General features: G+C 51.2%; 2 protein-coding genes, 1 long non-coding RNA gene and 1 pseudogene across 3 annotated transcripts; 2 read left to right on the top strand and 2 right to left on the bottom strand.

Moving 5' to 3' along the window:
• Positions 1 to 17,983: 17,983 nt before the first annotated feature.
• On the bottom strand, positions 17,984 to 38,816 carry LOC136303975 (zinc finger protein 271-like). Its single transcript, XM_066207641.1, has 4 exons — positions 38,808 to 38,816; positions 36,970 to 37,247; positions 30,097 to 30,106; positions 17,984 to 18,754 (listed from the first exon to the last, which is right to left on the bottom strand). The coding sequence occupies exons 1-4, from the start codon at positions 38,814 to 38,816 to the stop codon at positions 17,984 to 17,986; spliced, it is 1,068 nt and encodes a 355-aa protein (XP_066063738.1).
• Positions 37,535 to 41,146, bottom strand: LOC136304027 (zinc finger protein ZFP2-like). Its single transcript, XM_066207713.1, has 3 exons — positions 40,847 to 41,146; positions 40,473 to 40,554; positions 37,535 to 40,286 (listed from the first exon to the last, which is right to left on the bottom strand). The coding sequence occupies exons 2-3, from the start codon at positions 40,525 to 40,527 to the stop codon at positions 39,124 to 39,126; spliced, it is 1,218 nt and encodes a 405-aa protein (XP_066063810.1). The 5' UTR covers positions 40,528 to 40,554; positions 40,847 to 41,146; the 3' UTR covers positions 37,535 to 39,123.
• Positions 41,147 to 41,239: 93 nt separating this feature from the next.
• On the top strand, positions 41,240 to 45,772 carry LOC136304055 (uncharacterized). Its single transcript, XR_010724358.1, has 3 exons — positions 41,240 to 41,283; positions 44,603 to 44,681; positions 45,629 to 45,772. It is a non-coding gene; the product is annotated as an uncharacterized lncRNA (long non-coding RNA).
• A 4-nt stretch (positions 45,773 to 45,776) lies between these two features.
• LOC136303988 (zinc finger protein 774-like) lies at positions 45,777 to 49,861 on the top strand (annotated as a pseudogene).
• Positions 49,862 to 70,672: the final 20,811 nt, after the last annotated feature.

The following is a 70,672-nucleotide window of genomic DNA, read 5'->3' as shown; positions in this document are numbered from 1 at the left end:
AGCACCAGCCATTGTATGATGTCATTAGCATTCAGAGAGGATTTAAACCCTTCAAAAACTGGTGGGGCAGACCCAAAGAGATGGGTAAAGGTTTGGGAAAAAGAAACTTCCCCCAGTGTCATTTCCTCACAGTAGGTACCATTGTTAAAGTAACTCCAAAAACACACAGTTAGTGTACGATAGCCCTGAATCCATGTGCCTGCCTTCCAGAGGAAATTAAAAATCCATGAGTTCTTCACCTTATTAAGCTATAAAATAAACTGGATGACAGTCACAGTAGCCTTAGTTATAGGGCCCATGTTTAGATAAGGGCCTGCAAATGGAAGGAATACAGCCACAACCACATGCCACCCAAACCAGGCTAAGTTAGACCACATGATGCAGCCTAATGAGGTTTTTATATCCAACGCACACAAAAGAAAGTACTAGGTTAGTTAAGAACTGCTATTTCTCTTCCCTTTTCTTTTCTCAGTGCCCTCAAGCCCCACACTTGGGCGCCAAAATCTGTCTTGGTTTAGGAAGACAGGTATCTGCTAGGTAAAATTACAATCAGAGGCTCTTTGGCAAAGATTTGGGAAATAGGAATAGCAGTTCTTTACTAGTATGTAATACAAAGCAAACAAACACAAAAAAACTCCCCCCCCACCAAACAACTACAGCATTAATGACAAACGACAACAGTACCAAGAACCTTGAGGGCTTTGTTTCACAAAACCCAGGGCAGTTTGGTTTCGGTGTCCCTGCAGGATCCTCAGAGCACCAAGCTGGAACAGTGGAAAAGTCCCGGGCTGGTAGCTGGGATGGCAGGGTGTCCCGGCAGGCAGGGGCAGGATGTCCCGGCAGCGCAGGGGGTGCAGGGTCACGCTGCAGCAAGAGGAGCAGCGCCGAAGAAGGTCGAAGGCGAGGCAGAATAGCGGCGGCCCAGCTTCTGCTCGGCGTGCTTTGCGGCGGCCGAGATCCTCGAGGAGCGGCCGACACGCGTCTCCCGAACGCCGGAAGCAGAAAAGCACGCAGCTGCCTCAAGCTGTGTCTTTTACCTGCGTTATCTCCCCCTTCCACCTTTTGTCCATCTCTTTGTTTCAGCCAAGCACTCTCAAGTATCCAACACCCGGTCCCCTTGGCAACCCGTGGGGAAAAAATTCCCCAGAGAAAGAAGGAACAAACCCAACCCCCAACACAGTGTCCCTGCAGAATCCTCAGAGCACCAAGCTGAAACAGTGGAAAAGTCCCGGGCTGGTCGCTGGGATGGCAGGGTGTCCCGGCAGGCAGGGGCAGGATGTCCCGGCAGCGCAGGGGGTGCAGGGTCACGCTGTAGCAAGGGGAGCAGCGCCGAAGAAGCCGAAGGCGAGGCAGGGCCTGGACCAGCTCCCCGCGGGTGGCTGGGAAAACTCCGGATTCAGGCCGAACCGGTGATAGTAGATTTCCCAGGACTGCATCCCTTTGGCCACAGTGAAACTCTTCCAGCCAGCAACAGCCCTTCTCTCCCGCCCCGAACGCCGGAAAAAGAAAAGCCCGAAAAGCCCGCAGCTGCCTCAAGCTCTGTGTTTTACTTTGATCGGGCTTTGCCCGCATCAACCTCTATTGCTCTTTATCTCCTGGGAGTATACTCTCTTCTTGGTGTTAACAATATATTCACGACTAATTCTTTCAATTAGATCAATAAACAAAGTTTTGCTGAGGGGTTCATTAATCTCATCCTCTTTCTTAACCACAGGTTTTTCTTTAATAAGATTGGCAACTTCGTTTAAATTATTTAATTCTTCAAAGCAAACCCATTCTTTGATAGGGCATTCCCCAGCAAGGCGCTGCCTAAAGTTTGCAGTATTTTTGGCGACCCAATACTGCTTTCCATCCTCTTCACAGGTGGAGAGCTTTGTTATATCAAAACAGGTAGGGTTAACGTGGGTATGGACTCTTATCCAGGATTGCGGGCTTTCATCGTCGTGAATGGGCTGATAGCACTTGGTACATGCTGCTTTGGCTAGTCTGACTGCTAGCAAAGTCACTATCAGCCTTCCCAAGAGTCCGGTACGAACCGACTTGATTCCGCCCGGTCTTGCCTCTTGGGTTGAAGAATTCCTGAGTGTCACCTGTAGAGATCCCTCCAGTCCACTTTTACCCACCCCTACTTTCTCAAATTTAGTTCTTTCTAGGTAATGCCCTATGAAAGTTTGGCTGCTATTCTGGTTTCTGACTACCATGATTATTCAGTTTTGTGGGGTTTTTTTTGTTTGTTTGGTTTTTTTTTTTTTAACACTTAGGAGTAGCACTTTAATCAACACCAAAGAACTTTTTAACTACTAAACTTTACAGCAACACTAAAAAACATTCCAACTGCTACACTGGGGATGAAAAACCCTTTTAAATAGAACCTTTATAATAACAAAATGTTCCGTGCTCAGTAACAGTTTTCCTCTAGTCTCTGATTCGTTAACGAGTTTCAGTTTTCTTTCTTAGAGTCATTTTGAGCGTGCTTGGGTCTCTGGCTATAGTCCACTCAGATGATTTGGAAGTGGTGGTGGAATTTGTGTCAGGAGGATTGTCTGGGGGCGGTAGAGGTCCTTTGACTCGGGTAAAATGGGTCCAGCCTTTTTCTTTTGTCCTTACTGCAGTGTGGGTGGTTAGCAAAACTTGGAAAGGACCCTCAAATTTAGGAGTTAGTGGAGCGTTGGTCCATGATTTTATTAGAACCCAGTCCCCTGGTTTGAATGGATGTAGATCTGCGTCTAGGGGAGAGGCTTGAGGAAGATGCCCTCTTTTTTCTGAGATCAGCCAATGTGTTGCTAATTGTTTTTATATATTTTTGAGCTTCTGCTTCCCCGTCTATGTAATCTCCAGCGCTGTAGGGAGTTAACAAGAAGGGGAGTCCAAACATCATCTCATAGGGTGAAACTCCAACATCAGATCTGGGGTGGACCCGGATCCTTAAAAGTGCTAGAGGCAAGCACTTTAGCCAATTCATGCCTGTCTCTGTTATTAATTTGGTTAATACATTTTTGAGGGTCTTATTCATCCTCTCGACCCTTCTCGAACTCTGGGGATGCCAAGGGCTATGTAGTCTCCACCTAATTCCTAGTGCCTGGATGATATCCTGTACTATTTGTGCTGTAAATTGGGGACCTCGGTCAGAATCGATGTTATTTATTAGACCGTACCGGGGAATAATGTTTTCTAAAAGTATTTTTATTACCACTTGGGCTGTATCTCTTTTGGTGGGGAAGGCTTCGACCCAATGTGTCAGATGGTCAACAATTACTAGTAGGTGTCTGTAGCCTTGCACGGGTGGCATATCAGTAAAATCGATTTGTACATTTTGGAAAGGCCTTAGGGCTATTGGTCTTCCTCCCAATTTATTTTTCCTCATTACTTTTGGATTTATCTTTTGGCAAATTGGACACCCTTCTGTAATTGTTTTTGCCAGGCTACACACACCTATACATAGATACTCTCTTAAGAAATGATCGCAGAGTCCTTGGGTCCCCCAATGAGTTAACGTATGGATTTCTTCTAATACTCTCCGAGCTAATGCTTTATTTAAAAACTTTCTTCCATCTGGGGTCAGCCATTCCCCTTGCTGTCCTTGATTTAGCCCCAATTCTTTTATTGTTTTTAGTTCAATATCGTCATAAAGCGGTTCTTTGGTGGTATTGTCTGGAGTACAGTTTGAAGTAAAAATCTTCACTGGATCACCTGGGCCTTGAGCTGCTAACTTTGCAGCTTGATCAGCCATCCAATTGCCTTTTACTTCAAAGGTTTCTCCTCTTTGATGACCTCTTACATGTACCACCGCAATCTCTTTTGGTCCCATTAAAGATTTTAACACCATTTTTATTAACTCTTTATGAATTAGATCTTTTCCCTTCGAATTGAGGTAGCCCCTTTTTTCCCAAATTTTCCCGAAGGTATGCACGATCCCAAAAGCATACCGGGAGTCTAAATATATGGTCCCCTGATCTTGTTTTAATAGGTCAAGTCCCCTCTTTAGGGCATAAATTTCACAGCACTGGGCTGACCAATTTGCTGGTAACTTCCCTTTTTCTAAGATCTTCAGATTATGTTCGCCTCCAGTGCCTTCAACTACAGCATAGCCTGAAATTCTTTTCCCTTCAACCACTCTGGAAGATCCATCACTGAACAACACTCTCCCGTTTGACAGAGGAGTGTCTTCCAGGTCTTCCCTCATTTTAGTCTGTAAGTCAATGACTTCCAAGCAATCATGCTCAAGTTTGGCTGCTGGTTCCCCCGAGAGGAATTGGGCCAGGGTTCAAAAAAATATTTTTTTTTTCTTCTTTTAAGTAGTTAACTCTGTACTTTCAGTAGTAGTGAGTACTACTTCATACTTTAATATTCTTGAATCAGTCAGCCACTGTTGGGCTTTTTGACTTAAAACAGTTCGTAAGTCATGTGGGGTGTGTATTAAGATTTTCCCTTGCAAGGTTAGCTTTTGTGCATCCTGGAGGAGGATTGCAGTGGCCGCTATGGCTTGGAGGCAAGCCGGTCATCCTCTGGCTACTGGGTCTAGGATTTTGGAGAGATAGGCTATGGGTTTTCTTTGGCTTGCCCACTCTTGGGTAAGTACACCGTACGCAACCCCTTCTTCTGTATTGATGAATAGATCAAATGTCTTTTTGAGGTCAGGAAGGCCTAATACAGGTGCTGTGGATAATTTAGTTTTCAAATTTTCCAATTGCTCTTCATCTTCTATAGTCCATTTAACTGGTTCGGGTTGCACTAGTTTTTCATATAACACTCTGGGAGTACCTATCAATCCACAACTGACAGTAGCCAAATAATCCTAACAGTTTATATCCCTTTTGGTGACTGGCGCCGGAATAGACACTAAATCTGAGATTCTTTCCGGGCTTAGTTTCTTACACCCCTTTTCGATTAAATGTCGGAGATAAATGACTTGAGACTCCACAAACTGTAGCTTCTCTTTTGAATCTTTGAGGCCTTTTTTTTTCCTTAGAAATTTAGGAGGTTTATGCTAGTGTGTCTGACTTCACTCTGATCTTTTCCCGAATATCCAAAGGTCATCTACATATTGTAAAATTTGGGTGTCATTTTCAGGGATAAACTGGTTCAACAATTCCTCTAAAGTCTGCCCAAACAGATTTGGACTCTCAGTGAAGCCTTGTGGGAGGCGGGTCCATCTCAGTTGTTGCTTTCTGTGGGTCTCAGGACATTCCTATTCGAACACAAACCAGTCGCAACTTTCCTTGGCTAGGGGACAGGTCCAGAAAGCATCTTTTCCCAAGAACTGATTTGCTGTACCCACAGGGTCTTCTACCAGACTCTCTAATTCCTTTTTAAAAATTTCTCACTTCAGAGGCTGTTAGTGGTGCATTTACAAAACCTATACCTCCGGCCACTCCTCCCATGGGAACTTCCCTCAGAGGGAACGACCTGGTCTTTGATCTTATATTTTGGTATGGTCTCTCAGGGGTTTCTGCTACTTGGGGTGTTTCAGCACAAGAGGCTGACATTTCTGACTCCCAACTTGGAGGAGGAGTGGAAATTGATGACGGTAAAGGAGGTAGTGTGTTATTGCTATCAGGTGTTGAATGTAAGGTGGTGGAATGGAAGGGGTTATTTTTTTGAAATATGGGGATTAGTTTGAGGAGAAGGAAATGGAGGAGGTGGAGAAGTAGGGACTGCAGGTGGGGATACTAGAATAGGGGGAGGAGGCAAAGCTGGGGGATTCAAGTAAGCTGGGGACTGTCTGGATAAGTTGGGGGAGGGGGTAGATGGTCCAGAGCGTAAATATGGGGATTAGGTTAAGGAGAAGGAATTGGAGGAGGTGGACAAATAGGGACTACAGGTGGGGGATATAGGGGGAGGAGGCAAAGCTGGGGGACTCAGGTAAGCTGGAGACTCAAGTGTAATGGAGGAGGGTCTATAGGATGGATTCGGGGAATGTCTGGAGAAGTTGGGGGAGGGGGTAGATGATCCAAAGGGTCCCACTGTTTACTTTCTTCTTTCTCCTTTCCTTTTTTATCTACTTCTTTTCCTTCTGTTAATTTACAAATTTTTGTAATTTCCTCACCAGATGTACTGTTCTGCCAACAGGCAGCATAATGAACTTGCTCGGCATTGCAAGCTCCCTGAGCCTTTAAGTGTTGATATAACAGATCGCACATCCACGAGTCCCTGGTCCCACACCAAGGCCATTGATTTGGCAGGTCTAGGGTGGGCCAAACTTCAATGCAGTAGTGGATCATTTTCTCTTTATTCAGGTTTCTAGTTCTATCATTTTCATTCCATGTCTTTAACATGTGCCCAAGGGGGCACTCTGCTGAGTTGTACTTTATCTCGCTTTCTACTCTCTCCTGTTGCTGTTTTTTACTCACATATCCACCCATTCTCACTGGGTCTAAATCGACCCTTTTCCACTCAGTCCCTGGTACCCGTAAACGGCCTAAACTGGCCCCCCCCATAGGGCCTCAACCACCTTACCACCACAACCGGTACCCGCGTTCGCTCCTATACACCAGGACAAATCTCCGTTAGACAGCCGGTCGACCGGGGCCCAAGGTGTCAGCACTGCCTACTGCTGAGATTGGGTGTATAGTGTGCAGCTCACTCTCTCTCACTACTGTTGAGCTTCCCGCACCAGCTGAAGCTCCCCTTACTTTCACTCCTGGCACCCGGACAGCATATCTTCTAGGGCCTTCCAGAAACGCAAAATGCACCTAGAAATACCCCCGACCAATGCCACTCTTCACCCCCGGACAGCACACCTCTCCTTCAGGTGCCCCCGACCAAGGTGACCATATCATCAACACTCTCCACACCCTGTGAGCTACCTCAGCCAAACCCCACAAATCACCCGTGTGTCCTGGACTGTAGCCCCGGCAGTGTGGTGTGCACCTTTCACTCCCTCGGATCAATCCACCCACTCGGACTGACCCGGGCAGCCTACCCTTGTAGCTTGAAAATGGTGAGGCCTATTCTGCAGGCAACCTATGACAGGCCACGCACACTCTAGGTTTCCTCCGCCCGTTCGGAGGGGGGCCCCCTAAGCCCCTGGAGATGCCTCACTCACCGATCCACTCGCTTCCTCCTTTTCCCAGCCGGCCCTCTCGTGGGAGTCCGGAACCGCGGTACTCAGGAGTCCAGACTCGCTTGGGGGGTCCGAGCTGCCGGCCCCCCTCTCATTCGCTCACACACTCGCTCATCTCCACTCCCGCCACCGGTTGGTTTTACCGGTTCTCCTCAGTGCTGTCCCTCGAGGCTAGCGAGCGTCGTCCTCTGGTCCAGGAGGCCAGCAGTCCAGGAGGTCCGAGGTTGGGCGGCGCCTTCCCATCCTGGTCCTCTTCTGGGCGTGGCTTATATCCTGGCCAATCCCCCAGTTTGTTATAAATGGGCAGGAGACACAGTTTCCTCCTTTAAATGCCTTTATTAATAAACAGGGTCTCGAGGGGTGGCCTACGCCGCTGCTGCTCCCTTTTGTCCACACCGCTGAGGAGAAGGTGCAATCCACTTTGCTGCCCGTGCTGCAGAGTGGGAGTTCTCGCCTCGCGGGGGTTCCAAAGAACTCTCTTGGCTCATGGAGTCCAGGGGTGTCTTGCTCTATAAGTACTTTGTAAGTTATGGTGAGATACAAAAGCTTATGAAAACCATCGGCATAAATACCCTTGTGTATGGTCAGTCCAGTGCTGTCTTTGGCAGATTTAAACTTTGAGCTGGCTCATTTTGGCTAGGGGTTCTTGGTGTTGATATGGTCCCATCATGCAGCTAGGCTCTTTTAATTTCCATAAGGGTGGGAGCAGCAGCCTGACTGACATGCCGGTTGTCAGCAGGAAGTAGGAAGAGGATTCGACAGGAAGTGGAGCCAGCAGGGAACAAGCTGATGGGACAGGCTGGGTGCAGGTAGGTAAAGCAGCAGAAATGAAGAGCGGTGATGCCAGGGAGCAGTGATGCCAGGGAGCAGCAACAGCTTGACTTGATGGAAAGGCTAAGTGGGATTTTGGGGTAGGGGATACAGAGTGGACAAAACAGCCAAACAGCATTATAACTCTTGAACTAAATTTAACAAAACATTACAACTCTATAACCAACAATTTATAACTTCATCACCATTCTTATTTATCACAGCCACCACTGCTGTCTCCTGGGAAACAGATGCAGAAGCCAGGAATAGGATTACCCCTGTTAGCAGTACCACAGACACAGGCTGCCATTGCTACCAGTGATAAAAATTCAACCAAAATCCCATCCATTTCATTCTGCTGCCAACCCTCTCTGATTTAGCTAAGAGAATCCTCTACATTTCCTCCAAAGATCTGATCTACTTCATAAACCATTTCTTTCCAACTTCAATCCAAACGACATGCATAGAAATATTTTACCATTTCCCTAAAGAATATCCACATTTACCTGAAAACCATTTGCTGCATCTCTACCATAAGTGTTGTTTCTCACAGCTGAAAGGTAATTACAAATACGGGCTCCAATTTAGCCCAACATTTCCAGCCTTTGCAAAGTGCAGTTCCATTTATACACTGGATTTCCATCTTATCTCAATACATTGGATGCAAAAGCAAGTACATTATGCATTCCCTTGAATGTTATCCACAAAAATTGGGCAAAACAACAACACCAAAATAAAGCAAATCCAGACTCCAACCTTGTCACTGCTGTAGATGTGCTCTCAGTAGAGCACATTTCCACCATTTCTGCACTATTTCCTCTCTCCCCTTGTGTCTTGCTTTGGGAAGACAGGTATCTGCCAGGTAATAAAAAAAAAACAACTGCAGTTTTCTTTGGGATGGAGAGTGTAAACCCCCCCTCCCCCCGTTTTTTTTCTTTTTCAATTATAAATTACAATCAGAGGCTCTTTGGCAAAGAGTTGGGAAATAGGAATAGCAGTTCTTTACTAGTATGTATTACAAAGCAAACAAACACAAAAAAAAAAAAAAAAAAAAACACCAAAAACTGCAGCATTAATAACAAACGAAAACAGTACCAAGAACCTTGAGGGCTTTGTTTCATAAAACCCAGGGCAGTTTGGCTTCAGTGTCCCTGCAGGATCCTCAGAGCACCAAGCTGAAACAGTGGAAAAGTCCCGGGCTGGTCGCTGGGATGGCAGGGTGTCCCGGCAGGCAGGGGCAGGATGTCCCGGCAGCGCAGGGGGTGCAGGGTCACGCTGCAGCAAGAGGAGCAGCGCCAAAGAAGCCGAAGGCGAGGCAGAAAGCGGCCCAGCTTCCGCGAGTGGCAGAGAAAACTCAGGATTCAGGCCGAACCGGTGATAGTAGATTTCCCAGGACTGGATCCCTTTGGCCACAGTGAAACTCCTCCAGCCAGCAACAGCCGTTCTCTCCCTCCCCGAATGCCGGAAAAAGAAAAGCCCGAAAAGCCCACAGCTGCCTCAAGCTCTGTGTTTTACCTGCGTTATCTCCCCCTTCCACCTTTGTCCACCTCTTTGTTTCGGTTAAGTACTGTCAAGTATCCAACACTTGGTCTCCTTGGTAACTTATAGGGAAAAAATTCTTTCGAGAAAGAAGGAACAAACCTAACCCCCAACACCTTGATACTCTTCCTCTTGTTTTCAAAATCCTTTCACACTGAATTGACCATTCAAGTGGGATGTCACCAGTATTAGCACCAAATGCCCCTCTGCTACAACTAAATTCTACTCTTCCTATGAAGTTATCATCATTCAGGTTTTGTCTGCCAAAGAGTCACACTGAATAGTCACGATAAATTTTGAAGCTTTGGTCAGAAAGTGCCTTGGAACCCAAGAAAGCCCCTGCTCGCAAAAAGTGCACTGAGTAATAATACACTGCTCTGTATTAGCACAGCTCACTAAACGGCCCAGTTATTCTGCCTAACGGTGTCATCTCCCCCATTTACCAAACCATTCATTTTTATCACCTCGAGTACCTGCCTTTGAAGTGTTATCATTATTTCTGGTTCAACAATGAACATACATAGAGATGCTCTGCCAGCCTGGGCAGACCATCCTGTTTCCCCCACACACACACACAACTTCTCTGAGCTCTCTATTTAAGCTCTATGAACACTTGGAGAATAGTTTCTTAATCTTCAATTATTACAATTTACCCCCATGTCCACAGCACTATTAAAATGCTTTCTTAGCAACATGAAATACTGCTCCTATTCCTGCAATTCATCAGCTGATAAAGGGCAGTGCTACAGAGAGCTTCTAAACCAAACACCACCGACATGGCACCACCACCAATTTAAAAGCATTTGATTTTCGAGTTGCAATTATGCTTGAACCAGATTATTAAAAAACAAACAAAAAAAACCCCCAAACTTTCTGGAGCCACATGACAAGCAGCCTGTAAGATGTGATCCTCAGATAAAATCATCCATTCCCTTCTTAAGATTGATTAATAGTTTAAATTCCTATTTAAAATATCTCCTGATTTAGTTCTTCTTTTAGGTTTAGGGAATGTTTTCCTCAAACAAAATCTTGCACTTGTAATACACCACTCTTAAAAGAGATTACAACTTTTCTATACCTTCCTATCTCCATTTCATAGAGGGATTAGAACAGGTTTCTTCCACAGGGACAGCACAGGCCCCAAGAACCCAAACGCAGGGAAACAGAGAGAACACTCACAACACTCCAGCTGCGCTTGGGAAAAGCTCTGACAACGACACAAAGGACACATCTCAGGTCCCAGAGCACCAGCTCTGGAATGGCAACATCACCCCGAAAGGCATCTCTGAAAGGATCCAAAAAGATGCAGGCTACAACAGGGTTATCCCACACAGGGACTTGGAGCTACATGAGCAAAAACGTTTCCAGAAAATCTCCATTTTCTTCTCTGTCCCTAATTCCCATTAGGAAAACTCCCCTTTTCGAGCTCAAATTCATTGGAAAACATCATCTACATGCACACGGCAAGCACAGGACTTTGCAGCAAGCCCAGCACCCTTGCTGGCACTCTGGAAATGCCAGCACAGTGTGCCAGGACAGTGGCGGCGGCCTCGGGGACACGCAGCGGGAACGTGGGGCAATGCTGACACCCCATGGCTGCTCCCGCACTACCGACGGCAGCGGCACAGCCAGCACCCCAAAGGCTGCCTGCAAATTGCCTCACGTCTCACACAACTCCCACTGAGCCCCCGGTGCTCCGACAAAACCACCTCAGCGTCCTCCTGCTCAAGCTCCAACTTCCCTGCTGCTTTGCACGCATCCAAAACACGGCGCAGCAATCGACGGCCCTTCTGTCCAGAACACAATTAAAACTCGGATTCAGCCCGCAGTGACAACTGCAGAGCCCTGGCCACAGCAAGTCTGGCCTGATCTCACTGTGCATTTGCAGACATGGCATTTCTCCTGGGGGTTGAGGAACACAACCTGATCATTGCACGCAATCACAGCCATAATGCAAAATAAATCTCTAAGTCTCTTAAACATTTGTCGCTTAAAGCTCTTGAAACGAGTCTGTTCTGTGGCTCAGAAATTAAGTGGAAAACGACAAATGCAATCGCTTGCAGTGCGTCCGAGCCCTGAATGACCTCATGACACAAGTCAAGCCTGTCTAGGCCCAACACCATCTTCCGAGAACATTTCATTACAGCTGAAAGAACACTCATTTCCACCTACAAGAACCCTCAAGAAATCATTTCAGGAAAAAAGCTGTCATTAGTAGCAGAACATGTCTCAAATACCTGCAATGTCATTTGGAAACTGCACTGCACCATGACAGCAACTTATTTCTAGAACACTCTTTTTGACAGACATGATGCTATTGCACTAAAATTAACGCGGGTCAAACAATGAGGAAAGGAGGATATTCTAACACAGACACGGCTTCCTGCATTTGTACAATATTTCAGCATCATCTAGGAAGAAGCGAAATCTTGTTTTAAGGCCTGACTGCGAGTTAAAAGTTTTGCATTCTGGTTGGGTCGCAGGGTGCAAGTAACTCACCCACCACCACAGGCCTGCTGGCAGGAGGGCTTCCCTGCTGGCAGGAGGGCTTCCCTGGCACAGCTGATCCTCCAGAGCCTCCTGAGGCCTTCCCCTGCCCTCAGGCACAAGGCTGCTCTGCCCAGGGCCGTGCCCAGCACTGCACACTGACCCCAAACACTCCAGGAGCCCACTGGGGCCACAGCAACCGCCTGGCGCCCCCAACACTCCATGGACGGCAATCCATTATGAGCACAGCAACAGCCTGGCACCCAAACATTCCCACCACTGCTGTCTCCTGGGAAACAGATGCAGAAGGCAGGAATAGGATTACCCCTATTAGCAGTACCACAGACACAGGCTACCATTGCTACCAGTGATAAAAATTCAACCAAAATCCCATCCATTTCATTCTGCTGCCAACCCTCTCTGATTTAGCTAAGAGAATCATCTATGTTTCCTCCAGAGATGTGATCTACTTCATAAACCATTTCTTTCCAACTTCAATCCAAACGACGTGCATAGAGATATTTTACCATTTCCCTAAAGAATATCCACATTTACCTGAAAACCATTTACTGCATCTCTACTGTAAATATTACGTTATTCAACTTCATTATAAATTCAGCTCAAATACAGGCTTTAAAATTTCTAGCCTTCCCAAAGTACAGTTCCATTTTTAACCTAGTTTTCCATCTTATCTCAATACATAGGAGGTAAAAGCAAGTTCACAATGCATTCAGTTCCCCTTAGTTTTTAAGCCAAAACTAAAAATAAGAACAAACCCAGACTCCTACCTGGTCCCTGTCACAGATACGCTCTCAAACAGACATATTTTCTCCATTTTTCAACCATTTCCTCACTCTTCTTGATACTCTTCATATTGTTTTCAAAATCTTTGCACAGTGATTTGACCATTTAACTGAGACTTCACCAGCACCAAATATCTCCCCTGCTACAACCAAATTTTACCTTTCCTATGCATCACTATGGTCTTGTTTGACCAAATTTTCACCCCAAATATTCACACTGAATTTTGGAGCACTGGTCAGAAAGTACCCAGCAACCTAAGAAAGTTCCTGCTCACAACCACCACTCTTTTTTCCTGGGAAAAAACCCTTAAAATTCCACTGAGCAAAACTACACAGGTATGTACCAGCACAGCTCCCTAAATGGCCCAGTTTTTCTACCGAACAGCATCACCTCTCCCATTTTACCTAACCAGGCATTTTTTTCATGGACAAAATGACTCAGACCAGATTGCTTAGAGAGGCACCTACCTGCCTCTTCTGAGGCAAAAAGCCATTTCTGAGGGGGAAAAAAAAAAAAAAAAAAAAAAAAAAAAAAAAGCCATTCTACACAATAGTTACAAACCAGGGAAAACCACCATGTTTAGCATAACAAGATTGACCTAATTCAGTACAAGCTTTGGGTTCTAAGACTTAGCTAAGACATCACCTTCACCACAGTTCTGCTTAAAAATGCAATCAGTATTAATACGACCAAACTACACCTTCCTAAAATAAATCCTGACCAACTGAGGAATAACTTCTTCCACACTCATTTAGGTTCAGACTTCACTGCACTGTTCCTGATGTGGAAAGACGTTTTGTAAAGCTTAATTTAATTTTAAAATTGATATACACATACATGGCAACCAAACATCTTTTCAGCACTTATATATACATATTATATAGTTGGCTTTTCGCATTACTATTATAATTGTACTGTATTATGTTTTTATTAATAAGAATTTAGAAGGGTAATGAATGTGTATTTTTTTATCATACCAGAGGGGTAAGACTTTTTTTTGTGACAATTAAGCCACCAAGCCCAAAGCTATGGGAAGGGGGTCACCTTGTGACCCTTTTAAGAAAAAACCTGTTAACTTTCTGTTTTCTTAACCAACTGAAAAGAACCAGAAAACCTCAAAAGAAAATTTATACCCATGTTACCAGACTACGTAGAGACGCCCACAAAATAAATCTACTAGATAAGATTATCGGGGATACTTAAAACAGATCAAAAAGGAATGTTTGATTACCATCTATTGAATATTCAACACAGCGCTCCTTAAAGATAGAAGTCCTAAAGGGTGAGGGGGAGGTGACGGGCAGTCCTGGTGCCAAGTCCCCCCCTCGGCCGAGAAGCTAGGCTTATTCTGTCTCCTACTTGGTCTATTTTTTTATTTTGATTAAACTTAGAAAATTCTAAAAGAGAGTGGAACTTGTTTTTCACATCAGCCTTGCCTTTCACTGCCTTCCTCCCCCTAACCTCGCCTTGCAGACCCATCCCTTGCCTTGCCTTCCCCTCCCCTGCCTTGCCTCGCCTACCCCTCACTTCTCTTCCCTTACAGACCCTCCCTTTCTTTGCCCTCACTGACTCCCTTGTCTTGCCTCCCCCTTCCTCTCCTTGCCTGCTCTACCCACACCTGGCCTGGCCTTGCCTTCCTCTCCCTTGCCTGGCCTGGCATAACCCTGCCTCGTCGTGCCCTGTACACACCTGCCTTGCCTTGCCTTGCCTACTCCCTCCTTGCCTTGACTTCTCTGCCTGGCCCTGCCTGCCCCTCGCTGACCTTTCCTTGCCCTGCCTCCCCCTCCCTTGCCTTGCCTTCCCCTCCCTGGCCATGCCTTGCCTTGCCTTGCCCGCCCCTCACTCCCTCCCATGGAGAACTGTCAAAGTTGCCTTGCCTTGTTCCCGGAGCTCCTGGTGGCACTGATGAGTTAGGATGGTGACCCAGCTGATGGGCTGTGTCCTGCTGCCAGATTCGTCTCTGCTGGTGCTAAACTGCCTTTCTCCCTTGCTCGCCATCTAAGACATCTCCTTTTTCAGGGATGGGCCTTTCTCATTCAGACGGTGCCCATTCCAAGGGCTGTTTGGCTTCAAAGGAATGTCTCTCCATTTGATTCTGTTTTCATTTACAAGTAACCTGGGAACAAGACTCAGCTGGACTCTCTTCCATGAGGTGATTTAGCTGTGCACATTGGTCTCCAGGCCACTCTTCTCTTCTTTGAGCTACCTGTTGTTGAGGAACTGTGGCTGCTTATGGAATTCGTGGACAGAGGCACTTCAGAGGATGTTGTGGCTGAAGGAGAGATGGCAGCTGTCAGTTGGGTGGTGAAGGATCTCTCTGGTGCTTCCCATGCCATGGACACGCTGGCCCTGGTAAACAGGTGATAAGAACAAAAATACCCTAATCTGCCTTCACTTAGAAAGATGCTACTCTAATGGTGTCGGAGCAGCAGCTCTTCCTCTTGGCCACACCATGTTCTGTTAATACTCACCATTGCCCAAGACAGGAAATCTCTTGGAGCCATTTCCTTTCTTTGTGGGATGAATTCAGGTCTTTCATTTTGACCCTCATCTTTCTTTGTCCTCTATCAGAGCCTGCAGGCCCTGTATTTCCTTCATTCCAGCCAGGTCATCCCCAGGGAGGTCAAAGGCTCCAGCATCCTCCTGGGCATGGCTGGATCTGTCAGGTTGGGTGGGTGTTTTTGGCCAGGGGCAGTATTCCCGGGCTGTGGGGTCTGGGGCTGCTCCTGCGTGGTGCCAGTTCCCCAGGAGTGGAGCCTGTGGGAGTGCAGGGAGCCCTGCTGCCAGCTGAGAGCAGCTGCCCCGTGCCCAGAGGGCCAGGGAGAGGTGTCAGGAGGGGCTTTGGTTTGTGTGTGTCCCTTCCAGAGGGATGGAGTTCCAATGGAAAACTTGCAGGGAATAAATGAAAGCCACTGCAGGAAACTTGAGGGTTTCTTTAAGGGGCCGCTTCCATCTTTCCTTGGCTCCAGCTCTGAGGAAACAGAGGCCCTGAGCCAGGGGCTCTGCTCTGCTGCCCTGGGCACCCCGGGGCTCCTGGAACACCCCACGGGCAGGGCGGGCCCAGAGTGTCACAATGTCCCCTTGGTTCCAGCATGCCCCGCAGGGTCACAGTGCTCCCTCTGCACCCTGAGGCCCCACAGCACCCAGCCCAGGCCATGCCATGGTTCCAGTCACTCCCAGTACGGTCCCAGTGACTCCCAGTCTCTCTCAGTACATCCCAGTCACTCCCAGCATGCTCCCAGTAATTCCCACTTCCTCCCAGTCGCTTCCAGCATCATTCCAGTTGCCCACAGCCACTCCGAGTCACCCTCAGGGCAGTTCCAGTGGCTCACAATATATCCCCCTGTTGCCCCCAACATGTTCAAAACTGCCCACAGCCTGCTCCTGGTCACTCCCAGGATGATCCCAGGCCCCTTTTAGTGTTGTCCCAGTTCCACCCAGTATGATCCCAGTTGCAACCAGTTGCCCCTAGTACAGTCCCAGTCACTGCCAGTATGATTTCAGTGGCCCCCAGTATAGAAAAAGTCATGCCCAGTTGCTCCCAGCTGCCCCGAACATAGTCCCAGTGGTTTCCAGTGTTGGCCCCTCCAGTATCATTCCAGACACTCCCAGTATATCCCAGTTGCCCCCAGCATGCTCATTCCCACTCACCCCAGAGTCCCCTGGATGGTTCCAGTTGCCCCCAGCACGATCTCACTCACTCCCAGTATATCCCAGTTATCCCCAGCATGCACCAGTCGTTCCCAGTTGCTCCCAGTTGCTCCCAGGATCCCTCAGTGTGGTCCCAGTCGCTCCCGGTATTTCCATGTCTGTGCTCCAAGTGCTGCTCCCAGCCCTGATCCATGAGGATGGGAATGTCCAGCTCCCTTCCCGGGGCAGGGTCACACCTGAGCCAGGTGTGCAGGGCAGGACCTTGCCCTGAGCCCAAGCCCTGTCCCACCTGCAGGATCTGCTTCCCCTGGGCCTCTTCCCCCTGCGGCCCCAAGCCCAGCTTGGTGCTAAACAAAGGGGCTGGGCCGGGGTCATCCCCCGGCGGGGGCTGCGCCGCCCCTCTGCCCCCTTCCCAAATTCTCCCAGGGGGCAGCAGGAGCTGGGGCAGGAGCCCTGTGGGGAGGGAAAAGGGGTGACACCGGCATGGGGGGTCACACACGCTTTGGAAGGGACACACACACAGCCCCTGTGGTCCCTCCTCACCTTCTCCTGCAGCACCAGGAGGATGAACCCCAACATGGAGCCCCAAAACTGCAGCACTGTCTTTGAGGTGGGGTCTGGTGGGAGCTTTGGGGGTCTGGGGGAGTCACAACTTCCCCAAAACCCCCTCCCAGCTCCACAACCACTCCCAGACCCCTCAAACCACCTCAGAGCTCCTGCCCAGGACATCCCCAATCATTCCCTGCAACGTAAATGACCCCAAAAGCCACAATTCCCCCTTCACATCTCCCCCAAGATCCACCCAAATCCTCTCCAAGACACACAGCCCTGCCAGCACCCCAAAACTCCCTCACAACTCCCCCCCAGAAGGCCCCCAAATCCCCTCCCAGAAACACAAATACCCCCAAGAGCCACAAAAGCCTCTCTCAGTCCCACCTGGAATCCCAGAAACTCCCCACAGGCCCCCATGGCCCTGACCAGGAGAGGTTGGTGGACAGGAACATCCACAGCCAGGAGCACCTCGGGCACTTCAGCAGCAATTTGGGCACGTTGGGGGGACACCACAAATACGGAGATCCAGGCCAGAGACAGGGACAGAAAGCTGGAATTCCTGGAGAACAGATGGGCTCAAGTGGACACGTTCTGCTGCAACAACTATGAGACCATAGCCATGTCCCTTGGCGTGAGTGCTCCCAGAACACCTAAACCCTCCTGAATATTCCACTGAACCGCAAATTCACACTCAAATCCAGGTTAAATGATTCAGCTTTAGATCTCGTCACTTAATTTTGCTTATTTTTAATCCAGTTCTGGGTGTTTTATAGAAAAATCACAGAAATTAATCAGGTACAAAAATATCACCAAGACCATCCAATTTATCTTGATGCCATCAGAAGAAAAAACAGAGCAGAACAGATTTTTTGGGCTGTAAATTAAAAAAAAAAAATCTGCTCTTCTCAATTCATTTACATTGTTGATCAGAGTCCCAGTAGACGTTCCTGACCCTGTGTTCATCCGGGTGCCTGTGGGGATCCAGGGCTCTGCCCAATGTGGGTCCTTTGATGGGGGAATGGGGTAGGAGCAGCGCACGAAGCTCTTCCCACAGTCCGGGCACTCGCAGGGCTTCCCTTATTGGTGCCTCCGTTGGTGTCGGGTCAAGTTAGAGCTCTGGGTGAAGCTCTTCCCACACTGGGGACACTCGTAGGGCCTCTCCCCAGTGTGGATGTGCCGGTGGGTGAGGAGGTTGTACTTTTGCTTGAAGCCCTTCCTGCAGTCGGGGCAGCGGAACGGCCTCTCCTCTGTGTGAATCCACTGGTGCCTGAGGAAATTGAAGCAGGTCTGAAACCCCTTCCCACACTCAGGATACTTGTAGGGCCTCTCCCCAGTGTGGATCATTTGGTGGATGATCAGCTGGAACTTCTGGTTGAAGCCCTTCCTGCATTCTCCACACTTGTATGGCCTTTCCTCAGCGTGGATGTTCTGGTGGTGGATCAGGCTGGACCGGCGGCTGAAGCTCTTCCCACATTGCTCACACTCGTAGGGCCGTTCCCTGGCGTGGATCCTCTGGTGGCAGATCAGGTGAGAGCTCTGGCTGAAGCTCATCCCACATTCCCCACACTCTTGGGGCCTCTCCCCAGTGTGGATGCGCCGGTGGGTGACGAGGTTGTACTTTTGCTTGAAGCCCTTCCTGCAGTCAGGGCAGCGGAAGGGCCTCTCCTCTGTGTGAGTCCACTGGTGCATAAGGAGATGGGAGCTGGTCTGAAACCTCTTCCCACACTGGGGACAGTCGTAGGGCCTCTCCCCAGTGTGGATCATCTGGTGACGGATCAGGTGGGACCTCTGGCTGAAGCTCTCCATACACTCCAAGCACTTGTGGGGCTTCTCCCCATCATGAAGCTGCTCAGGGACAACCAACTCAGAGCCCTGGCTCGATCTCTGGCCGCCTTCCTGGCACAAGGTGAGTCTTTCAGCCTCAGAACACCTTGAGATGGGTTTGGAGCCTCTTTTCCTGTGGGATCTCCAGGGATTTTCCTCCCCATCGGATTCCTGCACTGCGGAGCTGGTAAAAACAGCCTCTTCCACGAGGTTCTGCCGTGGGGATTTGTCCTCCCTGGTCTCCATCCCCAACTCCTTGTCTGGGGAAGGAAGGACAAGGAGAGGATGGGATTTGCCTCCATGCCAGAGGGAAGGGGAAAGAGGTCCCCCAAGTGCATCCCTGGCAGGACAGCATTGGCAGCGGGGTTGTCCTGCAGCCAGGGGCCAGGCTGGGCTGGGAGATGGAGCAGGAGAGCGAGGGAAAGGGGCACTGACTTCCTCCTCACCTGCCTGGCTGTCCCAGGGCATCTTCTGCCTCCTTGCAGCCTCCTCCTCCATCCATCCAAGGTTTGGGAAGAGGAAATCCTGGTTTAGGGAAAAAAAGGGATCTGCACATTGAGTCTTAAGGTCCCTGTGCCTAAGTCCATCTCTAGAAGTCACCCAGCCTCTGGGGTCCATAAAAGCCCCCCAAACATCAAGATTCAGTCCTGAAAATGCCTCCCAGGAGTTCCCTGTCTCTGGTCTTTTTGGTTTTTGGGGGTTCCTCCCAGTCCCAGCTCATGTGGGTCACACTTGTACTGGGGGTCCCCCGTCTACTCAGATCCTGCTCTTCCCAGGCTGCTGGGAGTGCCAGGAATCCAAAAAGTTCACCTCTTCTGTCTCACCACTTTGGAATGCTGGGGTATTTTGGCATCCGGGGTCCCTTCTTCCCTTATTCGCTGCTTTGGGGTGCAGGGGGTCCAAGGAGTTCCCCCTGCCCCTCTCCAGGCTGTTGAGGGTCCCGCCAATGGCAGCGCTCCCCCCTCTCTGGGCTCCCCACTTTGGGCTCCTGGGGGACACAGGGCTCTGCTCCTCCAGGCTGCCTCTGCCGGCAGCTGCCACTGGGACCCCCCAATGTCCCCCCAAGGGGCATTTTCCACTCAGCTTTGGAGTTCTTCATTCTCTAAACATCCCCCCACAAAAAACCCCAACCCAGGGACCCCCAAGGATATCTGGGCCCAGCTCCCCCTCCCTGGTCACCTCTGGGATGGGGGGTGATTATACCATGGGTGGGGGGCTGCGAATTCAGGGAGTGCTCGACCTCATGGTTACTTCTGCCTTCCTTGATCCTCCTTTGTCTCTCCTCTTCCTCTTCCTCGCACTCCTCCTCTTCCACCCCATCCTCTTCCTCCTGCTTAACCCCACCTCCTTCTCCTGCTTCCATCCCTTCTCACTCTCCTTCTCCATCCCTCCACTTCCACCCCTCCTCCTCCTCCCCCAGGAGCAGGCACACCCCGGTGCCCCGTTCCCGAAGCCCTGGCAGCCCGCGGGAGGAGTGGGGATGGAGCTGGGACAGGTCGGGATGGGCAGCACGGGGCTCTCGGCTGCTCCCATCCGCTGGGGCCGGGGGGAACCCGGCCCGGGGAAAAGGAGAGGGAAACTGGGAAAACTGGGGGCTGCACATCCACACTGGGCCTTGCTGGGGACCCTGGCTGGGCACTTCCAGCCCTTGGGGCTCCCCTTGGGAGCTTGGATAGCTGGGAGGGGGGAATGCAGAGAGGAGTGGGGGATCCCAGCAGTGGCATCACTGGGAGTGACTGGGCTGTACTGGGGTAACTGGAACATTACAGGAGCAACTGGGAATCACTGGGAATGACAACAAGTATGCCGAGGGCAAATGGGCTATACTGGGAGTGTCTGTGACCATAATGGGGGGACTGAAACCACACTGGGAACAGCTGGAACCATGCTGGGGAGAACTGGGACCACACAGGGGCAACTGGGAGTGAGTGGGAGTGACTGGGTTTGCAATGGGGGCAACTGGGCATGACTGGGACCATTGGGATAATCTATGGAGTGACTGGGACTATACTAGGGGCAACTGGAAGCAGCTGGGCCCACACTGGTAGTGACAGGGAGTCACTCAGGGCATGACTGGAATAATAATGGGAGTATCTGGGAGTGAGTGAGGTCATACTGGGGGTGACTGGAACCATACTGGGGATGACTGGGATCATACTGGGCATGACTGGGTGCAATAACTCATACTGGGATTCTAGCGGGAGTGACTGGGATCCTCCTGGAAGTGACTGGAACCATACCAGGAGTGAATACAGGTCCTACTGGGATCATCCTTGGAGTCACTGGGATTACAGCAGGTGTGAATGAATCACGGCTGGGGGTTACTGGGAGCTACTGGCCCATCTTGGGAGAAAAATGTGGACACCTTGGGAGCAGCTGGGATCAACTGGAAGGTACTGGAATAATGCTGAGCAGGCTGGGACCAAAACTGAAGAAACTTAAATCATACTGGAAGAAACTGGGACCACACTTGGGGCAACTGACAGAAATTGGGAACAGGTTGGAGGGAACTGGGAGTAATTGGGAAAGACTGGGATCATTCTGAGGTAGCCAGAATCTTACTGGGGCAACTGGGAGTGCCTGGGAAGGACTACAAGCATGCTGAGGGAAACTGGGATATACTGGGAGTGTCTGTAACTATACTGGAGTGACTGGATCCACACTGGGAACAGCTGGGACCACGCGTGGGACAAATGGGACCACGCTGGGGGAAACTGGGAGTTAATGGATTCGTGCTGGGGGCTACTGGGCATGACTGGGTCCCTGCTGAGAGGGACTGAGAATATTCTCGGGGCAACTGGGGGCAACTTGGATCTTACTGGGAGGAACTAGGAACAACTGGAACTATTCTGGCAGCAACTGGGATCATACTGGGATCACAGTGGAAGCAGCTGCATCCATGCCGGGTGAGAATGGAATCACACTGAAGGTGACTGGAATCATACTGGAATTGACAGGAAGAGGCTGTGAGCAACTGGAACCACACTGAGAGCAACTGGGAATGACTGGGAGCATACTGGGAGTGATGGGGATATACTGGGAGCCATGAGGATCATACTGGATGCTACTGGGGTCATGATGGAATTGACAGGGAGCAGCTGGGATCCCACTGGGAGCCAAGGGCATCATACTAGAAATGACTAGGACTGACTGGGATTAGACTGCAAGTGATTGGGATCGTACTGGGAGTGGCTACAATCATACTGGGATTATAGTGAGTGTGATGGGACCCTGACTGGGAGTTACCGGGAGCTACCAGGCCCATGCTGAGAGCTTAATGGGGATACACTGGAAGAAACTGGGAGCAACTGGGAATGACAGGATGCATACTGGTAAAAACTGGGATATATTAGCAGCGACTGGGATAAAACTGGGGGCAGTCTTATCCCATTTACCTCAGCAGAACCATGCTGGGGTAACTGGGAATGCCTGGAAATGACTACGAGAATGTTCAGGGAAACTGGGATATACTGGGAGTGCCTGAGACCATGCAGTGTGGTGACTGGGACCACACTGGAAGCCACTGGGAATGTGCTGGGGGGAACTGGGACCATGCTGGGAGCAACTGTGGGCAAGTGTGAGTGACTGGGGCCCTGCTGGGAGAGACTGGCATCATACTGGGAGAGACTAGGACTATACTAGGGGCAAGTGGGAGAACTGGGAACACAGCAGATGAAAGTAGGAGGAACTGGGAGCAACTGGGATCCTGCTGGGGGAAAACTGTATCATAATGGGGAATAACAGGGACTGACTGGGCTCATACTGGGAGTGCCCAGGAAACTGGAACCACATGGCGGGGGGCAACTGGGCTCATTCTGGGAGCAGCCACTGCTGGCACCGGGAGCCCCGAACCCCTTTCCCAGCCATCCCGCCCCTCCAGCTCCAGCACCCCCCAACGGGGTCCCGGCAGTCCCAGGGGTCCCCCCTCTCAGGGTCCCTGCTTTGGGCTCCTGGGGCTCTCCTGTCTCTGGGGTCCCGCTCAGGGGGTCCCCAAAGCCCAGATCTCTCCCAGTCCCCAAACCCGGTGGCCACCGCCGGGACTCTGCCGAAACCGGGACCCCCCAAAACACCTCCTGGGGACTCCCCCGGGATATTTGGGGTGAGTTTCCCTTCCCCGGGCACCTGCGGGATGGGGCCGATGCTCTCCGGGCGAAGGAGCTGCAGATTCAGAGAGCGGGGAACGCACGTGGGGCTTCCTCTGCCTTCTCCTCCTTCTGCTCCTTATCTTCCTCCTTCTCTGTCCCTTCTGTTGTTCCTCCTCCTCCCGGCCAGGACACAATGGTGTCGGGCTGGGTCACTCCAAACCGAGCTCGGGGGAGAGTAAGTTTGGGGGGAACAATGGGAAGGGGGTGGAAGAGGGGGCACAGGGGGATGTGGGACCCACTGAGGGTCCCCCAGTTCAGCCCAGCTCCCTCTGGCTGTGCCGCTCCTGCAGCATCTGCAGCTCCCTGGTGGCCCCGTGCCGGTGCCGCTCGTTGTGCCGGCTCTGGCCATCCCAAAATCCCGGCTGGGCTCCGGCCGCCATCCCCAGCGGCTGCGGCTCCGCCCGGCCCCACTGGCAGCGGCGGTGCTGGAAGGGGATCCCATCCAGGGAACCCATGGACAGGGATTGGGGGAAGCCCGGGCCGGGCTCTGACAGCGCCACGGGCAGGGAGCGCAGGGAGAGGAGAACTGGGGGGACACGGACATTTGGGGGCTGGGGGGTCACGGGTGAAGAAAAGGGGCAACGGGGAGAGCTGGGAGAGCAGGGAAGGGGCTTTGGGGCTTCCAGGGTTGACAAAAGGGGACGGTGGCGGTGGGTAGAGGTGGGATGGGTGGGGTTACGGGGGTTCCCTTGGTCAGAAAAGGGAGCTCCAAGGGTCCCCGGTGTCCCCATTCCCATCAAAAGGTGGGGAAACCCGGGTTGGTTGGGAACAGGAGTCCTCACTGTTGAGATAGGAGGTGCTGGCTGCTGGGATTGGCAGGAATAGGAGTCCAGGGGGTCTCTGTGTCAAGGCAAAGGGGGCTCTGGGGGCAGGGAGAGGCGGGATGTCCGGGAAAGGGGTGCAGGGCTGTCGGTGCCGGATAAGGGGGTGCAGGGTGGAACCCATGGCCGGGAATGGGGGTTCGGGGCCATGGCGGCGCCCAGGAATGGGGGTTCGGGGGCCCCTCTTTGGTGCCCGCCAATGGCAGCCCGAGTCTGCAGTGACGTCTCCGGTCACCAGGCAGATCCGAAAGTGCCCGAGGGAGCGCGGCGAGTGCGCACGGCAGAATTCCCGGGAATTCCCCGGGATCCCCTCCGGGCATCCCCCGGGACCCTCCTCGGCCATGCTCTGCGGGACCCCCGAGCCGGGCTGTGCTCAACTCCCGGCGCCTGCGCTCCAACTGTGCCGGGAACCCGCGGGCTTCGGCCCAAAGCGGGGGAAGCGCCGCCATCCGTGGATCCATTTTTTCCTGCGGCTGCGGCTCCCACCCCCGGCGGGGCGGGACTGGGCATGGGGACTCCGATCCCTGATTCCCAATCTCCTTCCCTCGCTCTCTGCTGTGCTCTCCCTTTCCTTTGGGTGACCATCAATCGCAGAGCGGCTGCAGAGCCCCGTGCCCAGCCCGGGATTCCCAGGAAAGGGAGGCCTGGGGGTGAGGTGCCCCGGGCCGGCCGGGAATGGGGCTCCGGGGCTCCCCGGGCTGACGGAAACAGGGGATGCGGGGTCTGGGAGAGGAGGATCCCCGGGCAAGGGGGTGCGGGGTGGTGTCGGTGCAGGATAGGGGGTGCAGGGGGTTCCGGAGCTGGGGAAGGAGATGCGGGGGGGTCCCAGTGCCCAGGAATGGGGATTCCAGGCGGTCCCGGGGGGCTCCCCAAAGCCCCTCCCAGGGGGGAGCAGGAGCTGTGTCAGGATCTGTGGAGAGAGAAAAGGGGGTGAGCCCGGCATGGGGGGACATGGGGGAGTCACAGGCGCTCCGAGGGGGGACACGAGCCCCGGGGACCCCCCCTCACCTTCTCCCGCAGCGGAGGCCGAGCCCCGGCCCCGGCAGACGAAGCCCCCGAGCCCCTGCAGCATCTTGGGGGGCGTCCGGCGGCAGCTCCGGGGGCGGGAGGGGCAGGATCCGGGAAAGGGCGGCGGCTGCCGGGAAGGGACTGGCATGGACTGGGACAGGCTGGGATGGACTGGGACACCGGCATATACCGGGATACACCGGCATATACCGGGATACACCGGCATACATCGGGATACACCGGGATACACGGGAATACACCGGGTTACACCGGGCTCAGGACTGGCACCCACTGGGAGCAGGATCAGAGCACACTGGGACCCAGCAGGACCAGAACTGGGGCAACAGAGATCATAGTGGGACCAACTGGGTTATACTGGGATTAGACTGAGAGTGACTGGGATCATACTGGTGTAAACTGGAATCTTACTGGGACGAGTGGATGTGACTGGGAGTTAGTATGAGTATGCTGAGGGCAACTGGGATATACTGGGAGTGTCTGTGACCGTACTGGGGGTGACTGGGAACACACTGAGAGGGACTGGGAGTGACTGGGTCTACACTGGGGGCAACTGGGATTGACTGGGACCATGTTGGGGGAGACTGGGATCATTGTGGACTCATACTGGGATCATACTTGGAATGACTGGGTCTATGCTGAGGGCAAATGAGAGCAACTGGGGTCAGACTGGGAGGAACTGCGAGCAACCAAGATTATACTGGGAGAAACTGTGATCATGATGGCATCAGAATAGGATCATATTCTGGGAGTGACTGGATCTATGCAACTGGGATTACACTGGGAGGAAATGGGACCATGCTGGGGACAACTGGGATCATACTGGGAGCAACTGGCACCACATTGAGTGTGACTGGGCTCATTCTGGGATCACTGGGGGAACTGGCTCAGATGGGGCTCAGGGTTGTTCCCCTCAGGGCTGCCCCAGGTTCTGCTGCTACCCCCGGCCCAACAGAGACAAGGGACAGGGGACAGCAGATGGACAAGGGACAGCCGGGGAACACTGATGCCTTAAGCTTTAGTTTTCATATCTGCAGATTCTGTAGAGGGATGTAGTTCTCAGCCTCATATTAGTGCCAGTAAGCTCTCTTCACAGAGTCGGTAAAAAAAAACAAATCCTTTTTCTGTGGAGAACCAAGGACACCTTCGAGGCCCTAAGGCATAAACAACGGTGGACTGAAGGGAGGAACAAGAAGGATGAAACCTGACAACGTGAAGCTGTAATTGGACAATTAAACCTCAATATGCAAATCTACCAAAACTCATAAAAGTGTGAGATCTCGTGACAGGGCAGTCATTTTTTTGTGACTATTCTTGGTCCACCCGGGGTGCGGCCTTGGTCAGGCTCCTGTCCTGCCCAGGGTGGATCCTGGATTCAGTAAATAACTACTTTATTCTGTATCTCTGTCCAGTCTCTGTTTTAGGTCAGCTTTCCAGGCATCAGTTTCTGGCAACCACCAAGGGACAGTGAGGCATCTGAAAACCCCCCTGGACTAGAGGAACACCCAGCTCCTGCCGGCACCCCGAGAGGGTGGCAGCCCCAGCTGTGGCCCAGGAGGTATCAGAGCCCAGGAATCCAAAGTTCTTTGGACCTGACAGAGGCGTGTGAGTAATTGAATAGGAAGGTATTCTGTTGAGCATTCGGGAAAGGGCCTGAAGGTCAAGCGGAGGACACTCTGAAAAGCGGGGTTAGATTGAAGTGGTTGGCGTGAGGCCAGCAGGGCCGCAGGGAGTGAGAGTCCCTGCCTTGTGGCTCCAAAGGGCAGGGGTTCGAATCTCATCCTTGCTTGTTTTCCTTCCCTCTCGCCCTAATTACTTTCTCTCTTGCAACTGCTGAGGTATGGGGTGTACATCTTCTTCTGAATATTGTTGTAGTGACAACTACAACATCCCAAGAGATAGTCCCCTGGCATTAGTTTTGACAAATTGGACTGATTTAACTGGGGGGGATTCCTTATTCTTTAAATCTAAACTTTAACTAGACTCTCAGAAAAAAATCTGGCCGATTTATGACCTAGATGATGATTAGACGTGGCCTGAATTCAGGAATCTTGATAAGAAGTTAATATCAAGTTTAATCTCCCACATATGCAAAGACCAATACTTGGACGAACTAGACTATGCGAGGCTCTTTATGCGGTTAGCTTGTCACCAGGAGCCAGAGAAAAAGGAGCATATGTTGGTCTTAAAGAGAAAACAGGGGGAAAGTAAGAGAAATGATGAGTTGATACAGAATAGCGAATGTAAAAACAAATTCAACACCCTCATTTTAGCCATTTAGAAAGCAGATGGTAAGTGTTATCAATTAGTACAATATTTAAGAGCAATTAAGAAAACCACCGAGGACATACACCCAGTAGTAGCCAATCCCTACACCCTTCTGACCACACTGACAGGCAAATTAGGGTGGTTTACTCTTGTAGATGCCTTTTCCTGCATTCCTGCGCCTGGAAACAGCCAGGAGCTCTTTGCTTTTGAGTGGGAAAATACTGAGACAGGGAGGAAAACTCAGCTCACGTGGACAGATTTATTGCAAGATTACAAGGACAGCCCCACAATATTTGGAAATCAGCCAGCAAAGGAATTAGGGGACTGGAGAGAACAGGAGCCAGGAGGAGTTGTTCTTCAATATGCAGATGACATCCTGATTGCAGCCAAAACTAGAGATGTTTGCATACGACTTGCTGTAAGTTTATTAAACTTTTTGGGACGGAGTGAGTACAAAGTTTCTAAAGACAAAGCACAGATTGCCAAAGAAGCAGTAGTTTACTTGGGCTTTGAGATCTTCCATGGAGACCGGCAGCTCAGCAAAGAAGAGAAAGAAGTCATCTGTCGACTCCCAGAGCCCCGTACTGTGAGAGAGGTGAGAGCTTTCCTGGGAATGGTGGGTTGGTGTCGTTTGTGGATAGCTAATTATGGACTGCTGGTAAAACCCCAATATGGGGCATTAAAAGCAGCCAAGAAAAGAATTATCCTACGGAATGAAAACACTGGAGCAACATTTAAATAGCTGAAACACTCTCTATTGCCAGCCCTGGAACTGGGACTACCAGACATAACTAAGCCTTTTGAACTTTTTACATAGGAGAGACTGAATCTGGCTTTGGGGGCACTAGCACAGCGCCTCAGGAATCAACGGAGGGCTGTGGCCGACTTTTCCAAACAGATAGACAGTGCTTCCCAGGGCTGGCCAGGATGCCTGAAGGCTGCTGCAGCCACAGTCCTCCTGATCCAGGAAGCCCAAAAACTCATCCTTGGGCCACACATTGTAGTGTATGTACCCCGTGCCGTAGCAGCTGTACTGGAACCAAAGGGAAGCACTGGCTATTTGGTAACATGATGCTTAAATATCAAGCACTGTTATTAGAACAGGATGATGTTACCCTGAAAACAACTTCTGTTGTTAACCCTACCATGTTTTTGTCCTCCACCTGAATGGACAATGAGCCTAAAAATAACTGTTTACTGAAGAAGTCTATTCCAGTCAATCAGACCTGAGAGATGTGCCCCTGGAAAATCCAGATTGGGAGCCTTTTACAGATGAGAGCAGCTTTATGAAAAATAGCAAAAGGATGACGGGTTATGCAGTAACCACACAGGATAAAGGAATCAAGGCAAAGGCCCTGTCAGCAGATGTGCCATCACAGAAAGCTGAACTGATTGCACTAATGAGAGCCTTAGACCTGAACCAAGGGAAAAAGCTAAATATAATTATATGGACTGACTCTAAATATACATTTAGTGTTGTCCACGCCCATGGAGCCGTCTGGAAAGAGAAAGGACTTCTGAACACTCAAGGTAATCAAAGCAAACATGCTGAACAGATACTTGCCCTCTTAGATAGCGTTAAAAAACACGAAGAAGTAGCTATCATGCCTTGTAGAGGTCACCGAAAAAGGGAAAATCACTCCAGAATTGGGAAACTGCTTTCCTGATAAAGCAGCAGGAGGGATTGCAGAAAAAGGAATTCTCGCAGTAATTCCACAGAAAGATATTAATTTTTCAGGCTTCACTCCAAAATATGACAAAGCAGACCACAAACTAATCAAGTTCCTTAAAGCTGAGATCACAGAAGGTGGGTGGGCTGTTACACCAGCAAATCAGGTTGTAGTCCCACCCCAGTCCTGCAAGAGCTGGTTCAAAGAGAACATGAAAACACACATTGTGGTGTTGAAAACCTTCTGAAACATCTAAAAAAGGTGGTAATAAGAAAGGGAATGACTGACATTATACAATCAGTCGTGACCAAATGTGAAATATGCTGTATAAACAACCCTGACACGAGGAAAAGAGTTGTATTAGGAGTAACAAAAGCAGGGGATCTTCCTGGGAATTACTGGCAAATAGATTTTGTGGAGTTACCATGCAAAGAGGGATAACATCAGTCCCTATGAAATACTATATGGCAGACCATATCAGATCCCACATATTTTTGGTGAAATTCACCTGAAGGGGAAACTTGATTTATAGAGATGTCTAATGGTTTTAGATTCCACTTTGCAGAAGCTCCAGACTTACATCGTGCTAACCAGACCCACAGGACTCGACACACCTGCACATCCATTCCAACCTGGAGACTGGTCTATGTTTAGTGGTGGGACAATGGTCCTCTACAAGCCAGGTGGAGAGAACCATTCCAAGTTCTGCTAACCACTCTCATCACGGTCAAAATTGCTGGCAAAGGACCCTGGATTGACTATTCCAGAGTTAAGAGAGCTGCTCCAGAAACAACTGTAAAATAGAGACTGAGACTGATGCAGACAAAAACATGCTTTAAATGATTTCTCCTCTGTACTTAAAGAACTGTACACAATAATCACAATCCTTCTTTCCATGATACCTAATTGTACAAGACAGTACTACTGTTAGATGTTTATTACTGGTGTTTAGTATTTTTTTTATTGCTAGATATTTATCTCTGGTTAAATGTTCATTACTGCTAGCTGTTCACTATTGTTAGTTACTTACTTGTTATTGAATACCTTTATTAGTAAATATTTAGGATAGAGACTCGACAAGTAAAAGGCCTTGTCAAGCCTCTAAAGGGGGGAAATGATTTCTTAAGATTTAGTTTTCATATTTGCAGATTCTGTGCTGCCTAGGGATGTAGTTCCAAGCCTCATGTTAGTGCCAGTAAGCTCTCTTCACAGAGTAGGTAGACAAAACAAATCCTTTTTCTGCAGAGAACCAAGGACACCTTTCAGGCCCTAAGGCACAAACAACAGTGGACTGAAGGGAGGAACAAGAAGGATGAGACCTCACAACGTGAAGCTGTAATTGGACGATTAAACCCCAATATGCAAATGGACCAAAACTTATAAAAGTGTAAGATCTCGTGACCAGGTGTCAGGGTCTGCAAATACGTGCGGGGAACCTGATGGTTCGTTTTAAGGATCTCAAGGCGCAAAAGACACAGCGGGGGACAACTCAGTTTGCTCAATCAAAAATGCAGCTTTATTTAGTGCCCACAAGTGCGATAGAGGGGATTTGAAGGGAAATAAAGGTTAGCGAGAAAAGAGAAAGTGGGGGTGGGTTATAGCTACCAAAGGAGAGATGAAATCCTCATGGTCCAGCCAATATCTCTGTCTTCTTCCGTGGGGAGATCTCAAAGTCTTTGGTTAACTCAGGGGTCCTCATAGTCCTCTCCGAAGCGACAGGCATTTGGCCAAACAGGTGGGGGAAAATCATTACAGTGTGTTCGTTTTGAGAACTCAGAACAAGTCGGTCGTCAGCAGGTACAGTGTCAACCAGTACAAGTCAGCAGGCGCAGTGTCAGTAGGCGCGGTCACTTCACCGTGACTTGCCCATTGTTTCTGCTCAGGTTCTGATGTTCCGATACGGGTGCGGGGTTTTTCCATCGAACACACCTGCAGGCAGCACTTGGCCAACATCCCACCTCAGCCAAGCCAGAACTCCTGTGTTGAGATTTTTAAGTCCCTTTAGGGGTTTCAGTCTCTGTCCTTGACGATGGTCGGGAGGCAGATGAGGGATCTTTGGACTGTCTCTTACAGGGGCTGAGGATGGAGACGAGGGAGGACAAATCCCTGGGGCAGAACCTCATGGAAGAGGCTGTTTTGAGCAGCTGCAGGGTGCATGAATCCAATGGGGAGGAATAGTCCTGGAGATCTCACACGAGGAGGGGCTGCAAACACACATCATGGGGGTCCCAGGAGGAAAGATCCACACTGGGCTGGGGAAGCTGCTGGAACTCAGAGCGGGGGGTCCCTGAGCAGCTTCAGGATGGGGAGAAGCCCCACAAGTGCTCGAAATGTGGGAAGAGCTTCAGCCACAGCTGTAACCTGGTTGCCCACCAGAGGAGCCACAGGGGGGAACGGTCCTACGAGTGTGGGAAGATGTTCCTCTGATCTTTTTCAGCGTTATGATGTTTGCATTTTTGTGGTGGAGCTTCTCACAGATTTCAGGTAAACAGAAGTGATGGAATGTAAACTGTCCTTCATGTTTATCATTCCTCTCTTGAAGTGGGATAAGTGATAGACTTCTAGTTTGGCCTGTGTGGTTGGAGAGGTGACAACCTCATCCTCCAATCCCTGGTCATTGTCCAGAATCTATATAAATTGAAGTCTCAAATAAACTGCCCTCTTTTCCTGCCCTGACTGCTAACTGCGTGCGTGTCTTTCATTTCGTGTCCTCTAGCAACAGGAAGAGGTACAGGCATGGCGCCCACCTCCTCTACCACCAGCGGGTGCCCACGGGGAAACGGCCCTATAAGTGCTGAGAATGTGGGAAGAGCTTCAGCGACAATTCCCACCTGCTCTGGCACCAGAAGATCCACCCTGGGGAATGGCCCTAAAACTGTGGGGAGTGTGGGAAGAGCTTCAGACACATCACCCACCATCGTGCGCACACCGGGAAACAGCCCTAAACATGCTTGGAATGTAGGAAGAGCTTCAGCATTAGGTCCAATCTGACCTCCCACCTGAAGATCTCCACTGGGGAACAGCCCTACGAGTGTTCTGAGTGTGGGAAAAAGGCTCGGAGCAGTCCAGATCTCCTCAAGCACCAGTGCACACACACAGAGGAGAGGCCCTTCCGCTGCCCGGACCGCGGGAAGGGCTTCACCCACAACTTCAGCCTCCTCACCCACCGGCACATCCACACCCAGGAGCAGCCCTTTGAGTGTCCTGAGTGTGGGAAGAGCTTCTCCAGGAGCTCTCACTTCCCCAGATACCAATGGAGCCACCAGTAAGGGAAACCCTGTGAGGGCCCTGACTGTAGGAAGAGTTTTGTCCGCTGCTCCAACTCCATCCCCCATCAGAGGACCCCTGTTGCGGTGTACCCCTGACTCCCCTCCGTTTTCCCTCACAGCTGGTCTTGTCCATAATGCTCCCACCACCCCTCCTGTCCATCAAGTTGTCCCTGCCCTTTGTTCCTGACCCTTCTATGCCCATCCTCAGTTGTGCCAATCCCCTGCCTATCCATCAAAGATCAGCCCTTCCCCTTTACCTAGAATGTTCTGTGTTCCACAGCACCTGGTTGGTGCCTGAGCTTTGTATCCTCCCCTTTATGTACCCCACTGGTTGTTGTTCCTTGTACCTCCCATTGATTTCCCCGCCCGCTGGATACCCGTTGGCTGTTGCTTTATTCCACCCAATGTACCACCCCCTGTTTAAAGGCTGCTACGCAGCAGTGCCAGTTGCTCTTCTCTCCCTGACCCCTTTGACTCCAGTAAACCTGTCGGAACCTCACGGAGAGAGCCTCCCTCGTCTCCCTTGCCTGGGTCCTTGTCGTTGACTCCTTCACACGGCGTAGGGCTGAAAGCCCTAAAGGTTCAGCATTGGCACCGTTTGTGCCCTGCCGTTCCCCACACTCGCTGTTCAGCTCTTTGCTGCTACCCGGGGCTTTGGAGAACAATAGGAGCAGAACGACAGACCCCCATTGGGCAGAGCCCTGGTGACCCACATTCCTGCTGATCCATGTTGGGAAGACACCTGGCTGGTTCTCTCCATGTCCTTCTGGTTTCCCGTAGGCACCTGGCTGAACACAGGGGCAGAAACATCCATGTGCACAGAGACGAACATCAGAAATTGATTGGGAAGAGGAGATTTGTTGACTTTAAACTCTAGAAACTCTCACCTGCTCTGTCAGGTCATTTCTTCTGATAGCATCATGCAGCACTGGATGATCTTGGAGCCTCCCATGGCACTGGACAGCTGCTTTTGGTGTGTCAGCACCTGCCCAGAGCTGCAGATGGGGCCTGTGGGGGCAGCTGGGGCCACACTGGTGGTGCTTGGAGCCCCGCAGCTTGGAGCCAAGGGAACTTGGGTGAGCGGGGAGCACGGGAAGGGGGAGCCCATGGGAAATGTGTGCAAGAGGGAGGAAAAGTGGGGTGGGAACTCCAAAAGAAGTGGGAGGGGAGTGGGACCCCCCAAAGCAAGATTGGGGTGGTGGGAGATGATGATTCAGGGCACGATAGGAAAGGTGAGAGAGAGAAGGGAAAAGAGAGGGCTTTGGCCTGATGCCTTCTTGGGACTACCTAAAAACCGGCCAGATAAAATTAAGGGAATAAACAGCAGTTGTATTTATTGAAGGGCCTTCAGGTACATTTCAGGCAGAGAAAGCACCCCCAGGAGCTACACCCAAAAATGGACAACAGGTCATGGCTTTTCATACTTTTATAAGTTGGGTCCATTTGCATATTGATGGTTAATCTTCCAGCTACAGCTTCCGGTAATTAAGTAATTTAATCCAAGTTTGTTCCCCCTCAACTCACTTCTGTTTATGCTTCTCCGGCCTGATACAATAAGGTGTCCTTGATTCCCTGTCCTGGGGAGGAATTGTTTTGTCTGACCAAAAGGGGAAAGCAGTAGTGAACACTCTGTATGGAGTTTAGAGTCATACACTAAAGAATTGCAGGACTACAAATACAGGAAAAAATATAGATGCTAAAATCCTAAGTTATCAATGACAGCTCAAAAGGATAAAAGGATTCATGACTCCTTGCTAAAACATTTAGATGGAGAGCAAGAGGAGAGAGAAATTTCTACAAAAATTGGTGAACTCCTTCCAAAAGCATTCAGATGGAAAGCAAAATGAGTGTTGCAGCTTAGATTTGTTCCTTCTTTCTCTAAAGAATTTTTTCCCCACAAGTTACCAAGGAAATCAAGTGTTGGATACTTGAGAGTACTTAACCGAAACAAAGAGGTGGACAAAAGGTGGAAGGGGGAGATAACGCAGGTAAAACACAGAGCTTGAGGCAGTTGCGGGCTTTCCAGGCTTTTCTTTTTCCGGCGTTCGGAGAGAGAGAGAACGGCTGTTGCTGGGTGGAAGAGTTTCACTGTGGCCAAAGGGATCCAGTCCTGGGAAATCTACTATCACCGGTCCGGCCTGAATCCTGAGTTTTCTCTGGCACTCGCGGAAGCTGGGCCGCTTTCTGCCTCGCCTTCGGCTTCTTCGGCGCTGCTCCCCTTGCTCCAGCGTGACCCTGCACCCCCTGCACTGCCGGGACATCCTGCCCCTGCCTGCCGGGACACCCTGCCATCCCAGCGACCAGCCCGGGACTTTTCCACTGTTTCAGCTTGGTGCTCTGAGGATCCTGCAGGGACAGCGGAACCAAACTGCCCTGGGTTTTGTGAAACAAAGCCCTCAAGGTTCTTGGCACTGTTGTCGTTTGTCATTAATGCTGTAGTTGTTGGGGGGGTGTTGTGTTTGTTTGCATTGTAATACATACCAGTAAAGAACTGCTATTCCTATTTCCCAAATCTTTGCCTAAGAGCCTCTGATTGTAAATTTATAATTGGAAAAAAAAAAGGGGGGGTGGACGGGGGGGTTACACTCTCCATTCCAAAAGAAACTCCAGCTTTTTTACCTGGCAGATACCTGTCTTCCCAAACCAAGACAGAGAGCAAAATTGGAATCTCTGCTGATTATGGAAAGGGACTTTAGCAGACAAATGCACCTTGGGCTCCATAAGGCTGCAGAGTGGGAGAATGCATTGGGAGACACGTTGGGTACATGGACAGGGATGAGGAGGCAGCACAAGGGGTGAGCACAAGGACATGGAGAGAGGTTCAAATGAGGAGGAGTTGGGAATGTGCAGGAAGAATTAGCGGGTGAAAGGGAGAGGTGAGACCAGGCATGGAAACCTTTAGAAACCAAGAGAGTGACTAAGCCAGGACAGGAAATCAGTAGGGTGAGGAGGATGAGGAGAAGGAGAAAAAGACAAGTGTGGGACAAGGAGACAAAGCTGGAGAAGTGGCTGTGGAAGAGAAGGGAGAGGCAGGAGAGCAGGCAGTGGAAAAAAGAGAAGAAGAGGCACCTAAGGAAAAGGGAGAGGCTGTGGAAGGGCAGGCAGAGACAGCGCAAGTGTGGGCAGCAGCTGCTAGGGAGCAGAAAGAAGTCGCAGAAGAGGAAGTGCAGGGATGCTGGGAGCCAGGGCTTTTCCTAAGGGTAAATGATCCTCCTAAGCCCTGATGCCACATGCAGAGGGCTGTCTGTTGTCCAGGGGGTTGAAATCCCCTGGAGAGGGAGAGCAGGCTTTGGGAAAGGCGGCGTTGTTGAGCAGGGTCAGCAGAAGGAAAAGAAGCTGCAGGCAGAGGGGCTGCTCACCAAGTGCGATCGTGTGAGGAGGCTTCAGACAGAGCTTGGTGATGGAGATGAGAGGGAGTGTGGAGGCCCTCGATCCTCTGAGGGAAACTCCTAGGCCAATGCCTTAGAAAAATCTACCACAGGCTTCAAGGATGCCTCATAGCTTAGGGTGAGCAAAGAGGCTTCCCCCAGGGTGCTCTGCAGCATTCTGTTAATCTACCTCAGTTTTGCTTTTCCCATTGGCCCGTGGGCCTTGCCCACCTCTATTGCTCATATATGTCCCAACTTGGAGAAGGTTTCTCCTTTCCCTGTTTCCCAGTTGGTTGTGGTTTCGCTGATGGTCTGCCCTTATGTCCCCTATAGGTCATTGCTCTTTGCCTTGCCCTCGTACTGCCCCTGTGTTCAGACCATTGGCTCCTGACCCCCATACTTAATCCTGGATATTCCTTTGATCTCGGTTTTTCTGTCCCTGAAACCTTCGGCCTGAGTTTGAAAAATGAACCTCACTGGAATATTATACAGGAGACCCTTCCGGTCTTAGTTCGCTGGGCGAGCTATGGGGGTGTGTGCGTGTGTGGACTTGAGTGACAGCTGTGAGCCCACCCAAGCGGCTTCTAGAGAAAAGATGCTTTTCTGGGAGAGGTAGCAGCAACCACCATCCATCTCCATGCTACCACAGCTCACCACCAAGCTCCAATCGTATGAGGAGGCTTCAGGCAGAGCTTGGTGATGGAGATGAGAGGAAGGGAATCTTAGCGAGAGAATGAAAGGATGGAGAGTCTATAGCCCTAAACCAAACTGAACCCAGAGATGATGGTCAAGGTGGACACACTGCTACCAAACAGTGCCATACACGGCAACTGAGATACCCAATTTATTTCAGGATCAACTGAAATGCATTCTCTAATGAGACCCTGTAAGTATTCCCAGCCTGAATGTGGAGGTTGTGTCCGCACTAAGCCAAGCACAAGCCCTAGGTGAAAGCACACTAAGACCTTTGAAAGTGGTTCAATTATTTACCCAAGCCCAGTTCCATCCAACCAAACAAAGCCATTTCTCTGCCTGGGTGCTACAGGACTGCCCCAGGGGAGAAGGAATTAAATCTCTTTCAGCAAACAAGCCAATTAATCTTAAGCACCACACACTGGTGACCAGTTGACCAGTTTTCTTGGAGTTATCCGCTACTGGAGCAGTGACTTGAATATCTTTGGCCAGTTCTTTATGGGTAGCTGCCAGTGCCCATGACCAACAGCACTGTATCCACGTGAACTAAATGTGGATACAATTTGTATCCACATTTGGTGTGAAAAATCTAATTGCCATAAGAAGCCACACAGCTTCACCTCTTACCCAGGTTAATTCTCTTCATCCAAGAATACTCAAAGAACAGCTGATGATTTCTGAACAGTTTTGTGAATCTGGAGAAGTCCATCCTGACTGGATGCTGGCTAACAGTTTTCCAAGAAATCAAGAAGGATGACCCAGGACACTACAGGCCTGTCAGTGTCACTTCAGTGCCTGGTAAAATGATGGAGAAGATCATTCAGGCAGGCATTGAAAAATATATGGAGGACAATGCAGTCCTTGGTCACAGGCAGCGTGGCTTCATGAGGGGGAGAGTCCTGCTTCTCCAACCTGATTGCCTTTTAGGACAGTGTAACCCACCGAGCTGATCAAGACAGCTGATGTTGTCATTTTGAATTTCAGGTGGGAGCTCTGGCTGAAGCTCTTCCCACACTCCCCACACTCAAAGGGCCGTTTTCCTCTGTGGATTCTCTGGTGGACAATCGGGTTGGAGTTGTGGATAAAGCTCTTCCCACACTCCCCACACTTGTAGAGCCGTCCCCCTTTCTGACTCATCTGGTGGCGGATCAGGTGGTAGCTCCTGCTGAAGCTCTTCCCACACTCGTGGAGACCCTCCCCAGTGTGTCTTCTCTGGTGGGCAGTCAGGGTGGAGCTCCGGCTGAAGCTCTGCCCACACTCCCCACAATCAGGACAGGGCCTGGGACTGGGGGCTGGGACCAGGAATGGGGACCAGGATAAGGAATGGGGATGGGGACAGGGAGCGGGAATGAGGACAGGGATTAGAAATGCAGACAGGGACCAGGAATGGGACGGGGAATATAAACAGGGACCGGGAATGAGACCAGGAATGAGGACAGGGACCGGTGTCCTGGTTTAGGACAAACTGGGTAGGAAACTTCCAAATGGGTCCCTCTGGAAAGCAAACCCAAGTTGTCCCTCCCCCAGCTGGTCTGGGAAAAAAATTTATTTGAGAAAAATAGAAAGAACTCTTTATTCAACAAGCAAAGTGCCCACAAGCACATAAACAATGAAGAATAATAAACAACAGAACCTCTGGCCTTTCTGAGGAGAGATGGCAAAACTGAGAAAGTCCTGGCCATGGACTGTAGCAAGCCCAGACTCTTATCAGTCTCTCCAGTGCTGGGAAATGCCGTCCTGGGCCCCAGTGGGCTGCAGGAGTGAGCTCCGGATGTTTTTCTGGGTTGGCAGTCCAGAACAGGTTTATACAGTTCCAAGAAAAATTAGAGAAAACAGTCCAGGGAAATTCTGCGTCTCAGCTAGCCAAAAACTAACTAAAAAGCAAAGAAGAACTCTCTCTCTCGCTGTCCAGGAGCAGAATGCAGAGGAGTGAGGGTAGTTTCTGCAAACAAACCCCGCGATTCTTCTTCCACCTCCTTCGCTCTCAGAACCAGTCTTAAAGGTGTAGAACTTTTCTACTAATATCCATCAAAACCAAAACAGACAACTGGGGATACAAGCATTACAAAGTCGCCCCAGGACAACCGGGAATGGGATGGGGACTATGAGCAGGGACTGGGAATAGGGGACACGGAGTAGGAATATTGACAGGGACCAGGTGTGGTGACTGAGAAAGGGGAAAGGAGCCAGGGGCCAGGACTGGGGACTGCGAGCGGGAATATGAGACAGGGACTGGGAATGGGCCTGGGAATACGGGAGAGGGACCTAGAAAGGGAGTGGAGATGAGAATATGGAATGGGACAGGGAGCAGGAAAACAGAAACCAGAGAGAGAACATGGGATGGGTATTAGAAGGTGGGACCAGGATCAGTAATGGGACGGGAAGTAGAATATGGGAACAGGAGAGGGAAAATAAAAATGGAAATACGGGACCTGCAGTGGGACCAGGAATAAAAGAATGGGAACAGGACAGGTAATATGGGACCGGCACCCAGACAGAGAATACGAAGCAGGGGGAGGGAATGAGACGGGGAATGGGATCTAGACAGGGATGGGAGCAGAACGGGACCTGGAGTGCCGTGACACAGGAATGGGCAGGGGACAAGGGGAGTGACAGTGGGGAGAGAGGGGTCCTGGACAGGGGACACCAGGAACCAGGCTGGGGCGACATGGGGACAGTTCCAGGGCATGGGGTCCTTGATCAGCTGCCTCAGAACCTTCACGAGGGTCTCCCAGCACAGCCAGAGCTGCTCAGCCTGGGAAGCCCAAAACTCCGAGCAACCACCAAGTCCCTGCCAGGATTGCTCCACTCCCTCACATCCAGCATCCCCCACATCCCCTGGAAGATGCCCCCATGACCACATCCATGTCTTAGTTCAATGTCATTATTTTTATCCCAGTTTTGGTGTTTTAAAAGGACAAAAAGAAATGAAAATCCAGGCCACAGGGAGCCAGAATGATGTGGGGGCCCCTGCCAGGTGTCTTCCCAACATGGATCACCAGCAGTGTGGATCACCGGGGCTCTGCCCACCGGGGGTCACTGGGGATCATCCAGCATGGATCCAACCATGGGGGATGGAGCTGGAGCAGCGCACGAAGCACTTGTCGCACTCAAGGTACTCGCACGGCTTCCCTTAGTGGTGACTCCGTTGGTGTCTGCTCAATTGAGTGCTCCTGAAGAAGCTCTTCCCACACTCGGGACACTCATAGGGCTTCTCCCCGGTGTGGATGCGCTGGTGGCTGACGAGGGCTGAGTTATACTTGAAGGCTATCCCGCAGTCGGGACAGCGGAAGGGCCTCTCATCCATGTGAACCCGCTGGTGTCGAACGAGATGGGAGCTGGTCTGAAACCTCTTCCCGCATTGGTCGCACTCGTAGGGCCTCTCCCCAGTGTGGATCATCTGATGGACAGTCAGGTTGGATCTCAAGCTGAAGGTCTTCCCACACTCCCCACACTCGTAGAGACCCTCCCCGGTGTGGCTCCTCTGGTGGGCAGTCAGGGTGGAGCTCCGGCTGAAATTTTTCCCACACTCAGGACACTCATAGGGCCGTTCCCCCGTGTGGATTCGCCGGTGGACATTCAGGACAGAGCTATTGCTGAAGCTCTTCCCACACTCGGGACACTCATACGGCCTCTCCCCGGTGTGGATGCGCCGGTGCCTGACAAGGTTGGAGTTGAACCTGAAGCCCAGCCCGCAGTCGGGGCAGTGGAAGGGCCTTTCATCCATGTGAATCCGCTGGTGCCGGACGAGATGGGAGCTGGTCTGAAACCTCTTCCTGCATTGGTCACACTCGTAGGGCCTCTCCCCAGTGTGGCTCCTCTGGTGGACAATCAGGGTTGAGACATGGCTGAACCTCTTCCCACATTGCCCACACTCATAGGGTCGTTCCCCAGTATGGCTCCTCTGGTGGACACTTAGGTCGAAGATCAACCTGAAACTCTTTCCACACTCCCCACACTCATAGGGCCGTTCCCCCATGTGGATTCTGCAGTGGCGGATCAGGCTGGATTTTCTGCTGAACCTCTTCTCACATTTTGAGCACCTGTGCGGCTTCTCCCCCTTGTGAAGCTGCTCAGGGACATCCAGCTCCGAGCTCTGGCTGTCTCCTTGGCCCAGGGTGGATCTTTCCTCCTCGGATTCCTGAAATTTGCGTTTGCAGCCCCTCGTCGTGCTTGATCTCCGGGGCTTTTCCTCCCTGTTGGATTCCTGCACCCTGGAGCCACTCAAAACGACTTCTTCCACGAGGTTCTGCCGCAGGGATTTGTCCCCCGTGGTCTCTGTCCTCAGCCCCTTGTCTGGGGGGAGGAAGGACAAGGAGAGGATGGGATTTGCCTCCATGTCAAGGGAAGGGGACGGAGATCCCCACAGTGCATCCCAGGCTGGACAGCATCACCAGCGGGGTTGTCCTGCAGCCAGGGTTCAGGCTGGGCTGGAAGATGGAGCAGGAGAGAGGGGGAAAGGGACACTGACTTCCTCCTCACCTGCCTGGGGCTCCTGAACCATCTTCTTCTTCCTCGCCACCTTTTCCTCCTCCATCGGGCCAAGGTTTGGTAATGGGAAATCCTATTTTGGGGGGAAAACAAGGGCTGAGCGCGTTGGCTTTGATGGTCCTGCTGTCCCATTGCAGCTGCAGAAATCTGTGCCCCTTTCAGCCCCGGGGCCCGGACCCCGCTCATGTCCCGGCTCTTCCCGCCGGTACCGGCGATCGACACGTGGGACCCGCCAAGATCCCTCCAGAGCCATTTCCGGCTCGGCTTTGGGGTCCTGCAAGATCCAAACATCCCATGCCCCGAAAAAAATCCCTCCAGGAGACGTTCCCCGATGGATTTGGGACCAGCTTCTCCTCCCCGCTCACCTCGGGTTCCGAGGGGGGAACTTCCTCCCGATCCTCCTCCTCCTCTGTCCCTCCTCTTCCTCCCGCTCCTCCTCCGCTCCCAGCCCGGCCCGGGTGGTGCCGACGCACAAAAGCAACTGCGTCTGCCCCGGGGGGTTCCAAAGCGGCCCCGTCCCGCGCGTCACCGGGAGCGCTCCTGGGAGCCCCGGGAGCGATCCTGGGAGCAGCGGGAAGGAATGGGGAGCGCTTTCCCTCCCAGTTTCGCTCTTACTGGGAGCGCCGGGAGGAAACAGCGCCCGGACCCGGCTGCAGCCGGCGCTGGGCGGGGCTGAACCCGGGGGCGTGGTTATGCAAATACAGGAGTGATCGAGCGCTGTGATTGGTGGGCGGGAGCAGCGCGGGGTTTCCCCGGCAGCGTGAGGGCCGAGAGGGGGCTGGGGCGATGGCGGCGGCGTCCGGTGAGAGGGGACCGGGCATGGGGACAGGGACTGGCACAGGGATCCGTGATTGGCGTATGGGAACGGCACAGAGAACATAGAAACAGCAACTGGACTGAGAATATTGGATGGGGATTTGGAAGGTGCGGCTGAGATCAGAAACGGGAGTGCAGGAAAGGGACTGTGAAGTGGAATCTTGGAGTGGGACAGGGAATATCGCAATGGAAATGCGGGCCCAACAACACGACCGGGAGTATAAGAATGCGAAGAAGGCCGGATATATGGGACTGGAATTATGGGTTCGGCAGACAGACGGAGAATACGGGACAAGGACAGGGAATTAGACCGGGATTAGGATTCGGACTGGGATAGGAGCAGGGTGGGACCGGGAGTGGGGTGACACGTCAATAGGCAGGGGACAAGGGGAGTGACAGTGGGGAGAGAGGGGTCCTGGACAGGGAACACAGGGAATCGGGGCAGTGGGACATGGAGACACTTCCAGAGCAGGGGTCCTTGATCAGCTGCCTCAGAACCTCTGTCAGGGTCTCCCAGTGCAGCTGGAGCCGCTCGGCCTGGGAAGCCCAAAACCCTGGACAACTCCCCAGTCCCTGCCAGGATTGCTCCACTCCCTCACACCCAGCATCCCCCACATCCCCCGGAAGATCCCCCCATGTCCACATCCAGGTCTTAGTTCAAAATTATTTTTACCCTGGTTTTCCGTGTGTTCAAAGGACAACGAGAAATGAAAACAAAATCCACGCCATGAGGAGCCAGAAGGATGTGGGGGCCCCTGCCAGGTGTCTTCCCAGCATGGATCACCGGCAGTGTGGATCACCGGGGCTCTGCCCACCGGGGGTTACTGGGGATCAGCCAGCATGGATCCTCCCATGGGGGATGGAGCTGGAGCAGCGCACGAAGCTCTTCCCACACTCAGGGCACTCACTGGGATTCCCTTAGTGCTGGCTCTGTTGGTGTGTGGTCAAGTGAGAGCTCTGTGAGAAGCTCTTCCCACATTTGATACACTCGAAGGGCCTTTGACAGCACAAGGAGCAGGGCTGGGATGTGCTCTGGTGCCTGTGACATCACAAGGAGCAGGGCTGGGATGTGCTCTGGTGCCTGTGACAGCACAAGGAGCAGGGCTGGGATGTGCTCTGGTGCCTGTGACAGCACAAGGAGCAGGGCTGGGATGTGCTCTGGTGCCTGTGACAGCACAAGGAGCAGGGCTGGGATGTGCTCTGGTGCCTGTGACAGCACAAGGAGCAGGGCTGGGATGTGCTCTGGTGCCTGTGACAGCACAAGGAGCAGGGCTGTCTGTGATTTCTTTGGTGCCTGTGAAATCCCAAGGGCAGTGTCACAGTGGGGGCAGCTCTCAATGTCCCCAGCAGGTCCCACTGTCCAGTGCAGCCCGTGCCAGCGGTCACTGCGCACACGGGGGAGGCTGGGCTGGGCGGGGGTCGGGGCAGAAACGCCGCCCCGGGACTGGGCTCTCCCCCTGCCTCCGGGGCCCAGCCCCTGCTGGGAGCGCCTTGGGCAGGGCACGGGGCTGCTGCTGGCCCAGGGGGACAGGCCTTGTCCCCTGCCAGCTGCCTGGGCCCCTCTGATGCCTGTCCCACATCCCTGTGCCTCCTGTCCCAGCTACTCCACTCCCCCTTCACTCCCTCCATCAAAGCCCCACTCAACCTCTGCACTGTGACCTCTGGAAAGAAAGAAAGAATGAAGGAAAGGATGTGTAGTCAGTGTAGCCTGGCTGGATGCCAGGCACCCACCAAAGCTGCTCTCTCACTCCCCTCCAGACATGGACTGGAGAGAGAAAACAGAATGAAGATTTCATGGCTTGAGATAAGGACTGGGACAGATCACTCAGCACATGCCATCATGGGCAAACCTGGTTGGAAATGAGTGCCAGTAACTGAATTTATTGCTATCAAAATCAAAGCAGGATAGTGAGAAGTAAAATAGAGCTTTAAAAGCACCTTCTGCCCATCCCTCCCTCCTTCCCAGCTCTACCTCATCCCCCTGTGGGTGCAGGGAGACAGGGAAAGGGGCTTCTGGTCAGTTCATCCCATGTTTTCCCCGCTACTCAGGGAGAGGAGTCATTCCCTTCTGTGCCAGGGGTCCCTTCTGGTGATGCTTCTCCATGAACTTCTCCAACATGAGTTCCTCTCCCAGACGGCAGTTCTTCACAAACTGCTGCAACATGGGTCACTCTTCCATGGGCTCACAAGTCCTACCAGCACTGTGCTCCAGCCTGGGCTCCTCTGTCCAAGGGTTTGCAGGTCCCTGCCAGGTCCCTGCTCCAGCACAGGTTTCTCATGGGGTCACAGTCTGCGCTCAGGCATCCCCCTGCTGCAGCACGGGCTCCTGCAGATGCTGCAGGTGCATCTCTGCACCCTGTGCCCTCCATGGGCTGCAGGGGCCCAGCTGCCTCTGCACAGACTGCACCACGGAATGTCAGGGCAATCAGCTCCAGCAGCTGGAGCAGCTCCTGCCCCTCCTCCTGCCCTGCCCTTGGTGTGTGCAGAGTTTTTCCTCTCACATGTTCTCCCCCTGCTCTTCCCTGGTCACAGTTACAACTACGCGATAAGCGATTTTCTTCAATCTGTTATCCCAGAGTTGTTGCCACCATTTCTAACTGGCCCAGCCTTGGCCTGTGGCCGGTCCGTCCTGGAGCCGGCTGGCGTTGCCTCTGCGGGACATGGAGGAGCAGCTGCTTCCTCTCACAGGATGCGCTCCTAGACCCCCCCCCTTACAAAAACCTGGCCATGCCAATGTCGTATTAGTATGGTATAGTTTTTATTGCCATTATTACCGTTGTTAATTTTTATTTTTGCTGGGGCTGGGAGAGCAGAGAAGGTGCTGCCAGAGCTGGGGGACCCTGTGCAGTCTGCAGGAGGCAGACATCCTGATAAGGGGCAACCCCGGCAGGCTGGAGATGTTGGGAGCATGGACAAGGGAGACGCAGGGGTACCCCGGGGCCCTGTAACGGGGGCCCCAGACAGGTGGTCCCCCCGGAGCCCCTCTGACAGCCAGCTGGGGAGCCCAGAGAAGGGGAACCTCTGGGATTCCCAGGAGCCCCAGCAGCCCAGAGAGAGGGAATTCCAATACACACTGGAGCTGCAGAAGCCCAGACAGGGCTGAACCCCAAAGTGGAGAGACCAGAGACAAGGAATTCCTGGGTGGATGCTGAATCTTGGTGGTTTGGGTGTTTTTGAGGGTGGCTGGATCTTGGTGGTCTGGAGGTTTTTATGGGCACCAGAAACCTGGTTACCTTTAGAGATGGACTTGGGCAGGAGGAACACCCAAGTGAACATGCTCACTCCTTGTTTTTCCCGCAAAACAGACATTCCATTTCCCAAAGTTTGGCCAGCTGGAGGAGGAGGCTGCAAAGAAGAGGAAGACTGGCCGGGAGCCCCAGGCAGGTGAGGAGGAAGTCAGTGCCCCTTTCCTCCTCTCTTCTGCTCCATCTCCCTGCCCAGCCTGGCCCCTGGCTGCAGGATGTGAAAAACAAATGTTTACTCTTCAGAATATTTTTAAACGTTTAAAAAGGGAATAAAAAGGGACAGTATCCAGTGCTGGGGTGTTCCTGGCTATGGGCCAAGGAACAGGCAGGTAAAATAAGGGGGTGTTATCTATACACTGTTTCTTTACTGACCTATGCACATATTCTTAAGTTTCATGCAGTATTCAAACATTCTTGGGAGCTTTCGATGTTGCAGGGACTCTCTTGTTTTAGTTTTACACTCTGACTTATCTGCATGACCTTCTGCAGATCAGGTCAATGTATTTGGTTCTTTTCTGTGGTTTCATCCTGTTGTTTCACACTTCCTTGATGAGAGGAGTTAACAAGTTCTTTGCTAATTCTCCTCTGGTGCTTTGGTTTGTGTCACTATTATCACTTGGAGAGGTCAGTCAGCAGATGTGGGAAACAACATCTGTGCTTTAGAGAGTTCTCTTAGTTACTTAGACAAAACATTTTATGTTTTGCTAAGGCCTACAGTATAATACATTCACTGCACCATTATTTCTGTAAACTATATGGGGTATACACAGATTTCATGTATTCACCACACTACTATTTCCATGGGCTGTACAGTGCATACTTAGAATGATAGATTATGTTATATTAGCAAGCAGCTAAAAGGAGTTATAAATTGTGCTATATTTCAGTACTTATGATCAATAACAACATGCGTTGTTGTTAATTAATACGTAAATGGAAAAGCCATTGTAATAGGGTCATTTTTAACAAGGACAAATGTCACCCTAATTTTTCAGCCTTCTGATGTTTTACATTTCTACTGGAACTTTTTCACACATTGAAAAATAAACAAAGAGTGATGTTTTGTAAATATGCATTCTGTTCCAGGAGGAAGGACAAATTGAGGAACTTCTAGGTTGACCACTGGGGTCAGAGCGGTGTTACTCTGGTCCCCCAATCCCTGATCAAATTCCAAAGACTATATAAGTTGAGATTCCAGAATAAACTTCCTCTTTCTTTCTCGTCTCACAACCTGATGGGTGAGTGTGGTTCTTTGGTGTCCATACAGAGACAGACAACCTCACTGCAGACACTGTCTTGCCAGGGATGGATTGGAGAAATCTGTTTGTCCTTCCCTCTGTCACAAAGATAAATCTCCTTCCCTCTTTCACTCCTTCTGTCTTTCTGTCTTTCTTCTTTTTTCTTGTTCCTTCCTCTCCTTGTCCTTCCTCCCCCTGAAAATGAGCTGAGCACAGAGACCAGGGAGGACAAATCCCCATGGCAGAACCTCATGGAAGAGGCCATTTTCAATAGCGCAGGAATTCAGTGGGGACAAAAAGCCCCGGAGATCCCACACGAGGAGGGGCTCCAAACCCAGCCCAGGGAGCCCCGAGGAGGAAAGACCCACCCTTGGCCAGGAAGGCGGACGGAGATCCAGATACAGCTTAGAGCTGGTTGTCCCTGGGCAGCTTCATGGCAGGGAGAAGCCCTACATGTGCTTGGAATGTGGGAAGAACTTCAGCTGGAGCTCCAGACTCCGTACCCACCTGGATGGGACCCCCTTTGAGCAGGGCCAGATTTCAGCTGGAATATCGGGATTCCCAGACTCAGGTTGGTGAGTGCGCCCAGCACATCCGGCACCAACCTGGAGATGCTGCAAGTCCAGTACAGTCAGAGCAGGGGTGAGTAGGGGGAGCCAGGGGCTGGGGGATCCTTGGGAATAGGGGGAATTTGTGAGGCTGGGATGCTCCTCACCATCCTGTGCTTCCAAGAGCCCAGTCACTCCCAGCATGAACCCAGTTCCTCTCAGCATGATTTCAAATGCTCCCTGTTCATTCCAGTGTGATACCAGTGCTCTCTGGTACAGTCCAAGTCACTCCCCGTGTGATCCCAGTCTCTTCCACCAGAGTCCCAGTCATGCCCAGTTACCCTCAGTGTAGCCCCAGTCACTCCCACTTGCTCCCAGTTTCCTCCAGCATGGTCCCAGTTGCTCCCAGTGTAGTCCCCATCAGCCCCAACAGAGTTGGACACACTCCCAATATATCCCAGTTGCCCTCAGCATGCTTGGAGCCATTCCCAGTCACTCCCAGTATGATCTCTGGGTGATCCCAGGAGAGCCCAGTCACTTCTAGCAGGAGCCCAAAGCTCATGGAACACCTGGAGAACACACCTGGAGGACGGTCCCTACAAGTTCTCTGGCTGCAGGATGAGCCCCAGGGAACAGAGGTCCCACCAGAACCACCACCCGAAGTAGGAGGTGGGGACAGCTCTGCAGCCTGGGGCCCCGGGACCACCAGGGGAGCCCCCAGATTGACACCTCAGCAAGTGGCTCACACAGCCCCTCATCCTGTCCCCAAAATCCCACTCTTGGGATCCCTCATCCCTCTCTGCAGTCCCCCCTCCAACACCTCCAGGCCTGCGGGAAGAGCCCCAAGGGATGGAAGTGCCTAAAACGCTACTGAAGTGTCCAAACTGCTCCCAGGCTGTGGATGTTCCTGTCTACAAACCTCTACTGGTCAGTGCCATGGGGGGCTGGGAAGGGGTTTTTGGGGATCCTGAGGGGACTGGAAGGAGACTTTGGTGGCTCTTGTGGGAGTTTGTGGAGCTAGGTCTGTGGGGGAGTTTTCCGAGTTCTGGGAGGGTTGTGTGGTTAGAAAAAATTTGAGTGGGTCTTGGAGAAGATGGGAAAATTGTGATGGATCTCAGGGCCATTTATATTGCATGGTGCTGTTTAGGGAGGGGCGGTGGGGATCTGTGGGGTGGTTTGAGGGGGCTGGGAGTGTCTGTGGGGCTGGAAGGGGGTTTTAGGCTGATCGTGACCTCCCAGACCCTCAGAGCTGCTGCCAGACCCTGCCCACAAGGTGCTGCCGGGAGAGAGGGGCTCGATGTTGGTGTTTGTGTTCCTGGCACTGTGGGAGTGAGGGGGGATCCCCAGGGGCCATGTGTGTCCGCCCCAGACTGTGTGTGACCCCCCCATCCCGGTGTCACCCCCTTTTCCCTCTCCACAGGGCTCCTGACTCAGCTGCCCCCAGGAGGGAATTTCGGGAGGGGGCAAAGGGGCTGCGTAGCCCCCACAGGGGATGACCCCTCCGCAGCCCCTTTGTTTAGCACCAAACTGGGCTTGGGGCTGCAGGAGGAAGAGGCCGAGGGGAAGCAGATCCTGCAGGTGGGACAGTGCTTGGAGTCAGGGCAAGGTCCTGCTCTGCACACCTGACTCAGATGTGACCCTGCACCGGGTATGGAGTAGGATATTCCCATCCCCAGATATCCTGGGGTTTTCGTAGTTGGGGAAGGAGGGTATAGCGGGGAGAGAGGAGGGAATTTTGGAACTTGAAGGACTCCAAAGCCACAAATGCCCTTTGGGGAGATTCTGGGGGTGTCCCGGAAGTTGTTTTTTCACGGGGGGAGGCAGGAGAGGGGAGAAGAGTGGGACACCGAAGTGTGCAGCCCAGAGAGAGCAGAGCCCCAGGATTCAGCCTTGGAGGGGAACACCCTGGCGAGGGGGAACCTCTGGAGCTCCCCGCAGCCTGAAGCAGAGTCAGGGGAAAGGGGAGCGCTGGGACCCCAAGAGCTCCAGCATGGCTAAGTGAGAGCCCAGAGACGGGGAGGCAGGGAACCCCCAGGGGCTGCAGGGAACCCCCAGCAGCAGAGAGAAGGGGGAGCCCCAGAAGCCCAAGGTCAGAGGAGCAGAGAGGGGGGACCCTAGGGATTCCTGGGACCCCTGAGAGGCTGGAGATGGTGGGGATGCCAGACAGGAGAACTCTCAATACACACAGGACCTCCAGAAGTCCAAAGTGCAGAGACCAGAGAGGGGAAAGTCCTGGAGATGTTTTTTTGGGGTGATCATGGTCCATCCAAGTTTTTTGTGGGCTCAGTCATGGTATTTCTGTGTTTTTTCAGCTAAATCTTGGTGGTCTGGAGTATTTTGGATCTGAATCTTGGTGGTCTGGAGGTTTTTATGGACAGAAAACATCCAGGAACTTCTAGAGATGGGTTTGGGCAGGAGGAATCCCCAGCCAAACGCTCTCACACTTTATTTTCCCCCCAAACCAGGATTTCTCATTCCCAAACCTTGGCCTGATTGAGGAGGAGGAGGCCATGAGGAAGAGGAAGATGGCCCAGGAGCCCCAGGCAGGTGAGGAGGAAGTCAGTGCCCCTTTCCCCCTCTGTCCTCCTCCAGCTCTCTGCCCAGCCTGGCTCCGGGCTGCAGGACAACCCCTCTGCCGACGCCATCCTGCTGGGGATGCATTTGGGGGATCTCCTTCCCCTTCCCTGTGGCATGGAGACAAATGCCATCCTCTCCTTGTCCTTCCTCTTCCAGACCAGGGGCTGAGTATGGAGACCAGGGAGGACAAATCCCTGGGGCAGAACCTTGTGGAAGAGGCCGTTTTGAGCAGCTCAGTGGCACAGGAATCCAACGGGGAGGAAAATCCCCAGAGATCACACATGAGGAGGGGCTGCAAATGCAGCTCAGGGTGCTCTGAGGAGGAAAGACCCTCCCTGGCTGGAGCTTTTGCCAGAGCTCAGACATGGAGGTCCCTGAGCTGCTTCACGATGGAGAGTTTCAGCCAGAGCTTCAACCTCCTCACCCACCTTCAGGTGCACATGTGGGAATGGCCCTACGAGTGTGGGGAGTGTGGGAAGAGGTAGAGGCATGGCTCCCACCTCCTCTACCATCAGCAGGTGCACAATGGGGAACAGCCCTAAACATGCTTGGAATGTGGGCAGAGCTTCAGCATTAGGTCCAATCTGACCTCCCACCAGAAGATCCCCACTGGGGAACAGCCCTACGACTGTTCCAAGTGTGGGAAAAAGGCTCGGAGCAGTCCAGATCTCCTCAAGCACCAGCGCACACACACAGGGGAGAGGCCCTTCTGCTGCCCTGATTGCAGGAAGGGCTTCAAGCCAACTTCAGCCTCCTCACCCACCAGCACATCCACAGCCAGGAGAGGCCCTTTGAGTGTCCTGAGTGTGGGAAGGACTTCTCCAGGAGCTCACTTGACCAGACACCAATGGAGCCACCGGTCGGGGCCCACCTGTGAGGGCCCCGACTGCAGGAAGAAAAGAACCAGTCAGAATCAAGCAGTATCTCTTAAGAAAGGAAGACAGAGGAAGAATTAGCCCTATAGTTGAAAATTTCTTAGAGCTGGGGTCGCTGAAGGAATGCCAATCTGATTTTAACACTCCTATCCTGCCTGTCCACAAACCTGATGGGTCATACCGGGTTGTGCAGGATTTACGGGCTGTTAACCAAATAACTGAGGATCTCTACCCCGTGGTAGCTAACCCGTACACCTTGTTACCGTGTATGACACCAGAGCGACGTTGGTTTACCCCTTTTGATTTGAAGGATGCTTCTTTTGCCTCCCTCTCCACAAAGCCAGCCAGCAAATTTTTGCATTTGAGTCGGAGAATCCCAAAAGTGGACGTAAAGCTCAGGTCACATGGACAGTTCTTTCCCAAGGGTACAAAAACTCGCCCACCCTGTTTGGAGAACAACTTGCAAAGGATTTGGAATCTTGGGAAGCTCCACCAAGAGAAGGGAAATTGTTGCAGTATGTAGATGACATCCTAATAGCTACCCCGACAGAAGAAGGGTGCATGGCCTGGACGGTAAGCCTTCAAAACTTTTTGGAGCTTCAGGGGTACAGAGTGACAAAGAAAAAGGCTCAGGTGGTAAAACAAAAGGTGATCTACCTGGGCTATGAGATCAGTGCTGGGCAATGGACTCTGGGGAAAGAGCACATAGAATCAATATGCCAAACCCCGAAACCCCAGACGGTAAAAGAACTGAGAACCTTCCTGGGCATGACGGGATGGTGCAGACTGTGAGTTTACAACTACGGATTACTCGTGAAACCTCTGTATTCGCTCATTGCAAATGGGAGCAGAGAGCTCCAGTGGAGAAAGGAAGCCACACGGGCCTTTGGGCAACTGAAAAAGGCCCTCATGTCAGCTCCAGCTTTAGGACTGCCAGATGTGAGTGAACCGTTCTTTCTCTTCTCTCACGAGAAAGAGGGAATTGTGCTGGGAATACTGGCACAGGACCTGGGCCCATATAGAAGGGCAGTTGCTTATCTTTCCAAGCAGCTGGATGTAGCAGCTAAAGGATGGCCAGGTTGCCTCAGGGCAGTGGCCACAGTTGTGCTGAACATTCAGGAGGCCTGTAAGTTCACCCTGGGCCAGAAAACGACTGTGCTGGTGTCTCATACAGTATCCTCAGTACTGGACACAAAGGGAGGCCACTGGCTTTCCCCACAACAGTTCCTGAAATACCAAGCTATCATGGTAGAACAAGATGATGTAGAGATAGTGGTAACTAACATTGTCAACCGAGATTCTTTCCTTAGTGGGAACCAAGGAAAGCCAATTCATCATGATCAGAAAACACTGGGGAATTGATGCCTTGTAAAATTACTTGATTGGAAAAAATCACTGCCAGGAACTTATATTCCACTATCACTCAAGTGGCCCAGCTGTGTGAACTTTGCCTCCAGACTAACCCTAAGAATACCCCTAAACCAAACCTTGGCCAAATTAGAAAGGGCCGTGGACCCAGTCAGCGTGGCAAATTGATTTTTCAGAATTACCAAAAAAAGGAGGGTACCGATATTTGTTGGTACTAACAGATACCTTTTCAGGATGGCCAGAGGCTTTCCCCACCAGGACTGCCAAAGCCCGGGAAGTAACCAAGATACTGTTGCACAAAATAAACATAGGCAGGAAGAGTGGCTAAGAAATGGCAAACTGTGAATCTGGAATCTTGCGTTACCAGGGAGCAACAGGAGTTCATTTGTGAAAGTAACACATTCGAGGCTCGAGACGTATGTCTTGATACTGAGCAGGGTGTCTGTCACTTTGAAATTCATCCCAATACTGACCAAAGGACTGTACTTGTATATATTGGTCACAGTTGTGTATGTTTAAAGACTGCATGTCTCCTTTTATAGAAATAGACAAAGATAATGTAACTTTGTTTAGCAAGAATCATTCTAACCTCTGCATTTGTAACTTTGTTAAGATTTTAGAGTGTGACTTTCTATATTCAGCACCAGTTGTGTCCCACCAGCTAGTTAAGTCCGACAATCACAGGTTGTCACCCACAATTACTGTCCATCACAACACAAAAGAAATAAACAAGGTTCTGCAAAGAGTGAAACAAGATGCAAGTCAAAATTGGTGGGACTCACTCCCTAGATGGTCACCCACTGCAAATGGGATCCTAAATACATTATGTCACCCCATCATTGTCTTATTAATACCAGTTGGTGTAAGTTTAGAGCTGTCTTTTGTAATGCTTATTTAGACTTGGAAACTGCTACAAGTAACAATATTAACCTCCTTATCCCAAGTACATGTGCCATGGCAAGGCACTGAGAGACACATATCATAAGAATTGGAATTTGTACTAAGTAAAAGAATTTACTGCCTTATTAAAAAGGGGGAAACTGAAACAGGAGATAGGAAACTAGAGGATATTAATCATAGAAATTGGAAGATATTGATTAAAGAGTAGGCATTCAGATGATGTGTATTGCTGCTTTTTGCAAGGTACTAGCTGCTTGAGAAGGGACAGGACTATGTGCAAGAACAGCAAGGAGGAATGCAAAGCTGCCTGATAAAGGGAGGACGCTTACCAAAACAGGAGACAAGAATACAAGATTACCAGAGATAATGACATAACGAGGCTCCTTGGGCCCCCAGGACCAGATAAAACTGGCCTTATAGCTTGGACTATGACCACAGGATCAGCGGGCACGCGCAAGGCAGCGTGGTCAGAAGTTCATCTCTGAGGAAGACTGTTTCTCTTCATCTCTGAGACCCCGGAGACAACCACCAGAGACAACTGCAAAGGACTGACAAGACGATTAGCATATGAAGCGGAGAGGGGGAAGGCAGAGCATGAATATGCACAGGGATATTGCAAAACTTGATGCATATGTAACATTCTAGAGGTTAAAAGAAAACGCGAGTGAGCGAGGGGCTGCACATGCCTTTGGGAGCTCTCCCGCATCGCGCCCAATGCTGAATAAATCACATGCCTACTTTAAAACTCATTTTGTCTCTGAGTTCTAGAATCTTTCCACGTGTCAGAACATTTCGGTGTAAAATCACAAATATTAATGGAAGCTGAAAAATTCAACATTATTAGAAAGCAAGCTTCGAACACTGGGACTAGAAGAGCTCAGGCAATCCATTTAATTAGAATGAGCCCACTCTTTCTGACGTGTGAGCAATGCCACTGAATTTCCCAAACCAGGGAAATAGGAAGACCTGGCAGCAGCAGCTTTGCACACAGCAATGACACAGAACAGGGTATAACTTCTAATTGCAATTACGAACTTTTGTTTTGAGCTCTACTATAGTCACTATTAACATAGAGTCTAGAAGACTAAAAATACTAGTAATAATAGTAACTGTAATATTAATAGCAAAACTAGAGATTATAGCAGTAATAGAATTCATAATGGTAATAAAAACCTTAACATACTTATACTAGGTTGGCATGGCCAGGTTTTGGTTAAGGGGGAGCTCTAGGATGCCTTCTGTGAGATGCCGCTGGAAGCAGCTGCTCCTCCATGTCCCGCAGAGGCAACGCCAGCCGGCTCCAGGACAGACCGGCCACAGGTCAAGGCTGGGCCAGTTAGAAATGGTGGCAACAACTCTGGGATAACAGATTGAAGAAAATCACTTATCGCGTAGTTGTAACTGTGACCAGGGAAGAGCAGGGGGAGAACATGTGAGAGGAAAAACTCTGCACACACCAAGGGCAGGGCAGGAGGAGGGGCAGGAGCTGCTCCAGCTGCTGGAGCTGATTGCCCTGACATTCCGTGGTGCAGTCTGTGCAGAGGCAGCTGGGCCCCTGCAGCCCATGGAGGGCACAGGGTGCAGGGATGCACCTGCAGCATCTGCAGGAGCCCGTGCTGCAGCAGGGGGATGCCTGAGTGCAGACTGTGACCCCATGAGAAACCTGTACTGGAGCAGGGACCTGGCAGGGTCCTGCAAACCCTTGGACAGAGGAGCCCAGGCTGGAGCACAGTGCTGGTAGGACTTGTGAGCCCATGGAAGAGTGACCCATGTTGCAGCAGTTTGTGAAGAACTGCCGTCTGGGAGAGGAACTCATATTGGAGAAGTTCATGGAGAAGCGTCCCCAGAAGGGATCCCTGGCACAGAAGGGAATGACTCCTCTCCCTGAGCAGCGGGGAAAACATGGGATGAACTGACCAGAAGCCCCTTTCCCTGTCTCCCTGCACCCACAGGGGGATGAGGTAGAGCTGGGAAGGAGGGAGGGATGGGCAGAAGGTGCTTTTAAAGCTCTATTTTACTTCTCACTATCCTGCTTTGATTTTGGTAGCAATAAATTCAATTAATGTCTCCAATTTCCAACCAGGTTTGCCCATGATGGCATGTGCTGAGTGATCTGTCCCAGTCCTTATCTCAAGCCATGAAATCTTCATTCTGTTTTCTCTCTCCAGTCCATGTCTGGAGGGGAGTGAGAGAGCAGCTTTGGTGGGTGCCTGGCATCCAGCCAGGCTACACTGACTACACATCCTTTCCTTCATTCTTTCTTTCTTTCTTTCCAGAGGTCACAGTGCAGAGGTTGAGTGGGGCTTTGATGGAGGGAGTGAAGGGGGAGTGGAGTAGCAGGGACAGGAGGCACAGGGATGTGGGACTGGCATCAGAGGGGCCCAGGCAGCTGGCAGGGGACAAGGCCTGTCCCCCTGGGGCAGCAGCAGCCCCGTGCCCTGCCCAAGGCGCTCCCAGCAGGGGCTGGGCCCCGGAGGCAGGGGGAGAGCCCAGTCCCGGGGCAGCGTTTCTGCCCCGACCCCCGTCCAGCCCAGCCTCCCCCATGTGCGCAGTGACCGCTGGCACGGGCTGCACTGGACAGTGGGACCTGCTGGGGACATTGAGAGCTGCCCCCACTGTGACACTGCCCTTGGGATTTCACAGGCACCAAACAAACCACAGACAGCCCTGCTCCTTGTCATGTACCACGCACCAGAGAGCAGCACAGCCAGCCCTGCTCCTTGTGCTGTCACAGGCACCAGAGCACATCCCAGCCCTGCTCCTTGTGCTGTCACAGGCACCAGAGCACATCCCAGCCCTGCTCCTTGTGCTGTCACAGGCACCAGAGCACATCCCAGCCCTGCTCCTTGTGCTGTCACAGGCACCAGAGCACATCCCAGCCCTGCTCCTTGTGCTGTCACAGGCACCAGAGCACATCCCAGCCCTGCTCCTTGTGCTGTCACAGGCACCAGAGAGCATCCCAGCCCTGCTCCTTGTGCTGTCACAGGCACCAGAGCACATCCCAGCCCTGCTCCTTGTGATGTCACAGGCACCAGAGCACATCCCAGCCCTGCTCCTTGTGATGTCACAGGCACCAGAGCACATCCCAGCCCTGCTCCTTGTGCTGTCACAGGCACCAGAGCACATCCCAGCCCTGCTCCTTGTGCTGTCACAGGCACCAGAGCACATCCCAGCCCTGCTCCTTGTGCTGTCACAGGCGCCAGAGCACATCCCAGCCCTGCTCCTTGTGCTGTCACAGGCGCCAGAGCACATCCCAGCCCTGCTCCTTGTGCTGTCAAAGGCCCTATGAGTGCCCCAAGTGTGGGAAGAGCTTCTCACAGAGCTCTCATTTGAATAGACACCATCAGAGGCACCACAAAGGGAAGCCCTGTGAGTGTCCCTGCGAGTGCAGGAAGAGCTTCGTGAGCTGCTCCAGCTCCATCTCCCTTGGGAGGATCTGCGCTGGATGATCCCCAGTGACCCCCGGTGGGCAGAGCCCCGGTGATCCGTGGTGACGGTGATCCGTGTTGGGAACACACCTGGCTGGGGGCTCCACATCCTCCTGGCTCCTCATGGCCTGGATTTTCTCTTTGTCCTTTCAAAATACCCACCACTGGGGTAAAAATAAAGATGTTGAACAAAGACATGGATGGGACATGGGGGCAATCTTCCAGGGGATGTGAGGGATGCTGGGTGTGAGGGAGTTGAGGGTTCCTGGCAGGGACTTGGCGGTTGCTCAGGGCTTTGCACTCCCCAGGCCGAGCAGCTCCGGCTGCGTTGAGAGAACCCCTGGCAGGGGTTCTGGGGCAGCTGATCAAGGACCTCCTGCCCTGGAACTGTCTCCATGTCCCCCCATTCTGGTTCCTAGTGTCCCCTTTTCCAGGGTCCCCTCTCCCTGCTGTCACTCCCCTTCTCCCCTGCCTGTTCCCATGTCACCCCATTCCCACTCCCATCCTCTTCCCATCCCAGTCTGGATCCCATTCCCATCCTCCTTCCCCGTCTCTGTCCCATATTCTCTGTGGTTGGGGTTCCCATATTCCCAATCCCATGTCCCCTACTCTGTTCCCATTCTCGTATTCCTGGTCCCGCTGAAAGTTTCGCATTTCCATTTCTATATCCCCCCTTGTGTTTCCATATTCCAGTTCCCAGTCTGGTTCCTGTATTCCCCTTTCAAGTCCCAGTCCCACCTTTCTAATCTCCATCTGATATTCTCTCTTCCATTGCTGTTTCCATGTTCTCTGTGCCATTCCCATATTCCCATTCCAGGCCTCTCTCCTGCATTCCTGGTCCCATTCCCAGTCTCCAATTCCATTCCCTGTCCCATTACCTTCCTTATCCAGTATTCCTGGTCCAATTCTTGCTCCCTGTCCCCATTCCCTGTATCATTTCCAGGCCCTGTCTCATATTTCCAGTCCCCATTCCCGGTCCCTGTCCCCGTTCCCAGTCCCATTCCCGAGGGCCGCCTCTCACACGGGGCCCTGAGGGCTCCACAGCTCGGGCTGCCTGTGGCACACGATCCCTTCAGCCCTGCTGCTGTCCTTGGCCGGCTGCACAGAGCACAAGGCTTTGGCCATTTCTCACAGGCCCCCGGCTGGCCAGAGCAGCCCCTCCTGCCAGCACCCGCCGTGCCTCAGAGCCCTCCCTCATGCTGGGGACACGGAGGGGACACGGGCCTGCAGGAGCCTCCTGTTCTTGACACAGGAGCAAGGCTGCAGCTCCAGCCTTTGGGCCCTGGGCCGCAGCAGCCCAGGGGAGGCCCAGCTGCAGAGCTCGCAGCCCCGCATGTGTTTCACCGCAACGCTTTGGAACACTAATCCCAGTCCCGTATTCTCTCTCTGAGGTCGCTGTTTCCATATTCCCTGTGCCATTCCCATATTCCCATTCCTGGTCTCTTTCCCAGTCCCTGTCCCATGTTCCTGGACCCATTTCAAGAACCTTCTAGAGCTCCAGCTTCTCTGTTTATCCATAAAAATCATGCATATTCTAAGAAGCCTCTACATATTCATCATCTGTCTCCACCCATTCCCCACTCGATATTAAAATTAGTTGCATATTCATTTTGGCTGCATAGTCTTCCTCTTCTTTTGGGTCGGTGGTCATTAAAATGAGCTGGGGGGTGTCAAGAGGAAGTAAGGGATGTCTTCCTCGCTTACAGAACTTCTAAACTTCGTCCCGTGGCAATGGCTACCTTTCCTGTTGATCCCTTTGTTCTGGTCTTTATTAGTTTCAGTCTCCAAATTTATGATGTATAGGTCTCCCTTGGCTGGCTCTGAGTATTTATCCAATGGATATCAATTTTATTTGAATGTTTCCAAACGTGCATTGGCCCCACTTTGGCTGGCTCTGAATATTACCAAATGTAAGCCATTAACCTTGGTCAATTTCTAATTCTTTTACTACGTTCCTTAACTTCTAGCTTCTGAACATCTATTTTTTAAGTTCAACACAGTGCCATGGTTCAGTTTTAAAACTGGCTGTGGAACCGCCGGGGTGGCTTTGCTCCCTTCTGGCGCCGCCGCTCCGCTTGACTCCCGCGGGGGGACTGCCTCGCCCGCAGCGCTCGCTCCACCCGGTCCGTGTGGAGCCGCTCCGTACCTCCCATGAGGTGCGGTCACTCCGCCGACCCCGGGCCGCGGGGCTGGTGTCACGATCCGCTCACACAGGCGAGGTTCGTGATGGTTCATTTTAGGGATCTCAGAGCGCAAAAGACACAGCGGGGGACAAACTTCAGTTTATTCAATCATTTCAATGATTATGTTGTGTACACGATGTCATGTCCTTCGGGTTCTTTGTTACCGTCTTCTTTTCGTCTCAGGGTAGAAAAATGGTATAAAACACCTACCCTGAGACCCCGAATTTGTGGGCAGTACTCCGGAGAAGCACCCTTTGCTGCTCCCGGATTCTCCACCCAACACTCGATCGATGTTGTCCTGATTTATTGTGGCGTTTCCCAAAATTGCTTTTCAAATTTGTTAAATAAATCTTTGATTTTGGAAACTGGCTCTGATCATTTATAACAAATTGGTGCCGGTGATTCAGATACAATATCGGTGCTACGGAACCCCTTTGCGTGGGAAGGCGCCTCTGCCGATTTTTCAGCGGCTCCCGCAAAACAGGAAACCCCGTGGTACCTATTGTATCACAAACAAATTTAGGCCGAACGCCACGATAAAAGGAGGTTCTGGATCCAGAAATATCAGGGAACTTGGGAAGGACCAGGGAAGGTCCTTCGGAGCCAAGGCTAAAACTTTCACTGGTAAAATTCTCCATGCACGAAGACTCCACGCAAGAAAATAGCTGCAAGTATTGCGGGTGGAGTGAGTGTGATTGGGTGAGTGAGTGAGACGTGACTTTGTCACGAACCGACTGTGGACCTGCGCGCTGCATTTCCAATCTCCAGCGAGGGACTTGGTCGGCAAACAGGGAAGCGAATCGGGAAAAAACTCATTTTGCCCATCAAAACCTGGATTCAGAGGGAGTCCAGGGAACCGATCACGGGAAAGCTAAAAGGGAAGGTTACGTTCCTTTGAGTTCGGGAAATTGGTAAACCTTTTGGCTACGGGCTTGGTAAGAGCCCAGGACACAAGGCGGAGGACCGTCGCTGGTGGAAAAAGCCCTCAGTTCAGCTCACTGAAAGGGTAAGTAAACCAGCTCAAAAAGCGGGACCCGGTGTGTGTGGAAACACCTTGGAGAGGAAATCGGCTCTTAGCAAAAGCTAAGAAAACACCTCTGAAAAGGTAAGCTGCCCTTGGAAAATGGGACAGAAAAAGTGTAAGTTTCAGAAAGAACCGAAAGAGAAACATGTTTTAGAGCAGGAGAGTAAGTCTCTCGAGATGCCACGGGAAAAGCCCACTGGGGTGGATGTTAGAACGTTGGGAAGATTATTCTAAGAGAAAAGGTAAGTCTAAGGAAAGAATAATTTATTATTGCATGGAGGTTTGGGGAAGGAAAGAAGTAAGGAATCATGTAATTGGGCCCACGTTTGGCACATTTGAAAAATGGACCTGCAAGGCTTTATGTAACTATGTGGCTAATAAAGAACCGCAGGACCATGAGGAAAAGGAATATGCAAAATTATGGGCAGGATCCAGGACAGGATTGTTTGCTATAAGATCTAAAAAGGGAGTCTCGGCTCCAAGTGACACACGGGACCCCCCCTCGACTATCTCCCACCTCCATACCTGATACCCACGCTGCCGCCTGTACCGGCTCAGGCGACCCCCTCAGCACCTCAGGGACCTTTGACTTAGCCCGTACCGGCGCAAGGTCGCTCACCAAGGGTCCCGGTCGCAGGATCGGACCAAAAACCTTGCATACCTTACGCCACAGGACTCTAACACAATACCTCCATTGCCTCCCCCACTTTTGCCCCCACCTCCTGACACATCTTCTAATCGGACACCTCTTCTCACGACCCTGGAGGTCACACCAAAACCCCCGGCGCTGCCTCCTCAAACCCTAGAGGCACAACACACGCAGGCTCTGGGACTACAATTCCCACAAGCCTCCTCGCACCCTCCCCCCCTTTTGTTTACCTCGCAACCATCGGAGGTGTCACCTCCCTTGGCACAATCTCTGATCACTCCTCAGCCGCTTTTACCTCCCCCACCAGACACACAACCCACGGGAGCCCGGAAACCGGCCCCGGTGGATTCTCCCCCAGCAAGCAGAAACCCACGAAAGGTGAAGCAAGCAAGCGAGGAGGGGAGCGAGAATGAGGAAGAAAAAGCACCATCTCTTCTCTTTAAGGGAAGTGCCCACAGTCCCTGGAATTATTTGATTCGTAAATGTTCCAATTAATACCGGAGATATAAGGGCTTCCAAGAAGGAAATGGGCAGGCTGCTGGATGATCCGTTTGGGGTGGCTGGAAGATTAGATGATTTTCTGGGAGGTAGCATTTATCCTTTAGAGAATCTTATGTCCATTTTAACATCACTGTTTAACCCCGAGGAAAGGGATGTGATCCGACAAACAGGGATCTGAGACTGGGATGAGACTGGGATCGCAGCAACCCCCAGGGTACTCCCGGAAACCTGAAATGGCCAAGCCAAAGTCCGGGATGGAGTTCTCAGACCGAGGAAGGTTTATTCCGCAACGGATCCCAATTCCCCTATCGGGGACGTATTGTTAAAACACAATTCGTTGCAAAATCTTGGGAAGACATAAGGAGGAAACTGGAGAAAATGGATAATTGGCAGGAGAAAACTTTTGCAGGAATTATTAAGGGAAGCCCAAAAGATATACATGAGGAGGGATGAAGAAAGCCAAAAGGTACAGGCTAAGGTATTGGCAGCAGCTGTAAAGGAGGTGCAGAAACAAGAACGTTATCGAGATAAGGTAAGAACAACGCAGAGAAAAAAAACCACAAATCCTTCAGATAAGGATTCCAGATCAAAAAGGGAGCCCCCCGAATGTTTTTACTGCAAAAAGAAGGGGCACCTAAAGAAGGATTGCAGAAAAAGAATAAAGGATGAAAAGGTTTTTCAAGAAGATTAGGCGTGTCGGGGGCTTTTCATTTTTGGGGACCAAGACATCGAATGAGCCCTTGGTAAAGTTAAAGGTAGGTCCCCAGAAAAAATAATAACATTTTTAGTAGACACAGGGGCAGAATAAAGTACCCTGCAGGAATTGCCCCCAGGTTGTTATAAAAAAAAAAACAAAGTTAGTCATAGGTGCTAAAGGAGATCCATTCAAGGTACCCCGATTAAAAATGTAAAAATGGAATCTGAGAATAAAACCTGTGTGGGAGACTTGCTTCTGGTAACGAGGAAGCTGATTACAATTTGTTGGGAAGAGACATGATCATTGCTCTGAGAATTAGACTGTGAGGGACTCACAGTTGGTGGTGAGCTTATATAAGCTTACTGCATAGGACGAGGAGCAAATTGAAAAAAAAGGTTTGGTATTCTCAAGGGGAGGTTGGATATTGAACCAATTTCCATTGAAATGAAAAGACCTGAAGAACCCATAAGGGTTAAACACTACCCTGTACCTTTGGAGAGGAGGAGGGGATTGAAACAAGTAGTAAATGGCCTAATTAACACGGGAACCTCGAAGCCTTGTATGTCAAGGCACAATACACCCATCCTGGCAGTTAAAGAAAACAGATGGGAATTACCGGGGACCTCGGGGCAGTGAATGAGAGAACAAAAACAAGGTTTCCCATGGTGGCCAACCCCTATATCCTTTTAAATAGGGTCTCTCCTGAGGATGTGTGGTAAAGCGTCATAGATTTAAAAGATGGTTTTTGGTCCTGTCCTCTGGCTGAGGAAAGTCCAGACTATTTCGCCTTTCAATGGGAGGACCCTGAGACAAATAGAAAACAGCAACTTAGATTTACCTTAGGGATTTGTAAACTCCTCTTTGGTCAGGCTGTGGAACAGTTACTAAGTCAATTTCAGCCTGTAGGAGGAACAAAATTGTTACAGTGTGTTGATGACTTACTGGTGGTTGGCCCCAGGGATAATGAGGTAAGAGAATGCACTATCTCATTACTAAACTTCCTAGGGGAAAAGGGATTAAAGGTGTCAAAGGCAAAACTTCAGTTCACGGGATCTGAGGTAAAGTACTTGGGACACTGGATATCAAAGGGGAAAAAGAAATTAGATCCTGAAGGAATAGCTGGGATCATTGCTTTGCCCTCTCCACGCACCAAAAGGGAAATTAGGCAGTTACTGGGACTTCTAGGCTACTGTACATAATGGATTGAAGGATACAGTGAAAAGGTGAACTTTCTATATGAAAGATTGAACACTGATGGGGTAAAATGGACTGAACAAGATGAAGTACAATTTAAAAAAAAAAAAAAAATTAAAGGAGGCTTAAACACTGCCCCGGTGTTAAGTTTGCCCAATGTAAAAAGACAGTTTCAATTGTTTGTAGATGTCAGTAATCACACTGCCCATGGTGTCCTAACCCAGGACTGGGCTGGGACCAAGAAGGCAGTAGGATGTTTCTAAGCTTCTGGGCCCACTAAGCAGGGGGTGGCCCACATGTTTGCGAGCTATTGTGGCTGTAGCCTTGCTTGTGGGAGAAGCCAAGAAGGTAACTTTTGGGGCCCCCCTGACTGTTTATACACCACATAATGTGAGGAGCATTCTGCAACTAAAAGCAGACAAGTGGCTTACAGATGCCAGGCTCCTGAAATATGAGGCTATCCTGGTGCACTCCCACGGCTTGGAGCTGAAAACAACAACTGCTCAGAATCCAGCCCAGTTTTTGTTTGGGGAAGCATTGGAAGGTAACTCACACAACTGTATCGAAATGGTTGAGCTACAAACAAAGGTAAGACCAGATCTGGGAGAAGAAGAATCAGAAGAAGGGGGAAAATTGTTTAGAGATGGATCATCTAGGATGGTTGAGGGAAAACGAAAATCAGGATATGCCATAATAGATGGCAGATCTGGAGGGGTGGTGGAATCGGGACCTCTAAATTCTATTTGGTCTGCTCAAGCATGCGAATTATATGCTGTGCTCAAAGCACTCAAAAGATTAAAAGGAATAGTAGGCATGGTTTACACTGATTCCCCAAAGCGCTCCCTTAGGATTTGCTATCCACAGGATAAAACCGGGAGATGAAGTCCTGGTTAGGACTTGGAGGGAACTCCCTCTGACACCTCATTGGGAAGGTCCTTTTACTGTCCTTCTCACTACAGATACAGCAATTAGAACCGCTGAAAAGGGCTGGACCCACGCATCACGAGTAAAGAAGGTGGAACATAAACCACACACTCCAGAGGGGAAAGTTTCCTCGTGGCCTGGAGACCTCAGGATCAGATTACAACGTAACCATAAATGAATAGAAGGGGGCAGATAAGTTACGCTGAACCAGAGTGTGAATGTTTTCCCTTTTTCAAGTGTGTTTACTGTCATCGGATCTGGATAACACATTGTAAAGGAGGGTACCGACCAATGGGATTGTGTACCAAATGCTTGGAAAAAGAGCAAGCAAAGACTAGCCGCTATTTAGTAACTGCAACACACGTGGGTTTGCTAGAGTTAGATTCTCTAGAGCGGTGGACAATATCCCTAAAAGGAATAAGTGGGAAATTGGATGCGGAAGCGGAGGTGCTTGTCATTGAGTGCCGTAGGGCAATCCAGGTACCGTGCTATCACGATACTATCAGGCTGTCCCGGTGGAGTCTTGTCAAAAGGAGATTCGGGGCTTGGACTAACAGGATCCCAGAGGCATTTGCTTCCTGCCGAGAAGATGGAATGCCCCGCCGCGGACTGCTGCCCCCGTGGGCGAAGGGAGAGGCAGAGGTATGTTCTGGTGGGCAATCCTAATAGTCCTGAGCATGACCCTAAGTCAAGCAGGGGGATCCAATCCCAAGGACCTGCAAGGGCTGAACCCCAAGAGCAGTTGTGAGTCTTGTTTAAAGACTACACATGACGGACAAACAACCCTGGAGAATCAAGCACAGTATGACTGCCAATCAGAGAAGGGAAGATACTGTTACATTAACGGTCCCCAATTCCAAATCTGCAAATCGGAAAAGGGGCTGGTATGTCACAACCCAAAGGCAGTTACTAACAGCGGGCAGTCAATGGTACATCAGGTCTACAAGAGGGAGACAAAAATACCAGCCCTTCCTGTCTGTGACAAATGTAACCGGACTGTTTGGATAGGTGGAAGGAAGAAATCCACCTTTCTGGGATGCTATCAAATCAACAGGCTGTGTTACGATAAAAAATAAATTGAACATGTGTACTATGAGTGGGAAAATGTGTTGGGTGGGGAGAAGTTTGAAATACGAGGGAAAACCACTCTTCGGATGACTGTGGAGAGACAATAAGGGGATTGGCAGCAAAAATAAAAAAGGTGGCCCAGGTACCAGTCCAAAAATGGAATTCCATACCCCAAGCCTCCTGGTGGGATCAGTTGTTTGGGCAAGGGGCTTGGTGGAGAAAAATAATCTTTTTCATTTTTGTGTTCAGTAGCAGGAGTCATTTTCCTACCGTGCCTAATCCCCACTTTCATCAGACTAATTCACTCAGTTGTTCAAGGAATGCAGGTTGCAGCCTTGCCCATTGATCCTGAATTAGCTGGAGGAAAAGCCGGACAATTCTCTGCCTCATCAAAACTGATGACGCTGGAGGAAAAGAGTAGAGCTGCTGAGGCTTTGAAAAAAATTTGAAAACAGGATAAAAGAGGAAACCACATCCCACCAAAAATACTGTGAAGTATCATTGGAAATTGGAAGACTGGAATGAGCTTCAGAAAGCAGAAGATTGGAGAAAAAAAAAAAGTTTTTTGGTGAAGGGTAGTTTTAACAGGTTCCTAAAAAAAACCCCCAAAAACAAAACAAACAGTGATAATAAATGAAACATGAATTTAATGGGTAAACAAAAAGGTGGGGGATTGTAATAGACACATAGTATTAAATTCGTGGATTAAAATTGCGTGTATTAAAACTTTGCAGTGGAATGTAAAAACCCTGAATTCCTGGAAACAGTTCCAGGGCATCTCTTTGCATACCACAGTCTTTTCACAGTCCAAAGGTGTTACCCCGACATCTGCCAGAGAGATAACCGAGAAATGGCCCATTAAGCATGGGCTGACCACATCTTCACAGTTCATCAGGAGATGATACCAGTCTGGGCGGAGGACAGCAGAAACCTTCTGACAGAAGATTCGGAGACTTTTCATTCAGACGTCTTTTCAGTTTCTCAGGAAACTCTCTCAGATATCCCTTGCGGACACCAGACATTTCAATGATTATGTTGTGTACATGATGTCATGTTCTTCGGGTTCTTTGTTACCGTCTTCTTTTCGCCTCAGGGTAGAAAAATGGTATAAAACACCTACCCTGAGACCCCAAATTTGTGGGCAGTACTCCGGAGAAGCACCTTTTGCTGCTCCCAGATTGTCCACCCAACCCTCGATCGATGTTGTCCTGATTTATTGTGGCGTTTGCCGAAACTGCTTTTACAATTTGTTAAATAAGTCTTATATTTTGGAAATTGGCTCTGATCATTTATAACACCATCGATCGAATGCCGGGTGGACAATCCCGGAGCAGAAAAGGATGCTTCTCCGGAGTACTGCCCAAAGAACATGACATCATGCAAATAATACAATCATTGAAATGTCCTAGACCCTGTGAGGGATGTTTGCAAGAACTTCCTGAAGAATTGTATGAAAGTCCGAGGGAAGAGTCTCTGAATCTTCTGTTGGAAGCCTTGAGGTAATCATCTGTTAATCTCCACCCAGATCGATATCAGATCCTCTGAGTGACTGCGAAGCTGTGGTCAGCCCGTGATTAATGAGCCGTTTCCACGTTATCTCTTCTGCAGATGGCGAGGTAACACCTTCAAGCTAAAAAAAGACTTTGGAAGGTTTGGAGACGCCCTCAGACCGTTTCCAGGAATCCGGGGTTTTTCAATTCCAATGTAAAATTTTACACATACAAATTTAATACACAAATTTATAACAGCACAACTATTACAACTGTAATATTAATAGCAAAAAAAAGAGATGATAGCAATACAAGAATTAATAATGGAAATAAATACCATACTTATACTAGGTTGGCATGGCCAGGTTTTGGTTAAGGTGGAGCTCTAGGATGCCTTCTGTGAGATGCCACTGGAAGCAGCTGCTCCTCCATGTCCCGCAGAGGCAACGCCAGCCGGCTCCAGGACGGACCGGCCACAGGCCAAGGCCGGGCCAGTTAGAAATGGTGGCAACAACTTTGAGATAACAGATTGAAGAAAAAGAAAATCACTTATCGGGTAGTTGTAACTGTGACCAGGGAAGAGCAGGGGGAGAACATGTGAGAGGAAAAACTCTGCACACACCAAGGGCAGGGCAGGAGGAGGGGCAGGAGCTGCTCCAGCTGCTGGGGCTGATTGCCCTGACATTCCGTGGTGCAGTCTGTGCAGAGGCAGCTGGGCCCCTGCAGCCCATGGAGGGCACAGGGTGCAGAGATGCACCTGCAGCATCTGCAGGAGCCCGTGCTGCAGCAGGGGGATGCCTGAGTGCAGACTGTGACCCCATGAGAAACCTGTACTGGAACAGGGACCTGGCAGGGTCCTGCAAACCCTTGGACAGAGGAGTCCAGGCTGGAGCACAGTGCTGGTAGGACTTGTGAGCCCATGGAAGAGTGACCCATGTTGCAGCAGTTTGTGAAGAACTGCCGTCTGGGAGAGGAACTCATATTGGAGAAGTTCATGGAGAAGCGTCCCCAGAAGGGATCCCTGGCACAGAAGGGAATGACTCCTCTCCCTGAGCAGCGGGGAAAACATGGGATGAACTGACCAGAAGCCCCTTTCCCTGTCTCCCTGCACCCACAGGGGGATGAGGTAGAGCTGGGAAGGAGGGAGGGATGGGCAGAAGGTGCTTTTAAAGCTCTATTTTACTTCTCACTATCCTGCTTTGATTTTGGTAGCAATAAATTCAATTAATGTCTCCAATTTCCAACCAGGTTTGCCCATGATGGCATGTGCTGAGTGATCTGTCCCAGTCCTTATCTCAAGCCATAAAATCTTCATTCTGTTTTCTCTCTCCAGTCCATGTCTGGAGGGGAGTGAGAGAGCAGCTTTGGTGGGTGCCTGGCATCCAGCCAGGCTACACTGACTACACATCCTTTCCTTCATTCTTTCTTTCTTTCCAGAGGTCACAGTGCAGAGGTTGAGTGGGGCTTTGATGGAGGGAGTGAAGGGGGAGTGGAGTAGCTGGGACAGGAGGCACAGGGATGTGGGACAGGCATCAGAGGGGCCCAGGCAGCTGGCAGGGGACAAGGCCTGTCCCCCTGGGCCAGCAGCAGCCCCGTGCCCTGCCCAAGGCGCTCCCAGCAGGGGCTGGGCCCCGGAGGCAGGGGGAGAGCCCAGTCCCGGGGCGGCGTTTCTGCCCCGACCCCCGTCCAGCCCAGCCTCCTCCGTGTGCGCAGTGACCGCTGGCACGGGCTGCACTGGACAGTGGGACCTGCTGGGGACATTGAGAGCTGCCCCCACTGTGACACTGCCCTTGGGATTTCACAGGCACCAAAGAAATCACAGACAGCCCTGCTCCTTGTGCTGTCACAGGCACCAGAGCACATCCCAGCCCTGCTCCTTGTGCTGTCACAGGCACCAGAGCACATCCCAGCCCTGCTCCTTGTGCTGTCACAGGCACCAGAGCACATCCCAGCCCTGCTCCTTGTGCTGTCACAGGCACCAGAGCACATCCCAGCCCTGCTCCTTGTGCTGTCACAGGCACCAGAGCACATCCCAGCCCTGCTCCTTGTGCTGTCACAGGCACCAGAGCACATCCCAGCCCTGCTCCTTGTGCTGTCACAGGCCCTTCGAGTGTCCCAAGTGTGGGAAGAGCTTCTCACAGAGCTCTCATTTGAATAGACACCATCAGAGGCACCACAAAGGGAAGCACTGTGAGTGTCCCTGTGAGTGCAGGAAGAGCTTCGTGAGCTGCTCCAGCTCCATCTTCCTTGGGAGGATCTGCGCTGGATGATCCCCAGTGACCCCCGGTGGGCAGAGCCCCGGTGATCCGTGGTGACAGTGATCCGTGTTGGGAACACACCTGGCTGGGGGCTCCACATCCTCCTGGCTCCTCATGGCCTGGATTTTCTCTTTGTCCTTTCAAAATACCCACCACTGGGGTAAAAATAAAGATGTTGAACAAAGACATGGATGGGACATGGGGGCAATCTTCCAGGGGATGTGAGGGATGCTGGGTGTGAGGGAGTTGAGGGTTCCTGGCAGGGACTTGGCGGTTGCTCAGGGCTTTGCACTCCCCAGGCTGAGCAGCTCCGGCTGCGTTGAGAGAACCCCTGGCAGGGGTTCTGGGGCAGCTGATCAAGGACCTCCTGCCCTGGAACTGTCTCCATGTCCCTCCATTCTGGTTCCTAGTGTCCCCTTTTCCAGGGTCCCCTCTCCCTGCTGTCACTCCCCTTCTCCCCTGCCTGTTCCCATGTCACCCCATTCCCACTCCCATCCTCTTCCCATCCCAGTCTGGATCCCATTCCCGTCCTCCTTCCCCGTCTCTGTCCCATATTCTCTGTGGTTGGGGTTCCCATATTCCCAATCCCATGTCCCCTACTCTGTTCCCATTCTCGTATTCCTGGTCCCGCTGAAAGTTTCGCATTTCCATTTCTATATCCCCCCTTGTGTTTCCATATTCCAGTTCCCAGTCTGGTTCCTGTATTCCCCTTTCAAGTCCCAGTCCCACCTTTCTAATCTCCATCTGATATTCTCTCTTCCACTGCTGTTTCCATGTTCTCTGTGCCATTCCCATATTCCCATTCCAGGCCTCTCTCCTGCATTCCTGGTCCCATTCCCAGTCTCCAATTCCATTCCCTGTCCCATTACCTTCCTTATCCAGTATTCCTGGTCCAATTCTTGCTCCCTGTCCCCATTCCCTGTATCATTTCCAGGCCCTGTCTCATATTTCCAGTCCCATTCCCGGTCCCTGTCCCCGTTCCCAGTCCCATTCCCGAGGGCCACCTCTCACACGGGGCCCTGAGGGCTCCACAGCTCGGGCTGCCTGTGGCACACGATCCCTTCAGCCCTGCTGCTGTCCTTGGCCGGCTGCACAGAGCACAAGGCTTTGGCCATTTCTCACAGGCCCCCGGCTGGCCAGAGCAGCCCCTCCTGCCAGCACCCGCCGTGCCTCAGAGCCCTCCCTCATGCTGGGGACACGGAGGGGACACGGGCCTGCAGGAGCCTCCTGTTCTTGACACAGGAGCAAGGCTGCAGCTCCAGCCTTTGGGCCCTGGGCCGCAGCAGCCCAGGGGAGGCCCAGCTGCAGAGCTCGCAGCCCCGCATGTGTTTCACCGCAACGCTTTGGAACACTAATCCCAGTCCCGTATTCTCTCTCTGAGGTCGTTGTTTCCATGTTCCCTGTGCCATTCTCATATTCCCATTCCTGGTCTCTTTCCCAGTCCCTGTCCCATGTTCCTGGACCCATTTCAAGAACCTTCTAGAGCTCCAGCTTCTCTGTTTATCCATAAAAATCATGCATATTCTAAGAAGCCTCTACATATTCATCATCTGTCTCCACCCATTCCCCACTCGATATTAAAATTAGTTGCATATTCATTTTGGCTGCGTAGTCTTCCTCTTCTTTTGGGTCGGTGGTCATTAAAATGAGCTGGGGGGTGTCAAGAGGAAGTAAGGGATGTCTTCCTCGCTTACAGAACTTCTCAACTTCGTCCCGTGGCAATGGCTACCTTTCCTGTTGATCCCTTCGTTCTGGTCTTTATTAGTTTCAGTCTCCAAATTTATGATGTATAAGTCTCCCTTGGCTGGCTCTGAGTATTTATCCAATGGATATCAATTTTATTTGAATGTTTCCAAACGTGCATTGGCCCCACTTTGGCTGGCTATGAATATTACCAAATGTAAGCCATTAACCTTGGTCAATTCCTAATTCTTTTACTACGTTCCTTAACTTCTAGCTTCTGAACATCTATTTTTTAAGTTCAACACAGTGCCACGGTTCAGTTTTAAAACTGGCTGTGGAACCGCCGGGGTGGCTTTGCTCCCTTCTGGCGCCGCCGCTCCGCTTGACTCCTGCGGGGGGACTGCCTCGCCCGCAGCGCTCGCTCCGCCCGGTCCGTGTGGAGCCGCTCCGTACCCCCCGTGAGGTGCGGTCACTCCGCCGACCCCGGGCCGCGGGGCTGGTGTCACGATCCGCTCACACAGGCGAGGTTCGTGATGGTTCCTTTTAGGGATCTCAGAGCGCAAAAGACACAGCGGGGGACAAACTTCAGTTTATTCAATCATTTCAATGATTATGTTGTGTACACGATGTCATGTTCTTCGGGTTCTTTGTTACCGTCTTCTTTTCGTCTCAGGGTAGAAAAATGGTATAAAACACCTACCCTGAGACCCCAAATTTGTGGGCAGTACTCCGGAGAAGCACCCTTTGCTGCTCCCGGATTGTCCACCCAACCCTCGATCGATGTTGTCCTGATTTATTGTGGCGTTTCCCGAAATTGCTTTTCAAATTTGTTAAATAAATCTTTGATTTTGGAAACTGGCTCTGATCATTTATAACAAATTGGTGCTGGTGATTCAGATACAATATCGGTGCTACGGAACCCCTTTGCGTGGGAAGGCGCCTCTGCCGATTTTTCAGCGGCCCCCGCAAAACAGGAAACCCCGTGGTACCTATTGTATCACGAACAAATTTAGGCCGAACGCCACAATAAAAGGAGGTTCTGGATCCAGAAATATCAGGGAACTTGGGAAGAACCAGGGAAGGTCCTTCGGAGCCGAGGCTAAAACTTTCACTGGTAAAATTCTCCATGCACGAAGACTCCACGCAAGAAAATAGCTGCAAGTATTGCGGGTGGAGTGAGTGTGATTGGGTGAGTGAGTGAGACGTGACTTTGTCACGAACCGACTGTGGACCTGCGCGCTGCATTTCCAATCTCCAGCGAGGGACTTGGTCGGCAAACAGAGAAGCGAATCGGGAAAAAACTCATTTGGCCCATCAAAACCTGGATTCAGAGGGAGTCCAGGGAACCGATCACGGGAAAGCTAAAAGGGAAGGTTACGATCCTTTGAGTTCGGGAAATTGGTAAACCTTTTGGCTACGGGCTTGGTAAGAGCCCAGGACACAAGGCGGAGGACCGTCGCTGGTGGAAAAAGCCCTCAGTTCAGCTCACTGAAAGGGTAAGCAAACCAGCTCAAAAAGCGGGACC

Source organism: Chamaea fasciata, unplaced genomic scaffold (assembly GCF_029207755.1).
Source record: "Chamaea fasciata isolate MVZ Bird 193981 ecotype frontalis unplaced genomic scaffold, bChaFas1.0.hap1 SCAF_46, whole genome shotgun sequence".
NCBI lineage: Eukaryota > Metazoa > Chordata > Aves > Passeriformes > Sylviidae > Chamaea > Chamaea fasciata.
Note: the sequence above shows the minus strand (reverse complement) of the source record. Positions and strands in the feature narration are given on the sequence as shown.

Excerpts from the sequence above, each read along its gene's own strand:
- LOC136304027 (XM_066207713.1), bottom strand. The coding sequence starts at position 40,527 with ATGGAGGAGGAAAAGGTGGCGAGGAAGAAGAAGATGGTTCAGGAGCCC. Across the intron at positions 40,287-40,472 it reads GGTTCAGGAGCCCCAGGCAG|ACAAGGGGCTGAGGACAGAG; the intron begins GTGAGGAGGAAG and ends TCCTCCCCCCAG.